The sequence below is a fragment of the Acomys minous genome (genome assembly GCF_964271855.1).
Source record: "Acomys minous genome assembly, chromosome: 6".
In the NCBI taxonomy this organism is placed as follows: Eukaryota; Metazoa; Chordata; class Mammalia; order Rodentia; family Muridae; genus Acomys; species Acomys minous.
In genome coordinates this window covers 53,742,507-53,814,187 of record NC_140487.1, presented here as the reverse complement: position 1 = coordinate 53,814,187, position 71,681 = coordinate 53,742,507, and the positions used below count along the sequence as shown (strand labels likewise).

Here is a 71,681-nt window from a genome sequence, read left to right as displayed (position 1 = left end):
CTTTGTCTAGCCACCTGGATACATTGTGCTCAGAACAAAATTGACTCCTTTTGTGTTTAGCTAATCAAAATGATGCAATGGGCCTATCCCCCAGCCAACCCCCAAGGTGCTAAGGTTCATGAAGGTACCGCCCCAGAGACTCCAAAATGCCATTCAAGGAAGAGAGGGAGGAAAATGCTACTGTATAACTCAGCATAGACCTACAGGCTTAGGGCAGGGCTTACACAGACCCTAGATTGCTAAGTGTTGTAGCTTCATTACTCAGGACAGCCCAAAGTGAAATCTAGGAAGCTGTGAGAGTGTGAAGTCCTGAATGAACGTGTGTTGTCGACATGGGCAGGACCCTATAGCCTGAGGCCCAAGGGGAAATGGTAAAGCCTTGGGGATGAGGCTTAGAGGGATGGGGAAGTGTTTTTTGGGGGCCCAAGTCCAAATATTGATAGTGTAGGCTTTCTCACCTCTCCCAGTATTTACCACTCAAAGACTGCTCCCCTACAGAGACAGCTCCTACTGAGATTAGGTAAACCTGTCTCCTTGATCCAGCTGTACACCACAAACCCTGGCTCATTCTTCAGCTGTATGCAATAGCCCTGCCTCCCTGTTTGACTATATATAACAAGCACACTGAGATTTTGGGGTGCTGTGGCTTCTCATCTGAGAGCTCAGTCTACCCAACCCCAACCTTTTTTTTTTTTAAGGATTTTAAAAATTATTATAATTTATTCACATTACCTCTTGATTGGTTGTAAATCCCTCGCTATTATCTTCCTGTTCCCACCCTCCCTCCTTTTCCCTCCCTAGGCCTGTAACAGGGGTAAGGGGGTCCTCCTCCCCCACTGTCTGACCACAGCTTGTCAGGTCTCATCTGGATAGCCTGCATCCCCTTCCTCTGTGTTCCCACAGGGCCTCTCTGCTAAGAGGCAGTGATTCAATCACAGGCACCAGAGTTCATGTCAGAGGCAGTCTCCTGCCCTCCCCCTCTCCATCTCCATGTGGAGAATCAGCTGTCCCTCAGCGACATCTGAGCAGGGGGTCTAAGTCCTCTGCTTGCAATGTCCTTGGTGGGTGTATCAGTTTGTTTAGGCCCCGCTGTGTCCAGCTCCACCAGCCTTGATAGTCTCCTGTGGAGCTCCTGTCAACACCCCCCCCCAACACACACATGTCCTTCCATCCCCCATCTCTTCCATATAACTCACATCTCTTAACCAAGAGTCTGGCTTTGAGTCTCAATATCTGTCCCCATCCCCCACTGAGTGGAGTCTCTCAGAGGACATCTATGTTGGGCTACTATCCACTTATAAGAGAGTATATACCACGCATGTCTTTCTGAGTCTGGGTTACTTCACTCAGGATAATTGTTTCTAGTTCCATCAATTTGCCTGCAAAGTTCAAGATTTCCTTGTTTTTGATAGCTGAATAATAGTCCATCGTGCAAATGCACCATGGTTTCTTTCTCCATTCTTTGATTGGGGGACATCTAGGTTGTTTTCAGATTCTGGCTACTACAAATAAGGCTGCTATGAACATAGTTGAGCAAATGTCCTTGTTGTATGGTGGAGCATCTTTTGGGTATATGCTCAGGAGTGGTATGACTGGGTCTTGAGGTAGCACTATTTCCAATTGTCTAAGAAAGAGCCAGATTGACTTCCAAAGTGGTTGTACAAGTTTGCGCTCCCACTAGCAACAGAGGAATGTTCCCCTTTCTCCACATCCTAAAGATCAATTCTCAATTTCATATGGAAAAACAAAAAAGACAGAATAGCTAAAACAATCCTGTACAATAAAAGATCTTCTGGAGGAATCTCCACCTGGATCTCAAGCTGCACTTTAGAGCAATAATAATAAAAACAGCATGATACCGGCATAGAAATAGGCTGCTTGATCAATGAAATAACACTGAAGACCCAGAAATAAACCCACACATCTATGGACCGTTGATTTTTAACAAAGAAACAAAATCCAAAAAGTGGAAAAAAGATAGCATCTTCAACAAATGGTGCTGGTCTAACTGGATGTCTACATGTAGAAAAATCCAAATAGATCCATATTTATTGCATTGCAGAAAACTAAAGTCCAAGTGGATTAAAGACCTCAACATAAAACCTGACACACTAAAACTGTTAGAAGAAAAAGTGGGGAAGAGCCTCGAACTCACTGGGACAGGAGACAACTTCCTGAACTAGAACACCAACAACTCAGGCTCTAAGGTCAACAATTAATAAATGAGATCTCATGAAACTGAAAAGCTTCTATAAGGCAAAGGACACTGTCAATGGAACAAAACAAGAGCCCACAGACTGAGAAAAGATCTTCACCAACCCTCCTTCTGACAACGGGCTAATATCCAAAATATATAAAGCACACAAGAAAATAAACACCACCAATCCAAATATCACAATTAAAAATGGGGTGCAGAGCTAAATAGAGAATTCTCAGCAGAGAAATATCAAATGGCTGAGAAAGACTTAAAGAAATGTTCAATGTCTTTAGTCATCAGGGAAATGCAAATCAAAACAACTGAGATTCCAGCTTACAACTATCAGAATGGCTAAGTTCAAAAACTCAAGTGACAGTACATGCTGGCGGGGATGCAATCCCAGCTTTTTTGTGCGTCTGTTGTGTTCATCTTTCCTTCGTTGCCCATCTCCAGTCAGACCTGCCCCTGGAGCCATGTTAGGCGAGTCAGTGGGAATGTCTCAAGTGTCTGTCAACAGATAAGGACATAAACAAGATATGGTTTAAACGTGAAATATTACTTCCTTACAAACGGAATAATGTTGTGTCACATACAGTAATGTGAATGAGCCTTGAAAACATTTCCAATGCCAAGGACATTTATATGAAATGAGTCAACTTACACAAAACTTCTGAAGTAGACAAGTTCAAAAGGGACAGAAAGTAAGCTGCAGTTTCACAGGGCCTGGAGGGAGAAGGAACAGGGAGCTATTGTGTAATGTTACAGAGCTTCTGTTGGGAGTGTCAAAAATGTTCTAGAATGTTCCTGTGACATTATCAATGTGCTCAATTTCCCTGAGCTGTTTGCCTAGCATGGCCAACGTGCCAATGTATGCATGCTTTATAAAGTTGCTAATGTAATACAGTAGTTATAGACTGTATTATAAATATATTTATAATATATTCCCCATATAATATGTTATAAATATATATTATATATGTTCTAATGCAGATCCAAGCTGGAGATATTACCAAATCCTCTACATAAACATTTTTCTCATTTATACAAACATGCCTGTTAAAGATTATTTAGAAATTAGCCAGAGAAAGGCATTAGCACAGCTTAAAATAGCTCCGTGAGTGCAAGCCCGCTGTAGTTCTCACATGTAGGCCCGGGTCCCTTTGCTTCTCTCTGCATTGGAGGACCTCAGACCACATACGTGGCTCCCTGTGCTGATCCTTGGGATTGTGGATTTTCTCCAGTACAGCCAGCTCCTTATTTCAACCTATGAAGCTCTGAAAATCATCCTGAGCCAAGGACCTGGCCTGTGATAAGAAGGAAGGAAAGACTCCTACGCAGCCTTGGTACAGAGCTGCCCTTAGTTTGCTGTTCCCTGTGACTCCACTACTTTGCACTTTACCTCTGTCACATCTAATTGTCTGGTCACTCTCTTGAGAAAGTGCACCAAAAATAGATAGGTATTGTTCACTTTTAGGTCAGAGCAGTTTCAGATTTATAAAAAGAGTTAGAAAGGGGGTGCAGAATCCATGTGTAACCTGCACCTTGCTGCCCTAATCCCACGTTTAAAAAGTTCTGTGCTGTAAATGGGCTCATTTAAAATGTGTGACTAGGTGGTTTTTATCACATCACAAGGCCATGCGGTCCTCGATGTTCTGTAACTGCTGACTGTCCTCTTTAACCCTGAGGGACTTCCCACATCATTGTGGCCAGTGTGGCATGTCTCTGCCAGCGCAAGCATTTTAGCTCTTGCTCTCCAGCTGTGCTCATCAAATGCCTTCCTCATCCTGACAACCGTATCCCTTTAAACTGGGGAGCAAACGAAACCCCTGCTAAGTTGCTTCTTGTCAGAGGTTTTGTCCGACAAAAGCAAGAAGTTACTGATACACAGTTCTTACTCATTTTTCCCTTGCTAGCCACAGACACTTGTTGATCTGTTTTCTACCACTGTAGTGTTAGCTCTCTGAGGCCTTTTATACAAATACAGATGTGCGATGTGTGGTGTTTTATGACCAACTCTTTTCAGTTAGCAAGTTTCTGAGGTTCATTCATACTGTAATTTATACCTGCTTTATTCCTTTTTATTGTTGGGCATTAATTCCATTGTATGGATACCACTTTTGTTTATCCATTCCCAGTTAATGAGTTTTTGGACTGTTTCCAATTTTTTGTTACTAAGAGTACCGCTGTGGTTATTTGTGTGCCGGTTTTGTGCACATGTGTGTTTTTATTTCTGTTGTGCATACTAAGCACAGAATCTCTTGGTCATATATGGCAAGTTCATATTGAACATGGGCCAGCTGCTGATGTTGTTGCAGCACTTAACAGTCCATTGGCAATGAATAAGGGCTTTGGTTTCCCCCATGCCCTTATCAACACTTGTTATTATAGCTTTACTTTGTTTCTAATTAAGCCACTCCAGTGGGTATGGAGTGGCATCCCATTGTCATTTCTCTTGTGACTAATGCTGTTGAATATCTTTTTCTCCTTGTTAGCTCTTTGTACATCTTCCTTAGACAAAGTTCTATTCAAATCTTTGGCCCAACTTCTGAGTTGTTTTCTTGTTTTTGAGTTGCAAGAATTCATAAATACATTTTGGATGTGAGTCCCCTTTCAGATCCATGATTTTCGAGCATATTCTCAGTCCATAGTTTATCTTTTTGGGTTTTTTAATGGTATTATTTTTAAAGCACATTTTAATTTGATGACATTCCTGTGTGCTTTTCTTGTGTTTAAAAGAAGTCATTGTCTTATCCAAGCTAATATCCTGTTAGATGGCGTATATTTAAAGGACAGACTTTTGGGAGTTTTTGGTTTTCAAGACAGGGTTTCTTCATGTGGCCCTACCTATCCTGGAAGTTGCTCTGTATATCAGGTGGCTTTGAACTCATAGAGCTACACTTGTCTCGAGTGCTGGGATTAAAGGGGTGAACCACCACCACCCAGCTAAAGGATATAATTTAAAGACTATTATTTCTATTTTCTAATGTGCTAAAAAACATCTTCTAAACTTAGATATTCCCCCATTTCATCTTTCTTGGTGAAGACTGCTCAGCAAGGCTGGGATGGCAGAAGTGGGCTTACAGCTAGCTGCATTACATGCTAGGAGAGAACAGAGTGTATAAACAAGTTCCCCAATAGATCAAAAGACAAAGATGACCTGAAGCTCAGGAGCAAGCAACAAGCATGTTAGATGGGATGGCACTCCTTGTCCCTCATTCTAGAAGCAGCCTGGCCTCAAGAGAATGGCAACCATGTTTCAGTTGCTCTTGTAGATGCCAGTCTAGCACTGGCTTGGCCTTTCGCCTCCTCCAGGTCACAAAACAACTGAAGAATGCAGAGTCGAATTCAGGAGATGATCCTGCAATCACGGCGAATGGTCTGTTTGCAAAATGGAAAGCATTCTTGGAAGGCAGGTTCTCAGATCCCAGCAACCAAGAAATCAACTCAAACTCATGCAGTTTCATGGATGGTGTTTCTGTACATCCTCGAAGTCACCTGATGGTGCTCCTCAGCTGCCAGCACACTGAGACAGTACAGCCAGATACTTGAACTCTGAGTCTGGGTTCTTGATGAAGAAAAAGGAAGAGGAGGAGGAGGAGGAGGAGGAGGAAGAGGAGGAGGAAGAGCAGCAGCAGCAGCAGCAACTTGGGGTCCCGGCATTCAAGCTTACTTCCAAATGAGAATCTTTATTATCATCGTCGTCGTCGTCGTCGTCGTCGTCGTCGTCGTCATCGTCATCATCATCATTATCGTCACTGACGGATTCTCCTTCTCAAGGCTGGGCTTGAGCCTATGATGAGGATGGTCTTAAACGCCAGATGGTCCTGTGTCCACATCTCAAATTCTGGGATTATAGGTTTTCAACACCTTAGCCCACATAAGAGCCTTAATATTTACTCTATAACAATAGGATTATCTTGGACTAAATGTCTCCCATTCTGGTACATGGGAAGCCCTGTAGTGACATTCTGTGGAGAAGGTCACCTCTGAGAATATCCTGACTTAGACTTGTCAGCCTAAAATGTCTGAGAAGCTGGAGGAGCCTGGGCTTAATCGGAGCTGATGTGGTGACTTTTCTGCCGTCGGGTACAAGGAGGGCTCAAATGGGTCATTCAGACTCCACTGCTTGCCTGGTTGAGTGTGTGGCCTATGAAAAATCTTGCCCACAAAATTCAGAGACGTGCCCCGAAGACCTTCAGGGATGGCTTGCCAGGCTGGTTTACTGTTGTGGATCACAGACATCACAGCTGTGGTGCCTCAAGATGAAAGAGAACAGCTGGACTACCTCAGGGAGAGCCAGCCCCAGAAACAGGCAGGGTGTTGGGGGCTTTCCTCAGCTCCTCTGGATGCTCCCTGCTGCTTGTCTGCTTCCCTCGGCTCTTTCTGAGAGTGCACTTTCCACTTGTCCCCACCATAGGCGGCAATTGTGAGTCACATGCCATAATAGCCACATATAGTTTGAACCATCTGTCTTATACCCTCATTCCCAAAGCCTCAACAGGAATAGGACTGGCCATGTTCAATCAAAAGCAGCCTGAGGGCACAGACGTGATGGCTGTGTGGCCGTCACTTTGGGTCAGCACATAGTTATCATGAACTGAAAAAGGTTGTGAGCTAGGAAGACACCTTCCCCACCCCCACCCCCACCCCGGCCCTGAAATCATGACTTCTATGGGACTGGTGCCTTACACAAAGAAAAAAATATCTGCCAATCCCTAGTTTGAGGGAAAACAAAGGTAACAGATATGGGTCATCTTTTGTCCATGCACCAGGCACTATAGGGCATTAAATGAGTTATCGGTGCACAGCCTGAACACAACCCTAAGCAGTGGGCACTTTAATTTCCATATTTATAGACAGAGACATTGGTGCTCAGGGTAGGAGAGATGGCTCATCATTTAAGAGCACTGTCTGGTCTTCCGGAGTACCCAGGGTTCAATTCCTAGCACCCACATGGCAGCTCACAACTGTCTGTAACTCATAGAGACTAACCAGGAAGTGGTAGAGCTCGGGCCTGAACCTAGACAGAGCCAGCTTGCTGCTGAGCAAAGAGGTGTTATCAAGATGATATAGTGTCTACGAACTGTGCATTCTCAGCTACTAATGACATGCTCGGGGTAGGATCTCACACAGTAAATGCTCAGCCTGGAAGACTTATTAATAAGACCATCTCACCCTTCCATTACAGCAGCGGTCTTATCATCACAGAGTGTTTCGCTCACATCAATACAACAACAACAACAAAAAATTCTCAAAAAGTGGGTACCCATCTTCCTTGAGAGGTTTTTGCCATGACACATTTTATTAAAAGTGAAAATGGAGATGAAAACAGTAGCTGTTTTTGTGATAACTGACCTTCAGCTGCCACTTGGTATAATAGATTAGGGAGCCTTGTGTTGAACTGTAAATTTGCTAGCTTGCCAGCATATTATCTTGGCCTTTAGGATGTGTTCATATACACTGACATCCCAAGCCAAATGCAACAGGTTTGAGTACTCAGCTGATGTACAGAGCTCACGCTATCTTTGTAGAAAAACCATCAGTGGGTAATGATCAATCATCTGCTGCAGTGATTCTCAATCTGTGGGTCACAACTCTTGGGAGGTGGAATGTCCCTTACACAGAGATTCCTTAAGACCATTGGAAAACACAGATATTTACATTACAAACCATAACGGTAGCAAACTTACAGATAGGAAATAGCAAGGGAAATAATTTCATGGTTGGGGGTTGCCACAACATGAGGAGCTGTGTTAAAGGGTCGCAGCGTTAGGAAGGCTGAGAACCATGGCTCTACTATATTTTCAGCCCAGAGAGTATTAAATTCCTAAAATAAAGTCCAGGTTATGAGTCTAGTTTCCTATGACCTCAAAAAGCCAAGAACTTAGTCATTAGGGAAATGTGAGTTCAAACCACAATAAGATACCTCTTCATATTCACTTTGATGCCTATAATTAGAGGGGGAAGGCCAGATAATAACAAGTGGAGGCAAAGATATGGAGAAACTGGAGCCTTTGCATGTGGTTAGTAAGCGTGGAAATGGCATGGCTGTTAGAGCAAAGCAGCTGGGCAACTCCTCAGGGTATTAAACACAGAATTACTATACAGCCCAGGAATTCCATACCTGGCCATAGAGCCCCCAGGAGCTAAAATCTGATGCTCACAGAAAAGCTCACACACAAATTTGCAATTGCCAAAGATCGAAATATCTCAGGTTCCGATCAAGTGACAGTGACAGATAGACAAACAAAATGTGGTATATCTGAGCAAGAAAGTATCATTCCACCATCAGAAGCATTGGCATCCTGATGCAACTGATATACGCTACAGCATGGAAGCTTAAGACATTGTAAGTGGAGGAAACCAGGTGTAAGAGGCCACATAGTACATGATTCCACAGACACTGAAAGCCAGACACTGAGAGCAGATTAGGAGTTGAAAGAGAGGAGGCTATGACTAATGAAATGGATTCATTTGAGGTAATTTAAATGTTGTAGAAGAGAGTGATAATTGTCACACAACATTCGGCAAACTATGCTACATGTGTTTCACCATAATTACTAAGAAATACCTAAAGACATCTTTTTTTAAAAAAAAGATTTATTTATTTATTTATTTATTAGGTATACCACTGTATTCATCGACATGTGTGCCTGCACACTGGAAGAGGGCACCAGATCTCAGTATAGACGGTTGTGAGCCACCTTGTGGTTGCTAGGAATTGAACTCAGGACCTTTGGAAGAGCAGTCAGTGCTCTTAACCTCTGAGCCATCTCTCCAGCCCCCCCACCCCACCCCCCAGCCAAAGGACCTCTTTACAGAAGATTGCCAACAGCATTCTTTCTCTAGTTTAGGAGTGAATGAATGAGATTAAAAAGTCCTACCCATGGGCTGGAGAGATGGCTCAACGGTTAAGAGCACTGACTGCTCTTCCAGAGGACCAGGAGTTCAATTCCCAGCACCCACATAGTAGTTCACAACTATCTGTAACTCCAAGATCTGACATCCTCACTCAGACATACATGCAGGCAAAACACCAATGCACATAAAATAAAAATAAATAAATATATATATATTTTTAAAAAGGTCCTACTGAACTATGATGCCAGGGGACCACAATAGCCAACATAGCAAGATATCCCTAAGGGTGCAGTAGTGGCACTCCTTGACAGTTACCAACAGCTATCTACTTGGACTTAGGGCCTGCTCAGTACCAGAGAATTCATGCCTGCTACTGGAAATCTAGCCAACTACTGGAGGCTAAGCGGAGTCATGGACTTCAGAGGAGAATATTCTACTGCTACTTTACGAAGCCAGCATAACTCCTAACTGCGTTCTAAACACTCATCCTCACACACGCAGATATTGCTGGCTCTCATCTCTCACCAAAGAAGCTTCTCTTTGCAGTGGATAGAAGCCACTACAGGAAAACACAACTGTCAAAATGCAGAGAACAACTGCCCCTTGGGCTACCCAGCCCCAGCTGGTAAGTCTACAACAGAACTCCTGTGCCGAGGGCACCTAGGGCTCAGGGATCTTGGAAAAAGAAGAGTAGACATTGGATTGTAGGAACCCAAAGGACCAGAGCATCTTCTGTGAGACTGTGTCTCCTAGAAACACTAGGGAAGCTTCACCCATGCTACCTCAGTGGTGTGGCTGCCTAACCAGGCCTGACCAATGACATCACCCATGGACATGCTAATGCAGAAGGGGTACCACTTGCTCCCCGGGGCTCCGCTTCTGATTACTAAGGACTGCTGGGAGAGGGAGAGTTAGTCTTCCCAGGGATAAGCCCTTTCATTGGTTATCCAGTACTAAGGTCAGCTCTGAAACCATACACATGCAAGCAACAATAAACAGACCTAGCAGGTTGCATTTATATATTAATGTATGTATCATACAACTAATAATATGTAATATAATATACATATACATACATATGTGTGGATATATGCACATATATACATATATGTATACACAAACACACACACACACACGTAACTGAAGAAAAGAGACTATAACCAGGAATTGGAGAGGGAGTCTGTGGGAGGAATTGGAAGGAGAAAAGGGGAAGGGGTAAGAGATATGCATCTACTTTAATTTTCAAAAATATTTTTAAAAAATTAAAGTATCTTTTAAGGTTTTACTGAACTAGTGAAAATTCTTAGAATAAACTTTTATGCCAGGATTTCTACCCCTGACCATCTTCACCTTCTCACTCTTGGAAATGTACCTCTAAGATTTTTTTTTCACTCAATTTAAACCCCTTGAGTATATGATTTTGGCTCATTCTTTACCAATGCCAATCTTGGCGTGTGTGTGCACATGCATGTTGTGTGTGTGTGTGTGTGTGTGTGTGTGTGTGTGTGTGTATGAGAGAGAGAGAGAGAGAGAGAGAGAGAGAGAGAGAGAGAGAGAGAGAGAGAGAGAGAGAGAGGTGTCTTTTACCCATGAGAAAAGGACCCAGGAGCAGAGCCAAGGTTACACATTATGATTAAACTCAGAAACTTTGGGCAGCTAGGTTGCCCAGGAAAACAAGTAAGTCCTCACCCCCTGCCCCACCCCGACTCCACCTCCACCCTATCCCCTGCCCATCAACCTACATCTCCATGGATGAGGATATGTTTCCACTTCCTTTCCAGGAAAAGTGGCCGCAAAGTGGTCACTCACAGTGGAAGTCAGGAAGACAGTAGTCAGAAACAGACTCAAGAGGGATCTGCACACCAACAGGAGGAGGAGTCTATGGTTTATCTTTGCTCCTTGCCTGGACAATGGATTGGCTGTGTTCATTTGTGGCTTAATCTTTGCTGCTCTGTTCAGAGGCACATCTCAGGGAGGATGCTGTTTCAAATCAATAAAGAAGCAATGTCAATGACCCACAAACCAGCTGACTGCTGCTTTCAGAAGAAGTGCTGGCCTCGTCAGTCTGGGTCTACACTGCAAGGAATGGTGCTCGGACTAGACCTGTTTTAAGCCATTTAGAATTCCTTCCATCTGCTAGCTAAGGCAGTCACTATGAACTTTGGAGAATGGTAGAGCCACATGGGCCTTAGGAGAAAGCAATACGTCTAGCTTGCTCTCTGTACATGCAGATGGGCCCCAGCTTAGATGCTTTGTCCTCAGGAAGGCGGGTAAGCAGCATGCATTCATGATTCCCAAGCTAGTGAGAGGTGGAACAATCTTCCCAGTCAGCCCTGTTCTCCTGAAAGAAACCCACTGAAGCCCAGGAGCTGTGTGGCTAATGCAGCACATTAGTGCATCAGATTAGTGCGTCAGATGTATCTTTGAGTTACATAGTCTCGATTTATGACAATCCCCTGGGAGGCAACTCAGTCAAAAACACAAGATGGTCAGGGTGAATCTCCCGATTTTGCCAGTGACCTTCCTTCTAATAGGCAAGATCACAGCTGCAGGAACTGGTCCATCTGGGTATTTCTAAGTGACTTTGGGAAAGAAATGCCATCATAGCTATATACGGATCTCTCAGTGTCCTCATTGCCAAGTATACACTGATCGTGCAAAACCCTAAAACATTGTGTGTGTCACACTTTGGGCTGTATCCCCCACTGTGTCACTTCCCCACTTTATTCCTTTAAAAGGCTTACTATGACTCATGCCCCGCTTTCTATATCCTCTGAATACATGCTCTTCCAAGAGTCTTTTGTTGCTGTTTAAAAATCCTGAGTCTAGCCGGGTGGTGGTGGTGCATGCCTTTAATCCCAGTACTTAGAGGGGCAGCAGAGGCAGGTGAATCTTTTTGAGTTTGAGGTCAGCCTGGTCTACAGAGTAAATTCCAGGACATCCAGGGCTAAGCAGAGAAACCTGTATTGACAAACAAAAACAAAAGCATCAAAAATCCTGAGTCTCACGTTTTAAAACTCTTCTTTCATAGGCAGACGTGGTGGTGCACATCTTTAATCCCAGCACTTGGAAGGCAGAGGCAGGTGGATTGCTGTGAGTTTAAGGCCAGCCTGGTCTACAAAACAAGTCCAGGACAGCCAAGGCTAACACAGAGAGACCCTGTCTTGAAAAACCAAAAAAAAAAAAAAAAAAAAAAACCAAACCAAACCAAACCAAACCAAAAAACAAAACAAAACAAAACAAAAAACAAACAAACAAACAAACAAACAAAACAACAACAACAAAACCCACCCCCCCCAAAAGAACTCATGTGTAATTTTTTAAAGATTTCTTTTTATTTATCTGTGTGTCTGGGGATGTATGTGCCATATACATGAGCCTGCAGAGGGCAGAAGATGGTGCCAGGTCCACTGGACTAGAGTTATGAGGTGGTGAACTGTCTGATATGGATGCTGGGAATCAAACCCAAGTCCTCTGGAAGAGTTGTAGGTGCTCTTCACTGCTGACCCACATCCCCACCTCCTGTGTACGTCTCCTGAGCTGTTGGACTATGTGCTACATAGAATGTGTGGCCAGCTTACTCCCTTCACTACCAATGCCCCATCTTCATACGGCAGCCATGTTTGTGATAATGGCAATAGCCTCTTAGCTGTAAATGGATTCCTGGTCCCAGAGAGCCAATCACATTGATGTTGGGATTCAGACATGTGATTCAGGCCTGTGAACTGGGTAAACGTCATGGACATTGGTGAGTGGAAATTTAGATCTGGAATCCTATACTCCGTTTGTTTTACTTTTGAAGTGGTGGTGTCCAAGGAAGCCGTGGCTTACCCAAGGTCATTGTTAGGCAATAGCAAAGCTAAAATAAAATCACAAGGCTTCCAAATGCTGGTTAGATGCCATCCTGAGTAACAAGACCATCTCTAAAGAAGCAGACAGGGTCGTCCTTGATGCCTAACTTTTTATTCAGGTCTAGTAGTGTGTTAGATCCAGGGCCACCAGATCAAATATGGGGTGGCAACAGATGCAGGTTGAGCACTCAGAGTACTGCCACCACCTGGGCTATACCCCAGAAATGAGATGTAACTCAATAAGAACTGTGCAAGGCTTTGCAGGAGAATGATCAGAAACTTGGAGAGAAAGAAGAAGGGAGTATGAATCTCTCACTTCTGAGAGCCAAAATACGTAAGCAGATAGTTGCTTCGGTCTGTGTTACAGAATATGATGAGAGGTTGCTCAATAGCAGGCCAGCACAGAGGAAAAAAACAGGAAGATAGAGGGAAACAGGTACCCAAGAACTTCAATTAGGCACCTAGATTCAGGGTGTTGTTTAACTCCTGAGTTCTAAGCCACCATATTTAATATTCTATTCATCATCATCATCATCATCATCATCATCATCATCATTTTATTGGTGTGCGTGTGTGTGTGTGGTGGGAGGTAGTCATGCCACAGGAAGCATGTGGAAGTCAGAGGATTAGGTTCTCTTCTTCCACCACGTGTTTCGTGAAGACTGAACTCAGGTCCTCAGCCTTAGTATCAGCTACCTTTACCCACTAAGCCATCTTGGTGGCTCAATCCTTTGCTAAAGCTACTTTGAATTGCCTTTCTAATGTCATCACCACCGCTGTCTGTGAGAATTGCTTTTGGATGTCTCTGTCAATACAAACATCTATGGTTGCTCACGTCCTGTAAATAGAATGGCATAGTGTTTGTGTTTGATTTATGTCCAGTCTCCTGTACACTTTAAATTGCTTCTAGGCTACTTACAATACTGAATGTCGTGTGTCTTAGTTAGGGTTTCCATTGCTGCGATAAAATGTCATGACCAGAGCCTGGCGTGGTGGCGCATGCCTGTAATCCCAGCACCCGGGAGGCAGAGGCAGGTGGATCGGTGTGAGTTCAAGGCCAGCCTGGTCTACAAAATGAGTCCAGGACAGCCAAGGCTAACATAGAGAGACCTTGTCTCAAAAAAACTAACTAACTAACTAAATAAATAATAAAATAAAATAAAAAATAAAAAATGTCATGACCAAAGGCAACTTAGGGAGGAAAGTGTTTATTTCATCTCACAACTCTCAAAGCCATCCAGCCAGGAACTCAAGGTTAGGAACCTGGAGGCAGAGGCCATGCAGGAATCAGTCAGGCAGGCACGGTGCTGGAGCAGTTGCTGCAGGCTTACATCTGATGTACAAGCAGGATGCAGAAGTGGGCAGGGGTGGGGTGGGTGGCACTAACTGGGAATGGTGTGGGGTTTTGAAGCCTCAAAACCTTCCCCCAGTGACTCCAATAAGGCTATACCCCCTAATCCTTCCCAAACAATTCCACCAGCTGGGGAACCAAGCACACAAATGTATGAGCCTATGAGGTCATTCTAATTCAAACATCTACATTCTACTACATGGTCCCCATAGCCTTATAGCCATATCAAAATTCAGAATGCATTTAGTCTAACTTCAAGGGTTCCCCATAGTCTTTCACAGTCCCAACACTGTTCCCAAGTCTAAAGTCTCTTCTTCTAAGGCTCAAGGCAATTTCTCCCCCCACCCCCTCTCGTAATCTCTTAATAGTAACCTCCTTGTAAAAGTGAAAGTCACACTGCATACTTTTAACATACAATAGCACAGAACACACATTACCATTCCCAAAGGGAAGAAGAGGGAATACTGAGGACAATACTGGACCAAAGCAAGACAAACACGCAGCAGGGCAAACTCCAAATCCTGAAGCTCCATGTCTGATGTAGCTCTAAGTCAGATGTCAAGGGCTTAGATGGCCCTTCTCTTCCAGCTTTGCTGACCGACAACACATGGCTTTCTTTTGTGCTGATTCCATTTCCTGGGTGCAGCTCTCCTTGGCAGGTATCCCACAGCTCGGGCACCTCTAACATCTCCAACTCAGGCCAGCTTTTACTTTTACAGCTTCATGAAATGGCCTCTTCAGGACTCCTTGGAGGGACTCCCCTGCTACATGGATGGCCTCGGTGGTTTTTGTTAACCTCACTCAAGCCCTTTTACTCCTGTATCCCTCAGGGCTCTAAAGCCAGGACCATGTAGCCAATGCTGCCAAGTGAGGCTGCGCATTGAATTACATTTGCATAAGCTTTGCTTTCTTACATAAGCTTTCCTTTTCAGAAGTTGGAAGTTTAGCTGGACAAGGCACCCCCTGAAGGGTACCACTCCCTTTTCTTCCATTCCACATCAGGCCTTTCTTTAAACTTCTCCTCTCTTTGAGCACAAGACAGCCTGCTTTCTTGTACTACCCAGGACCCCTTGCCCAGGGTTAGCACCACCAATGGTGGACTGAGTCCTGCCAAATTAATTATTAATCAATAAAATGCCCCCACAGACTTGCCCACAGACCAAGCTGATGGAGGCAGTTTATCAATGACAGTTCAGTCTTCCCAGATATGTCTACATTTGTGACAACTTGACAAAAACCAACCAGCACACAGTGTAAATGTTCCGTGAATACTTATTGTTCAGGAAACAATGACAAGGAAAATTTACAAGCTCAGTAGGCTGCAGTGAAACATAGTTTCCAATACTTTTGAATCAAAGCTGTTTAAATACCTTGATGTAGAACCTACAAATGTAGGGAGTAAGTAAATATACAATCAACTAGGCTAGAATACCAGAACATCACTTTTACTAACCATACTTTGATTTTGTATGCTTCTGCTTCTTGTTTGTTGGTTTGGTTTGTGGGTTTGTTGTTGTTGTTGTTATTGTTGTTGTTTTTGTTTTGTTTGAGATAGAGTTTCTTTAGGTAGCCTTGGCTGTCCTGGACTCACTTTGTAGACCAGGCTGACCTCACAGAGATCCACCTGCCTCTGCTGGGAATACAGCCATGTGCCACTGTGCTCAGCTGATGAGGAAGATTTTAAAAAATAGGATTAAAGAGTAGTCCAGGCAGTGTTTTTATACGTAAGAGAGAGGTTATATCTCTGAGTCATTACAAATGGATGTTAATAATTGGTTAAAGATCTACATAACAGGAGTTGTTAAAGCTAACTGCATTAGTTACTTTTGTTTCCATGAGAAAATATCTTGACCAAAAGCAACTTAAGGAAGGAAGGGTTTACTTTTGATCATGTCCAAGAGATTGGAATCCATAATGAAGGGCAACCCATGATGCACAGCAGAAGGAACAGGAAGCTGGCTGTCATATTTTCATCCACACACAAGAAGCAGAGGAAGTGACAGGAAGTGACTGATGTACTTCCTCCAGCAGGGCTATTACTTCCCTAGCTTCCTTAGCTTCCCCAAATTGATGCTGTCGACTGGGACCAAATGTTCAAACATATGAGCTGACATTCTCATTCAAACCAGCTGACCTAGGACAGTAACAAAGACTTGAACTCTATGGGCACTTTTATTTTCTCAAGAGAATATAACTGTCTGGTCCCCTGTTCTGCCCAGATCGCTAGATCTCCAAAGACCACCATGAGTCCGAAGCCATATGCAAAAGCAAAGGGTCTTTATTTAAACTCTTGACCCCGAGGGCTCTCAAACCTCCCCAAAGCAGTAGATCAGTAGGAGAGCCCCAACCACTGTTAGACAGGGTTTTTTAAATTGTGGTTACAGCAAAGAACAAGAGTTTCTGGTTTGGCAGTTACAGGATTGGTTGACATTTAGCAAGATTGGGTTGGCGCTAGGGGATTGGTCAAGCCTGACCTCAAAATACTTAACATCTGGGGATGTTAAGTACTTTCCTGCCGTCCCCTGATTGGTTCAGGCCTAGGGTGGATTTTTTTCCTGTAACAGTTTGTGATTTTTACAGTAACTGTGGTGACCTTGAGGACAGGCCTAAGATGAAGTCTAACAACAAAATGGAGTCACAATGGCTGGGGTTCCACACCCCCAAGAAAATCCTTTCCCCAAGATGGGGAATTTAGACAAAAGTCACCATTCCCTCAGGGGCTTGATAAAAGTTCTTGCTTGCTAAAATAAAAATGGAGCCATTCTCTTTGTGTCCAGCAAGAGGAACATGTGGCTCTTCCATTAACTTACGACTGTGGTGCCTGTTAACTTGTGAAGGCCAATCCTAGCCTCTAGGCTCCCTCAGTCCTTGCTCACAAGCCCCACCCTAGCTCACAAGGCCCCCTTTCTCCCACTCACATTGGACCCAGGAATTCTTTGCCCTGTCACTTCTCCTTGCTCTGCAATTTGGAATAAACTTTTCCCTTTTCACCCATGGAGTGAGTGGCCCTTTTGGTTTCTTTACTGTGCCTATTTTCATTCAATGACTATGTACTGAAGCAGGAGTTATTTATTTTATTTTATTTAGCTCTCCTAGACCTTTTTAATGATTCCAAAGAGTGTATTTATTGTATTAAAGTAGGATTTAAAAAATTTTCTTTTAAATTTAGAAGTTGCTATTTTATGTGCCTGGGTCATTTTTTGCCCACATGTATTATCTGCATACCACGTGCATGCCAGCTGCCTCAGAAGCAGAACCCATGGCACTGGAGTGGGTGAGCCACCGTGTGGTGCTGAGAATTGAAGCTGCATTCCCTGGAAGAGCAGCCACTGAGCCACCTCGCTGGCTTTTAAAAGAAAACCTTGCTTAGTAAGAGCAGTGGGCTGGGCAGCATCAAGAACGCTTCCTTACACTACTCTTCAATCCTATTTTTAAAAATCTTCCTCGTTATAGTAAAATACATGCCTCCCAATGCCTGTTATGTTATTCATTGAAGTGTTAAGAAAGTCACAGTGACTGTTCTAATGAGCACCTTTGTGTGCCCCCCCCCACTCCCCCAGTCATGAAAAGGTGCTGGGTCTCTTTGATGCTAGTGGAAGAATCACCACATCCAAAGGGATACTTGACCTCCCGCAGGCTAACGTGGATAAAGTATTGTGGTAAGCTTCAGAAGGAAGCCCTAGAGACTCGTCAGTGCCTGGCTGCCCATAGTTTGTTCTAATACTCTAGGAAAATGCTGGTCAAGACTCTTTTAACATGGCTTTTCTTTTTTCTTCTCTTCTTTCTTATTTTTGGGGGAGGAGGGTTCTTTGAGACAGAGTTTCACTGTGTAGCCCTGGCTGTCCTGGAACTTGCTCTGTAGACCAGCCTGGCCTGTCTACCTCTGATGATTGTGGAACCCTGCTTTTTAAGGTTGAAGTCTGTTGTTTCCAAATAGCCACCTGAGCTCAGTCTATTACAACGGACTCTCTTTCTCATCAGTGTTCTCTCTTCGCCTGATCTGAGAACCCAAGATCCTCTAAGGATCATCACATAGCCCTCAGGGAAGATTACAGGCCCTACCCTTTCCTGATAAGAAACTTGTTCAACAAGCACCTGAGGATTCCTACACTAAGAAGATCTTAGCTTTCAGCAAATGACCTTTAACCTTACCTGGAAATTCTCCCCCCACCCCTCACCATAGGATAATTAAGTACTGTGTTCTCCTTCTTGGGATAGGACTCCATGCTACTGGATGTACTTGGTGTATTGTACCATTGCATGTAAATCAAGTATCCTTAGTACCCTAGCCCCATTGATTCAAACACATTCACCCTCAAAACCCCTCCCACTGCCAAGGTTTATCAATGTCTCTGATTCAGGAAATAAACTCTCTTGTGCTCATGCCATTCCTCCACCATGACCATCTGAGACTCCCTTTATTCTGGGGAAGGGAGGGCTCCCCTCTTCTCAGGAGAATCACCACTGGATGCTGAGCTTGGCTGCGAACCAGGCAGCCACCCAACAGGCCACCAGGACCATCCAAAACTTGACTCCTGGTCAGGCAGTTATGGCTTGGGACCTCCATACGAAGCTCACTCCATCGAGGCAAGCTCAGCGCTGACTGCTGGTGAAGCACAGCCAGGCCTGTGTCTCTACCTTCCAGCCAGTTTCAGCTGTTCACTGGCATCCTCTGCCATAATTAGCATGGAAGCTTAATGAAGGGCTGTAACACTTTTGGTATCATCTCAGGATTGTGGAAATCCAGAGTTTCCATAGCCCTTTGATACCATTAATGCCATTCTAGAAGAGCTAAACTGTAATGCTCTATGGAAAGCTCATTTGCACTAACGCGGTAAGAGTAGCAGCCTTGCCTAGTGCACGGGCCTCTTCGTGAGTGGTCTAAACTGCTCCTGAGAGAGAAACCAGACCTTTTATCTTTGGGTCCGTCTGTTCTCCTCCGGAAACAAGCAGTGCCTGGATGGGCTTGCCAGATTCAGATGGAGTTTACCAGACCATGGGGTGGAGCAGTGAGGGAGGCGTGATCCAGAGGCTCAGACCTAACATTCCGACCTCTTTGGATGTATGGGCACCTGTTCATGTCTGGCTACTTTCGTGGGGTGGGAGAGTCAGGAGTCAATAGATCCATGCTCAGCAGGAGGCTTGGGTGAAGAAGTGTCTGATTGACTTTAGTGGGAAACCTCCCAGGAAACCTGGCCAATCTGTTCCTGGAGGATGCGGAAGGAAAAATAGGCAGATGAGACTGAGGGGTCCTATTATCAGAGCGAGCCATTGCAAAAGGGGAGAGTGGTGACACCAATGGAAGTGGGGGTTGGGGGCGGGAGGCACCCTGGTTTGGCCAGCCTGGCCCCACATTGGGGCTTTCTGGAGAACTAGAGAGTGAAAGGTCCCATTTGTTTGTATATAATACTCACCTTGGGTAGGTGCCCTCTTGAGCCTGGAGAGGTGGTACAGCACTGATGTCTTAGGAGCGTGGCAGCTGAAGGGGTGGTGAAGATCACAGTGTAGGGTGCTCACCGAGGCTCTAGAGACTTGGGAGATAACTGCTTGAGGAGTGCCCTGTCCTCTGGGCAGAGTGAGGTAGGCTTGGGAGTAGTTGGGCCGGCTAGCACGGGGTAGGTGGGAGGGGGAGGGGTGGTTGGGAGGGTAGGTAGCTTCCTTCATCATGTGAAGCAGGGACCATTGGAGAGAGATAGGTAAGGTACCCAGCCAGCAGAGGGGTCTGGGCGGAGAGGTGGTGAGTGAGGAGGAACAGCCTTCCATATAGAAGTTTGAAAAGACTTAGGCCTGTAGGAGAGCATGGGGTGGCTCGGAGATGGGCGAGGGCAACACGGAGAGGAGGAGGCCAAGATAAATTGAGCTTGAAATAGAGCTTGGTGCATTGCCGTGTGATGAGTCCTTTACCTCTTTCAACCTTCCCCCAGAAGACTGTGGGTGCTAAGGGATGTGCAGTTTCCAGGATATGTGGAGAGCTTCAGACACAACTCTGACCACCTTGTAGGTGAGAGCCAGGCCATTGTCAGTCTAGATGGTCTGTGGGTGGTAGCCCGAACCTCACAGTTATATTATGATCACAAAAGGAAAAGGGCCATGTATTGGTTTGCTTTATATTGCTGTGATTAAAAGACAAAAACAAACCAGACACAAAACAACTTGGGTGGCGGTGAGAGTTTATTTGGGTCACATATCCTGATGATCCTGGTCACAGTTCATCAGAGAGGGGAGCCAGGAGGCAGGGACTGAAGCTCAAAGCTTGGCTCATGGGATCAAGGTCAGCTCTCCTTCCAGGACCATTTGCCCAGGAGTCACACCTCCTCATAGTGAATGGGTCTTCCTACATCAGTCAACAATCAAGAAAATGTCTCACAGACATGCCTACAGGCCAATCTGATGGAGGCTCTAGAGACCTGGGAGATAACTGCTTGAGGAGTGCCCTGTCCTCTGGGTAGAGTGAGGTGGGCTTGGGAGTAGTTGGGCGGGCTAGCACGGAGTGTGGGGGGGAAGGAGGGGAGGGGGGATGGTTGCTTTGGGGGGGTTAGGTAGCTGTCAGGATGTGAAGAAGGGACCCTAGGAGGGAGAAATAGGTAAGGTACGCAGCCAGAGAGGTGGACTCTAGTTATGTGTCAAGTTGACAAAACCAAACAGCACCAGACACGAGGAAAAGTTGTTAGAGGAAAAAACAAAACAAAACAAAAAACCTGAAATAAACGCACATGTTTCTTGAGAGTGGCTGTGGAAAGCCCCTCATGCCCTCACAGCCTACTGTTCTACTTCAAGTCTGTCTTTGAGCTGCTTTCCAGCAAACCAATTTTAATACCAGTTTAAACACAGCATCCACCTAAGCGTCTTTCCTCTCTGCCGGTGGCCATTTGCCCTGTTTGCATTTCCCTTCAGTCTTCTCCACTCAGGCAGAAATGTGCTGGTCTCTCTGAGGACCTAAGTACAATTCTGGTGCTGCATTTTGCATTTGTGCAAGTACCATGGTTTTGCCTTTGAGAGACACTAGCCTTGGGCTGGGCCTGCAGCACAGCAGGACAGTGCTTGCCCCCCCCCCACACACACACACATGAGAGGACTTGGGCTCTTTCATCCCCAACACCAAAAAAAGACAAAAGCTTTACCAGCGATTTGTGCCATCGAGTTTCTTAGTCCTTGCCTACACTTCCTCCATTCTAAAGTATGTCACTTAGAGGAATATCAACAATAACAACAACAAAAAAAACCTAACAATGACATTCTGAACAAGCTTTCCTGGCCAGATGATAGGGTTGTTGACAGAATTAAATCCCTTGAGCTTTGTAGACACTTATAGGAAACTTCAAATGATTCTTTATGTAAATTTTAATTTTTGTTCATCTCTCAATTTCACTTGTCTTCAGACTTTATTTTCAAGGAGACATAAACTTTGCCGTAATCCTCACTCTGTCTCCCTATTACCATGTGCACCCTCTGGACCGTGTTTCATGGGTGCCCTCTCATCCCAGGGTTCCTCTCTTGTAAGTCGCTGCTCCTCAGATACTGAGTCACTGTAACAAACCACAAATGCCTCTTCCAAGTGCCTGGACAGTGGGTCCTGACAGGATGCTGCCGCCTTGGCTCAGACCAAGGGTGAACATGGAGCCAGTGCTCTCCCCCTCCTAACTCCTCCTGCTGTGGACTCAGGAGACTGTGTGGGTGAAGGAGAATTTTCCAGAGAGTAGACCAAATAAATGAGCTTGGCATGTGGGAGTGAACTGCAGGTCCAACTGAGTGTTAAAGTCAGCCTTACTCAAAGCAGATTTAAAACTCAGAGGACTGAAGAGCCAGGTGGGTGAAGAGCTGGCTTTAGCCGGACTGTAGGGTGGGTCCTGCTGCTCCAAACTGAGCTGCCAAGATGGCCCAGCCAGAGGGCTTCTGCTTTTCCTTTTTGCCCAGTGCACAGCTCCCCAAAGCCAAGTGGTAATTTTGTTTTGTTGTGTGGTGTGTGTGTGTTGTTGTTGTTTTTTGTTTTGTTTTGTTTTGGGTTTTTGTGGTTTTTGTTTTTGTTTTCTTTTGAGTCAGGGTTTCTGTGCATAGCCCTGACTGTCCTGGGGACTCACTCTGTAGACCAGGCTGACCTTGAACTCACAGAAATCTGCCTGCCTCGGCCTCCGGAGTGCTGGAGGAGTGTCCCACTACCACCTGGCCCAAGTGGTAAAATTTAAAGACAGCCAGGCATCTGAGGAGAAATATTTTTCTAAGTACAACAAAGACTACTCAACTCTCTGCTCACTGGTGGTGCTAACCGTCCATTTCCTTCTACTTCCAGACCATTTTCACAGGTTCATGGGAGCACAGGGAAAGGGGCTGTGTCGGACCTCGTGTCCATGTCCCTTCACCTACTGGCAGAAGCTCTGAAGTGGACGCCATCCTGCCTTCAAATTCATAGGCTGCCCCTTAGGCTCAGCCTAAGCAGGTAGAGGCTTGGTGAAGATTGATGACTTTTACCTAAGCAGAGGCCACCTTTCCAGGCATCTGGGGAAACTGAGGTTCAGGGGAAAGGCTTTCTAGAACAGATTTGGACTGAGATATGTGGACAGGCCTGTTTGCCACACAGTAGGTGCCCAAAGTAGAACTTCCTCCCAGAGGCTCTCCTTTCTCCATCTGTGCCCCTCCAGGAAGGACAATTTCCCCTCCAGGAGATACTTGACGATGTTCAAAGACAGTTTTGATTGTCACATGGACAGAAAGGAGGGGAGACAAAAGTGGTGCTGGCATGTAGCGAGCGGGGTAGGAACAATGGCACTGCTAACTACCTTACAGTGCCCATGACAAGACCCACAGCCAAATCAGCCTTCCTTAAATACCACTGGTGCTGGGATAAGATAGGATGTCACTTCCTCTGTGACTAGCACCCACCGTAATGTTACCCTGGTGTCACTCCTCAGCTTGAGTTTTAAAAGAATCAGCTGATGTCTTGGTTACTTTTTCTGTTGCTGTGATAAAATATCCTGATGAAAGCAACTTTAAGGAGATAGGGCTTATTGAGCTCACAGTTCAGGGTACAGCCCATCACATCCAGGAAGTTAAGGCAGCAGGACCGTGAAGCAGCTGGTTGCATTTCGAAGGAGAGAAGCAGCGGGGCTTAGTGGCGCATGCCTTTAATCCCAGCATACTTGGGAAGCAGAGGTAGGCAAATCACTGTGAGTTCAAAGCCAGCCTGGTCTACAAAGGGAGTCTAAGACAGCCAAGGCTACACAGAGAAACCCTGTCTTGAAAAACCAAAACCAAACCAAAACAAAAAACCCAACACCCCCCCAAAAAGAATCTGGTCTACAAAGTGAGTCTAGGACAGCCAATATAACACAGAGAAACCCTGTCTTGAAAAACTAAAAATAATAATAACAATTAAAAAAAAAAAGGAGAGAAGCTAGCACTCAGCTTGCTGGCTCCATCTGATACAAGCCATGATTCTGGGCTCAGAGAATGGCACCTCCCACAGTCAAGATAGGTCCTCTCACACCATCTAATGTAATCAAGATTCTCCCCGCCAGGTCACCCAGAGACCCATCTCCCAGGCCATTCTAGACTCTGTCAAGCTAACAATTAACACTAGCCATCATAACTGGTTTTCCTGTAAATCACCCAGAAGGAAGAGATTTTTTTTTTCCAGAGTAACAACAGCATTGACTGATGAGTAGATTAAGAACACTTTTTCTCATTACTGACCTTGCATTCCAAAAAAGAAAATCAAGGCTTGGGGCAATTAAGGAAGTTATGAATACACAGAAAACTTGAAAGCACAGAAGTAGGAGTCAACGCAGAGTCTCCTATCTAGCTGTCTCCCTGAAGAAACCAGCTGTCCAGTTCACCGAGCCAGTGCCTTGCGCCTAGGATTCTTGTTTCCCTCATAGGTATGTCTCAATCTTTCTGAAAAAGCACATTTTAAAACAAATAGAACTGTGTCATTACAGCCGCTCAGCATTCAGACTCAACTTGGTAGTGTATTTTAAAACATGGGGACTTAACTCTCTCCCTAAAAAGAAAAAACAAACAAAACAACAACAACAAAAAAAACCAACCAACAACACCCCAAAATATTCTTCATACATTTTCATGTCAAATGTAGAGAAATAGTCATTTTTGGAATTCCAAGATTAACACGTATTTAAGTGGCAGAACCACCTAAATCAGAAGGATGCTTGAGGTGTCTGGTGCTCCCACTTTGCAGCTTTCTTACAGTGTATTCACTAGAGCTTTATACTGACTTTTTGTAGTTGTTCTGACAGTCTCTCTCACTGTCCTCGGTATTTGTTTCTACTGCTATAGGAGAAATTTAAACAAATCCAGCAGCTTAAAACAACCAAGATTCTGGGCTCAGAGAATGTCCCCGCCCACAGTCCCCAGTTCCCGGAAGCAGAAAGTGCAGCTGGTCATGCAAAACAGGCTTCTTGGCTCAGGGCATCTCCGGACTGATTGGTGGCATTGCCGGGCACAATTCTTGTCTAGGAGCTTTGAGAGAGACTCTACTTAAGCTCATTCTTGAAGTCTGTTTCTTCATTGGCTAGGACTGTTCTTAACACCTGTTCCCAGCGGGGTGCCCCCTTCCCCAATCCCTGATGACAAGCCCATAGCACACTGGGTATTCTCCAGGAAGTACCCCGCACATTTTAAGAGCTCACTCCACCAAGCTCACAGAGGACCATTTCCCTATCTTGAGTGCCTTACGTGCATCTGCAGAATCTCACTGAACAACACCTACATTAGCATCTGACTGGTTAATTGGTAGGCACGTATGCACAACTAAGGGAACAGAAATCTTAGGGACCACTTAGCATTCTGTGTAGCATTGTACTTCCTGAGGACAAAGCTATGCCTTATGCATCTTTGGTATCCAACAAATAGGCCACAGATGGTCAGTGAACTACGTGGCTTAAAGGACGACGTGGTGAAATCAGGAACTGTTTTACAGGGTGATGTTCTAGCCAAGGACAGCTAAGGAAGGAGAAAAAAGGTGCGGAGGGATGTGTTTGTTGTCCAGGATGCCTTTGGGATCACTGTCCTGCGCTCTTCCTTCTTTCAGAGTCTGGGGGATACACTATAGAGATACAGCTTCAGTTGTCTAAAGGGAGCCAAAAGAAAGAAAATCCCTGCCCCAGAAATGATCAAAACAGACAGCTGTGGAATAACATCGCTTGCCTGGAAAAAGAGGTACGTTAGCTGAGTTCCCCTTGCCTCACTGAGGCAGACGCCTACCACGCATGCTTACACTCCAGCTAGCAAGGCTGCTGGTTCAGAAGGCACGCTTTAAAAAGAACCACACGCCAGGCAGTGATGCACACAGGAGACAGAGGCAGGTAGATCTCTGTGAGTTCAAGGCCAGACTAGTCTACATAGCAAGTTCCGGGACAGCCACGGCTGTTACACAGAGAAACCCTGTCTCTAAAAACAAAACAAAACCAAAAAACAACAACAACTAAAAAACCCACTGATGTATGTTTATAGAATGAACGCTGTTTAATGGGTCCCTTCCAGCACTCCCTGTGTCTGTTGGGCACGCAGCAGACGGAATAGTTAACAGGTGTAGTCAATGCACAGGCCCCCTGCTTCCCCCACTGAGGATGTGGCTTAGTGGTAGCATGCCTGGGTTCAATCTCCAGCAACTCAAAACACGAAACAAACCCCAGACCCAACAAAGAAAACAACAGTTGGCCATCTTACGTCATATAACATAAATTCAAGCCAAATCATAGTGAAGGTATTTGTAAAAGCACTGAGCGTGATGTGCGTGTTAGAGTACACTTCCTTCCAAAGCAGTCTAGAAAACACACTCAGGGTTCCTTGGAGGACCCAATTTTGGTTTGTGTCGAAAGCAAAGCAGCTTCCTCGGCCTATCGCAGCACCTCTAACCGAGAGTCCTGGCAAGGGCCAAGCAGTCTGTAGTTCTGGGCGAGCCCCTCGGATTTATAGTGGATTTTGGGGAAAGCTTTCCAAACTGGCTCCACGCCAGGGGTTGGAGGCAGCCCCGCCCCACACCACTGCCACCTGCCGGGATGGGCGCCCCGCCCATATCCTGACGTCACCGAGCTCGGAGGCCTCTCTGGGTCGGGCTCGGGGGATTGGCCAGTGATCGTGACGTCACGAACCGAGGCGGCCCCGGGCTGGCGGGGCCCTGAGTGCTTTGGTTCCATTCGAGGCGGGCGGTGGGGGTGGGGGCGGGGCGGAGGCGGAGCGGGCGGTGTAAACAGACCCGGGAGCCGCGAGCCCCGGAGGAGGCGCGGGCGGCGCCGCCATGGACTTCCAGCAGCTGGCAGATGTCGCGGAGAAGTGGTGCTCCAGCACGCCTTTCGAGCTCATCGCCGCCGAGGAGACCGAGCGCAGGATGGACTTCTACGCGGACCCGGGCGTCTCCTTCTACGTGCTGTGTCCGGACAACGGCAGCGGCGACAGTTTTGTGAGTACCTAGGGAGGGCGCGCTCCGCTTCCACCGAGCTCCTCTTGGGCGGTCGGGTGGGGCGGATGGCGGCGGCAGGGGACCGGGGGACCCGGGACTGGAGGTGAGGGGACCTCCCGGATCACCGCGTGCCAGGCGCGGCGGGCGCGTGGCTCAGAGCATCCCAGGGGAGTCCCTGTGTGGCACCCGCCAGGCGGGGTGTATAGCCCCTGAGGCAAGATCCAAGATCCGGTCCAGAGGAGGTGTCCCTCCCCATCGGGGTCTCAGAAACAACTCTGCAGCCGCCCCTTCTGGCCGGGCCCTCGCCCCAGCCTGAGAGTCCCTCGGAAGAACACAAAGCCTCCGTCCACACCCGCAATGCTAGATCTTTTTGGACCCTCTTTGCGGAATTACGCCCTGGAGCTTGAAAATGCACGCGCGTGCACGCGCGCGCTCTCGCGCTGGGGCACGCCTATCTCGAGCCCCCTGCTTCCCTAGCTCCTCAGTGAGCTGCCAGCAAGTGTGTGTAGCCAGTGCAGGTTCTGGCCTGCCATGAGGCTACTGTGACCCCACGGAGGCCTTTTGGCTTTTCCAGAGGAATAACCAATACACCCTGTCTCAGAGAGACCAGAACCAGAAACTATGGTGGCCAAACCTTGGCCTGCATCCCTCCCACTAGAGATTCTGGCGCCTACACTTTAGGAAAGGGATGCGGAGAGCACGAGGTTGTGATGGGAGGCGTGGAGGAAGGGCGGGGATGGCGCGCCATGGAGTGTTTGTAAGCACTATAAATAATAGTCCCCAAATGTAAGATGGAGGCAGCTGGGAATGAGGGTTATCGTGTGGTCGCTGGCCTGAGACTGGAGCAGGCGCTGCAGCAGCAAAAGAGATGGGTGATGCATCAATCTGCTTGGCTCAGCAGGTGGGATGACAAAGCTGGACATGGCCCTTCTCCCCCCTCTCCCCCGGGGTCGCCACACCCAACCCATGAGAAGTTCAGTCTAGAATCTGTGAGACCTGAACAGGACAGTATAGGCTAGTGCACATCTGGCCAATAAAGTATACTCCTGGCTTTCGGTGTGGATTAGATTTAGGTTCTATCTACTTGAGTTGCTTATCCACAAAATTAGTTTACTAATACCAGTTCTCTGGCAGACCTTGAGGTACACCTAGCGTTCAGATGCACAGCAAGTGTCCTGCAAATTTAAAGTTCAGATACCTGATGTTCCCCACTGTCTTTGTAAAATCCTTTCCCTGGATCTGAGTAAGGATGCAGCTCAATTGGTTGAGCGCTTGTATATCGTGTTTAAAATGTAGAATTGGATGCCGAACATTGCAGAAGTGGGGATGGGATGTGTGTGTTGGATGGTATAAGCCTGTAATCCCTACATTTAGAAGGAGGGTGCAAGCAGATGGATCAGAAATTCAAGGTCTTCCTGGGCTGTCGCCTAAGTTCAAAGTCAGCCTAGGATCCTGAGACCCTATTTAAAAAAATAATACCCCAGCATAGAACAGACTTCACAGTGGAGACAGGCCAGTTATTGAGTCATGTAAGCACAGATCAGCTCTTCTTAGTGTTGGCAGGCCACTACACGGAGGAGATAAGGAAAGCAGAAGATAATTCTTTGGACACACTAGAACGTTCTCAAAGTTTCTGGAGGCAAGTTGCCAGCCATAGGTGTTTTCTTAAGCAGACCGTCCTGTAAAATCAACTATGAACTAATGGTTCTATTACTCTTAATTAGTGTTGGCTACCAATACGGTAGCAGTTATTCCTTAACTCGCTATTATATAAATAAAAGACACAGAAACCGGTTAGTGCCTTAATGCACTGGAGGTGGGCAGATGTTAACCCTTTAAGATGTCTTGTCTGTTTCCCAGCCAAACCCCCACAAATGCTTGCACATGTTCCTTAGGGGTGCTTCTCTCCATCAGGTCAGTTCTTCATCACTACATCCTTTCTCTACCTCTGCTTCATCTTTTTCCTCACGGTCCTTCTGCCACCCCCAAGCCCAGGAACCTTGGCTCCGCCTACCGCTCTTCTGGCCAGTCCAGGCAGTAGGCAACTTCATTTAACCAATCAGGGATACTTTGGGAGGCAACTACAGAGTCATTTTGGATACATGAGAATTGGTAACAAGTAAGGCTCTTGGGGCAAGCAGTTAACATTTGTATACACAGTAGCTCCAGGTCAGCCCAACACTGTCTCTGGATTCTGTACCAGACCAGGCCAGAGTCTTGCCATTTTTCTAAGGGAATCTGTTAAGCATTTTGAAGAAATTTAAGTGGCATCTCTGCTATTTGAAGATTTTGTAACAGTAAGAATCTTATATAGCATCTCTCAGTGTACAAAGTTTAAGAGCACACTGATGAAGGCTTGGTCTTTCCTGGGTCAGAGCTATCCAACATACAAATGGCACTGTGCCTATAAGGACTGTTAGCTAGCTTCGAAGCAATGTGGCAGTGGTTAACCCCAATTCTTCTTAGACACCCAGGCTCCCACTTCTGTCTGTGTGCTTGGGGGCATCACTGAATCTCTCTCTGCCAGGCTTACACAACTGTGACCTGTTACCTGACTTCAGGTGGCTGCTTTGTCACTGAGTGCCTGGCAGGACTTCTGGGGAGCATGTCTAGCCTGTGCTCAGCACTCATACGTGGGAGCCTGTGTTACTGTAATCACTGGAAACGTGACTATTGCCATCCATATGATAGATTCCAGCTCCAGTTCCAAAACCGTAACTTCCACTCTTTCCCCACTCCCTGTGTCCAGATCATCTGCGTTCTGCCCACCCCGTGTAGGTGAAGCATATACTGTGCCCTCTTGTTTCCCTCCTTGCCTGTGAGGGCACTCAGGGGTGAGACCTCCCGTGTTTTGTCTCTTACTGCACCCAGCTGCCTCCACCAGCATCTTCTAGCTGGGCGTGGTTGTAACCCCCTCAGAAACAGGAGGATCTCAAGCCTCTACATGACCTGTCTTCTGCCACTTCCAAGTTCCTACGTCACAGGCACTGCCTGCTTCAGGGCCTTGGCGCTTGCTGTTCTCTGTCTAGAGCATCCTTGCTGGCCAGCAAGTGTCCAAGATCCTGTCTTCTACTGTGTCTTCTGCCAACAGCTGGGGTTACAACTTTTTACGTGGGTGCTAGGGATCTGAACCCAGACCCTCATGGTTGTACAGCAAACGTTTTAACCAGTGAGCCATCCACTCAGCTTTGAAAGATGACTTCTAATTCACAAACAGTCTATAAGGTAGATGTTGTACCCGTTTTAGAGGAAATCGAGGCTCAGTATGTAAGAGACTCTGTAAGCCCAGAGTCTCTGGCCTTCACTGAAAATTGCCTTGTGATAGTCCCAGAGGCTCAAGAACAAGAGTCCTTTTGATGGACGCTCCTCTGGCCAGCTCCTGGATCCCTTATTGTCTCCTCACTTCACAGGCCACCTGCCAACGTAGCCCCTTTCCAAAGTGCCCACCATGCTTGGGCTTGTGACAGAAGCCTGTGCCACCCAGGGAGTGGGAGCAGGAACTTGCAGTTCTCCTACCAACTCAGATGGTTTGGGGGCTATCAGGTCTGAGAAGGGGATTGTGGGTAGTCATTTAGGTATGGGGGAATAGAATCTTAATATTTCTCTCCCCTCCCCCCGAGTGTGTGTGTGTGTGCACATGCACGCATGCACATGTGCATGTTTGTACTTGTGTGCATGTGCACCTGTACACTCACAAATATGCAAGCTTGTGTCCAGTTGGAGCACTGGCTTTTTCCGCTGATTGAAGAGTGCCCTGCTTATCACGTAGAATAGGAATGATTGACTGCGAGGAGGTCCCTGTTTGTCTTACAGCGCCACCTTTTCGGACAACCCCTCGGAAACACGTTTGGCTCCACATTTTTGTGCAGTTTCATCCCCCTCAAGCCCAAACCACTACCAATAGTCATAAAGAAACCCAACGCATGGCGGGACTGTGCTCAGCTCTTAGATGAGTTGACGTAGTTCTCGTTGGTGAGCCTGCCTCTGCGTCGTATTTAAATGGAACTGCGGTATGGTTCTGTGATGGCGTGAAGGAGAGTAAGCCTCTCTTTGGCTGCCCCAATCACAAAATGGGATAAACACACCGTAACCCATGATTACTATGAGTGCTGTGTGAGGAGTCAGGCGCCCAGCGGCGCTGCCTTACTCCTGGAGGCTATTTTCAAGAAGAACAAAGCCACTTGTCTATTCAGCTAATCATGAAGAGGGGGAAAGTTGGGTTGGTACGAGTCCACATGGCTGGGAACAGGCAGCTCCCAACCCGCAGTCTGATAGGCAGCCTTCAGGCAGATGCCTGTGGCCTTCCGACCCCTTCTAACTTTTGTCTGTCACTTACACATGGCTGAGCCAAGGCTCCCCTTAAGCAGCTTGCACAGAGGCAGTCGAGGGCATGCATGCAGAATCTCTGTGGGGTGCTCTCTACCTCCTGCTCTCCTGTAGCCACCAGCCAGTCCTTTAACCTTTTGAGCCTCCGTTTTCCTCCCTGACCGAGTGCTCACCACAGAGAGTGGGCTGCCTCAGGTAAGGCTGACTGTGCTCTTCCCACTGGGTGTGCGAGTACATTGGGTGCCACAAGGTGACTCGTGGCTCCTGTGCTCTGTCTTCTCTGTGGACAGACATCAGTTTTAGATCGAGACACCAATTAAACACGGAGCAAGAGGAGACGATTTACTGGGTCCATGGGGTGGTTGGTTTCGGGACCTTCTTTCTTTAGATGCCAAAATCTGAGGCTATTCAGAGCTGTTAGATGAAATGACGTGTTTACACACACGTCCCTGTAAGCCTCAACTGGCTTAGACTACATAGGGTGTTTAGTACAGTGGGAATGTGAAGTGAGTAGAGCCTGTTCTAGACCATTCAGGGAATAACGTGTGCCCTGCACCCCTCTTGGTCTCACTGGCTCGTAGCAGCGAGTCTAGCAGGCGTGCCCCCAAAGACAGCAAGAGCTTAGTGGGAGTCTCATCTTAATGACCTAATGTCACGTTTTGATGGCCAGATCCTGTCATCTCTATATAGAAAGTGGAGCACGCTCTCTTCCTGCTGCAGGTGGACTGGCTGGTGTTGCTGTAGCTGGGTGAGCTCACGCCTGATGTAACAGAAAGAGCCACAGATGGCATATAATTGCACAGTGTTCATTCACATCGGGCGTTTGCTGTAGGAGAGGCGGGCCGGTTGGGGCGGGACCAGTGAAGGCCACATTACTGCAGCTGTGGTCAGTATTGCTTGAGTAATCTGTGAAGAAAAAAAAATTGAAACATAGCCCCCTTCGATCAAAAACTCTGGGAGGTGGGCCTGGAAATCTGCATTGAAACAAGCTCCTGGGTGAGTGACAAGGGCTAGGAACCCTGCTCTGCATCACTTCCGGGCCCCTTGGCACCTCTTGCCATCACTGGTGGCCTGTTGCTCACCCTGGCTCCAAGCACAGTCTGCACTCAGGGGCAGCTGCTATTCTTCAGTCTGACACTCCCAGCTAAGCTATTTCTGTGTCAGCAGCCTGTCGTCCCCCCCCCCGCCCCCGCTAACGTGGGTGTCTGGTTGTATGTAGTTTCTGGCTGCGGTCAGAGTGGCTGTCCCTTATGGCCCAGGGCTTTGAGGCTTTAGCTTACCCATTCGTCCTTCTATGAAATTAACTTCAGACCCTGACCGGAGGCTCTGCCCTCTCACCTGGCTGCTTGGTCTCTTCTCACCACTGCTTTTATGTTTCTTTCCTTTTTCCTTTTATTATCTTTCTTTTATCCACTCTCCCTCTCCCTGCCCACACACACATTGCAGGCTCACCTCTCAGGTCATCTCGTCTTGTATTGTAACACTGCTAGATAGAAGTAGTTTAAATAAAAGAAAATGCTTTCTTTATTTTTTCAAGACAGTAGATAGAAGATGGTTAGCAGTTGGTCAGTGGTGTGTCTTTTCGGTTGTCCTGTGTCCCTGGGTCTGTCTGACTCAAGACCGTGTCCCTTTTTGTTGTCTTGTAGACAATGATTCCAGTTACGGTTTATCATTTTCTCTACGATTGATTTATCATTTTATGTGTATGAGTCTTTCCCCTGCGTGCATGTATGTGTACTGCATGTGTGCCTAGTGTGCACAGAGGTGCTGGCTCCCCTAGGACTGGAGCTGGACAGTTGTGAGCTGTAGTGTGGCTGCCAGGGAATCACACCAGCTCCTATTCAAGAGCAGCAAGTGCTCTTAACCCTGAGACATCTTGGCAAAGCCCTCAATTCTATTTTTTGTTTTTTGTCTTTTGAGGCAGGGACTCTCTGTGTAGCCTGTCCTGTCCTGGACTTGCTTTGTAGACCAGGCTGGCCTCGAACTCACAGCGATCTGTCTGCCTCTGCCTCCCAAGTGCTGGGATTAAAGGTGTGTGCCACCACGCCTGGCTTCGATTCTATTTTCTTTTTTTTTTAAATTTTAATTTTTAAAAATATTTATTTATTAATTTATTATGTATAGAATGTTCTGCCTGCATGTACACCTGCAGGCCAGAAGAGGGCATCAGATCACATTATAGATGGTTGTGAACCATCATGTGGTTGCTGGGAATTGAACTCAGGACCTTTTAAAGAGCAGGCAGCACTCTTAACCACTGAGCCATCTCTCCAGGCCCCACAATTCTATTTTCCTAAGCCCATAAAACCAATGAGACTGTGACTCCTGGTACAGGTACACCAGTAGATGAAGGCTATTTAGGCAGGAGGCTCCTTCATGGGGCTCAAGTCTTCCTTCTCCAACATATAGCAATAAATAGTTTCAGAAGTGGAGTCGGGAGATGGTGGGTGAAGAGTGTCTTCCCAAGACTAAAGAAACCTAGAAATACTTAACTGACCGCACTCCAGTACCAGAAGTTGGGCGTACTGCCATTCTGCTATTGCCTAAATGGTACACTTCCGTTTACTTTGTAATTTAAAGTCCAAGTGCACTTTAAACCAAGAAGTCTGTGTGGACTTTTTATGTATTTATTAAGATCTGCTTGCTTATGAATTGACTTCAACCCAAGTGGTCTAGGAGGGCCATCACAGCAAAGTCACACTGGGTGTCTGATTTACTCATCCTGTGACTCCTCTGTGGCAGGTGGAAAGCCCACTCTCGTCCTGCAGATGCAGAAGGGGAGCAAAGGTACCCTGTGCCCACTGCTCACAGACGAGGCATCGGCTGCCAGCCGGCACTGCCCACACGCTGATAAAGCCTTTCGCTTTTCACTCTACATTCACACTGTGCCCGGGGAAGGCAGACAGAAAGCTAAGTGGCACTAGGGGCTAACCCCACTTCTACCATGGATTCGAACTTAAAACAATCTGGAGCTTTACAAACTTTGCAGGAGGAAGCAAAGGCCATGCGAAGCTCATTAGGCAAGTATCTTGAAGCTCTTGCTGCGCCTCTATTGGCTGAGAGTAAGCGAGACAGTGGCCTGGGGAGTGCTCTGTATTGTTGGCCTTCTGTACTGAGTGAGGAGTGATTATCTATCTCAGCGTCTCCAGGGCGTTAGGGTTTGTGGTAGGGAAGGGGCTGAGGAGCTCTCCAGTGGCTTGATGAGGTAGGCATCAGAGAAACCAGCTGGAGGAGCCTGCTGGTGTTAGAGGAGCTGAGTGGGTCGGAAAGCCACCATTCCGTCTGTGACACAGACAACTGGAGTGTGAGATGACACATCAGCACCTACTTGCCCTCACTTAGACCCCAGCTGGGTCGGAAGTCTGCACAGCTCTTCTTAGACACCCTGCAGTGAGAAGGAAGGCCAGGGGATGTCCTCGGTACATGGCAAACTGAACTTTCTTTGGTGATACCCTGCTCTTGTCCGTGAATAGAGGCAGGCGGAGGTACCATATGGATCTCTTGGGCACCTTGGATCCCTCTCTTAACTAGGTTGTATCTCCTGCTGCCTAGACTCTGTGTCATCCCATCCATTAGACACTTTCCCTCTTCCCAGGCCTCAGCATATGCCATTAGTTGAAACCCTCGAGGCAGGACCCTTGATACCCATGGGATATACCCCATGTTCCTGGCTGGTTGATTCTGCAGATCGAGGGTTTCTTCCTCCAGGCCTCACCAGTCTGTTACTCTAGTTTATTTTTTATCTCTGACCATTATGGGGAAAACCTTGCTTTAATTATAAAGAAGTGATAACATGGGGTTCCTCACATAATAAATCTTCCCCAGCCTCAGGAACAACAGCAACTCTGGACCACATGTGCCGGGTTGACCAGTGGATGCTTGGCTAGGATGCCCACCTTGTTCCTTAGGGAACGAGGACCCAGGAGGGAAGAGCAGGCTTCCGAAGGGACTCAGTGCCGACCTTGTACATTCTCCTAAGTCTGTTTCATCTTGAAGAAGTCTGCCATCAGCCCCCATTCAAGGGCCGATCTGCTGAGGGAACATCTTGTTCCAAGGTCAGGATTACAAACTAGTTAATTCATTCTTCAGCTGTAGCTGGAAGCAAAGTTATGCACTCTGATGGCCAAGGCTCTGCTTTCTCCTCCCTCCTCTTTTAAAATCACTCCTGTGCAGCTGCCGGGGAATGCGGGGTGGGGTGGTACCTGTCGGCGGCCTCACACGTGAAACTGGGAGCACAGAGGAGCCTGGGGGAAGTTCCGCGGACTTGACGTTTTCTGATCGAAGAGCGAGTGGATGGCTTTCAGTCTGTGAGAGAGGCTGACTTTGAATGCGGGAGTCTTTAAAACTCGGGGTAATGACTTCTGTTCTCTGTTTCTCCTTGCCCTCGTGGGCCGCAGCACGTGTGGAGCGAGAGCGAGGACTGCCTGCCCTTCTTGCAGCTAGCACAGGACTACATCTCTTCCTGCGGCAAGAAGACGCTTCATGAAGTCTTGGAAAAAGTCTTCAAGTCCTTCAGACCTGTAGGTTACTGCACGGCTTCTGAAGCCACCGTGTCCCTGCCCCTCTGTAACTGCACCATGATAGTAAGGATGGTCTGGAAAGTGGGCCGACCCAGGGTTATTCTCCTGTCTGCTTGCCCGCCCTGTAATATAGAGACAGCTGCCAGTGTGGGGATGCCAAAGGCGGAATGCAGTGTGCTGTCTGGTGAAGATGGCTGTTCCTGGTATTAGTTGAGCTGAGAAGTACTGACAGGGAAGAAACAAACAGAACCTTTATGAGGCAATGGCATAGTCTAGTTCTCACCCAGTAGACTCCCAGTATACCCGGATTTGGTTTCGTTTTGTTTTATCATGCTGGTGTTTGCCTCAGGGTCATGGACATCTGGATAAAGATAGTCCACGTTTGTGCCTCTGAGGAAGGGCGGCATTGGATGCCCATTTCTCTTCTTGTCTCAGTTCTCAAAACCACTTGCATAAAGCTTGCCCTCTGCCCCGCCCCCCTCCGGATTCCAGACAGTGTATTTCCGGAGTAAGCTGACAGTTTGCTTTCATGCCAGCTGAGGAACAAGTGAATGCTCGCTCCTAGTTTGATGACTCCTTGCTTCTCTCTCTCTCTCTCTCTCTCTCTCTCTCTCTCTCTCTCTCTCTCTCTCTCCCTCCCTCCCAAAGTCATCCCAGGCATCATCGATGGCCCTGCCCTAGTTTGCTTCCCTGCCCACTGCGATTATCTTCCATGCATTCAGTGGTGTGCTGTGGCATTTCTGTCTATTTCTGAATCCTCTTCAGTGTCCTCTACTTCTCTACTAAAGATTTCAAGCTTGCATTGTAGTCGTCTGCACACAGGGAGGTTGGTTGCATAACAGCTGGTCTGACATTCTAACATTTCAAGGTTAGCAAATTGTGTTTGGCATCTTTAGTGTCTCCTGGCTCGCACTTCTGGTATCCTGCATTTGCGTGTGGCATTGTCTAAGTTCAGGCGAGTGTGTTTGTGCGTTCATGGACAGAAATAACTGGAGGCCCAAGATGACAGTACCTTCCAGAGAGGACTTTGTTGGCCCTGTCAGAACTTGAGAGCCCTGTCAGCCCAAGATGACCTTTAATGCTTACTTGATTTGCAGTTCCCAGGCACTTTATGTGATGATAAGACAGGCTTCAGAGCTTGTCTCCTTTTCTCTTCATCTTTTTTACCTTATCTTTGTTCCAGGAACATGGGCCTTTGGAGGGCTCCTGGTTAAAGTGGAGACCCCGCTGTAGTCTGTTCGCTTAGCGGACCCTGGGCTTTGACCTCGTTCTTAGAACAGTCAGAAAGGACAATATACTTTCTCGCTTTCCCAGCCAGGTTAGGCCGACCTCTCTGGCTTCCAAGTCGTTGCATACTCAAGAGGCTATTCCTGTGTCAAATGCTTGAAAATATCTTAGCTGTTCTCAGTGGAAGGCTTGGTCCTAATCCTTCAGTCTTCCCTTAGGAGAAATGAAACTTCAGTGGCTTTTGTCTGGGAGTTTTCAGCAGGAAGGATATTTTGGAGTCAGCCATGACTGTGAGGAAAGCCAGGGTGAGGTGTGTCAGACCCAAAGGCTAGCAGGTCTGAAAGCCTAGGGGCAGGAGATTGCCTGTGTTTCCTGGTAGGGGAGGTGTCCACGGAGCTACCGGGTTTGGAGTTGGGCATCTAAGCACAGTGAAAGAGGAATCCAGGAGGACATAGGACCTCATAGCTGTGGGGGGCCTTGGCTTCGCCAGCCGTGGAGAGCCTGAATAGAACAGGAGGGCCATGATGCCCTGTTTTGAGTGGTTCCCTCATGCTAACTAAAGTGCTCAGGTTGGCTGTCAGCAGGATGAGGAGGACCAGAACCGAAACCAGTGTCATCTCTGCAGGCAGGTGCGAGGCCAGCTCAAAAATAGCGAGCGTGGCATGAGAGACTTGACTGCTGAGAAACCTGGAAAGTAGACCCAGCTGGCCTTGCTGTTGGCTCGGAGTGTAAGAAACTGAGAAGGAGCCGGAACCTGAGTTTCCTGGCAGCGCGGTGAAGGAACTTCACGGCGGTAGACTGAAAGCTGGGAGGCCTTGCAGGGGTAAAAGCTTGGGCCTGGTACTATTAGAACCCAAGTTGGGGGGACTAAGAACTCAGTGGGGAAACTTGTGCCCTCATCTCACCTGCCCCTTTCACCTCTCTGTGGAGCTTTGGGCTTTAGAAAGGAGACACGGGCAGGATTTGGATGCTGCTGTCCTAGGTGAGGGTGCCTGTCGGAGAAGACTTTACAGAGTCAGGGAGATCACGATGCAGGAAACCAGCGGTGCATTCCCCTGCATGCCAGCAGCTGCACTGTGACATCTCCAACAAGAATGCGTTCACCTGTGCCTTAAGATAGCTGCATGCTGGGTGGGTGTGCAGAGGTTGAGCTTTAAAATGCCAGTGTGCCCCCTTCCAATCACGGTTGTTTTCACAAAGCCCCCAGTGGTCACCTGACGCTGCCCTGTGCCTATGGACTTATCTCTGTAGCCTTCCGGTGCTTCCGGTGGGGGAGGGGATGGGGCTCAGTCAACCCTGGTTGCTTGACTTCGCTAAAGCTGGGCACATGGCACTGACACCCTGAAGAGTGGTGTCACCTCAGTGCCCTGCAACCTGGAGCTGTCTGAGGCCTGTGTGCCCTTCCTCTTGCCTGCACTTCCTACATCAATACCACAAAGCTTCATTCCACACACACTGAAATCTGACTGGATCTTTTGTGTTTGTTTTGTTTTGTTTTTCAGGATAGGGTTTCTCTGTGTAGCCTTGGCTGTCCTGGATGGGCTTTGTAGACCAGGCTGGCCTCGAACTCACAGAGCTCCTCCACCTGCCTCTGCCTTCCGACTGCTGAGATTAAAGCGTGTGCCACCACCTCGCTCTAATTGGATCTTTGAAGAAAAAGTTACTTTTTTTTCTTTCATCCATCATATTCCTTTAGTTTTTCTGCCACTTCATCACATTTCCCACAAGATGTTTTAATCAGCTGTCACCAGAGCCCTATTCCGGAGGATAAAGAACGGCATAGCACACTTGGCTTTTGCCATCTGGGAGCTAGTTAAGAGCGATGGCCACAGAACAGGATGAGGCCAGGGTAATGGCAGAGCCTGTATCCTGCAGGATGCTATGCAGAAAGAGCGGAGGTGCCACCCCTTGGCCAGGGCATTACACTCTGGGTTCTTGGGGAAAATCTTTCTGAGAGGATGCTTGTGAGCCTGTACCACAAGCTGCTTGTGCAGGCCCCTGGAGTTCTGGCCTCAGTTCTGGCCCTTGCTGGCTGACTGCCTTAGAGGATTTAACCTCTCTGTTTCTCGGGTTCTCCGTTTATAGGTTGAGGAAACTGTTGAAGTGGTTGCTGCAGAGATTAAGCAGCACAGTTTGGCTGCGGGTGACCTTTGTGCACCAAACAGATGCTGCCCCCAGTGTGTACAGGATGGAGACAGCACACAGAACTCTGGCGTGAAGAGACTGTAGGGCCTAGTGAGGCAGTGTGTGGGGAATCTTGGGGTTTTGATAGTGAAAAAACATTTGCTGTGTGATTCCAACACATGTCTAACTGAAAGCGCTGGCTGGATAAGGGACCTTTCAAAGGTATTGGAGGGGTCAAGAAAAAGGTTATCAACGCTGGGTTTTGCAAAGTAATAAACTCACTGAGGATCAAATCCATATATATGGAAGATAAATGTCTACTCGGGGGCATGTACTGGAGAGCTTCCACATTGTGGGTGATTTCTGTTTTCTTCTTTTCCTATTCTCTACATTTTCTATCATAGTCACATAGTAGGAAAACACACTTAAAAAAAAGCTATATTGTTTTCCAGTGTCACATGTGCTAGAAGTTAGGGAGGATGTCACTGAGGTCAGAGTACCTGGCGCTGGCTTCCTGCAGAGATTCTGCCAACACACTGGGTAGGAGGAGAGTTGACCCAGGCAGAGCCCATCTTGGTTGCTTGGATTAGAGTCTTTAGAAATACTCGAGGTAGATAGACGACCTGTCTCTTGCTATGTGGCTTCTTGCTGTTTTAGTAGCCTCTGTGTTTCCATCTGTAAAATGGGACCAGCTCCTATTTCACTGTCCTGTGGATTCATGGAGAATGAGACTGAACACCCAGGACTGTCAAAATCCAGCTGCGCTGGTGTCAGGACATGGTCACTGCATGCAACTGTCTGTCTTTTCACCTGGAGTGACCCCCATTTATCTCCACTAGTGGAGCCTCCTGCCTCATGAAGGAGGATCTCAGAGAGGCTCCTCACTTCAAACATGCCATTGGCTCATGAATGCAGATGACATTGCCACTCATTGCTACCACCCAGTGCCCTGGTAATGACTTCAGAGACCACTGGTAAGTGGGCAGGAAAGACAGTCATTTTCCTCACTTAGGTTGACTCTCAGGTGACTCCCTGGCCATTGAAAGATCAACCTAGATAATAGACCAGTGATATCAGGTCCCATTAAGGGCAACCGTGCCACTCATTTTTTACTGATGATGAGTACCAGAGGTGGTTTCTGGGAAGCAAGCAGAGCAGGAGAGCAGAGGTGGTCTCCTAGTGCCTGATTCTCCCACAAGTTACCTGAGTGTGAGGACTTTCAGCTCTCTGAGAGAGGCGCCTCCCTCTCCTCCTCACTGAGATTGGCTCCTGTACCCGTGGTGGTATTGGATGCTGTTTTGACTCGTGTTACTGTGGTGGCCTAGCTCAGCATTAGTGCTGCTGGTCCCCCATCCCAACCCCTGTGGCTTCTGCCTCCGAGTGGCCCAATCTTATCTCTGAAGATACAGTCTATCACTGTTTCTTTTCTTTTCCTACCAGAAAAACACAGCCCCCGGTTCTGGACACTGGTGTGAGACTTTTAGGCATGGTGGTTTAGGTTGCGTCTGGTTGCTGGGGACGCAGGGAATATATCTTCATGGCCCAAAACAGTGAAATTGTAGATTCTGCTCCAACTGGCTGGTCAGAAACCTTGACGAAATGAAAGAATCCACTGGTGCCAAGCTGCCTAAGTGGGGCAGAAAACCAGGGGGGAGGGCGATAACATTTTTTCTTGCCCACGTGGACTTGCAGGAATGGCATTAAATGGTAGAAATTTAACTTTTCCTTATCTTCTGTTTTCTGCTCATGTTAGAAACAGTCAAGCCTTGTCATTTTGAGCCTGGTAGTCATGGTGACGCACACCTTTAAACCCAGCACTCAGCAGGCAGAAGCAGGCAGATCTCTTGAGTTTGAGGCCAGCTTGGTCTACAGAGCAAATTTCAGGACAGCCAGGGCTACACAGAGAAACCCTGCCTCAAAAACAAAAATAAAAACAAAACAAAGCAAAAAGAGAAAAAAGGTTATTTTTAGGAAGGCCGGTGCCACCCTACAACAGTGCATCTCTTGCCCACTCGAATCCCACCTCCATCTTGGCATCTACCTCTCTCTCCTAATATAGAGAAGACTGAAACTCATCTTGAGTTTTAGGACAGTTTCAAATCCTCCCAAATGCTGGAACTAGTCTTGCTGCCCAAAGTGGGGCTTCTGGGCCCCCCTCAGAGCAGGTTAGAAATGCAGAAACAGGTCCACTGAGCCAGGGCTGTACTTTAGGTGGTGTTCTCGGTGACTCAGAGACACAGCCAAGTGTGAGAAATGCTGCTTCTCCCAAGTGTGAAAAGTGTTCAGGGATGCCTAAAGCCACAAAGCCACACTGTATACACACCAAAGCTCTAGTGGATCCAGGATGCTTTAGACTCCAGAGGCCACACATGCCTCCACCCCCAGCATAAAGACACCAGCCTGAGGTGCCTGATGTGTGACCCTTCAGGGTGCCAAATGCCAGTCACAGCCTCAAGCAATTTGCATCTTTGCCCACAGGACCTGAACTCAGTCACACAGGTGACCAGGGCCCGGAGAACTTTAATTCTCAAGTGTTGGCAGCTCTTCCTTTCCAGTATTGGTCTGTGTAGCCTAGTGGACCTAGTCTACATGAATCTGACTGTTCCAAGGGAGCTTTGTCGTTGAGCAAGGCAAGGCCTGGGAATGCCAGTGAGTTCCTGTACACAAGGACACATGAGATTGGCATACCAGGGCTGGACAAGCTCAGACGTGCTCTCACTGCCCATCCCCTCACGTGAGGAGTACCTGTCTGAGACATTGGCTGCCATGAACTCCACAGAGACAGCAGCATGCGTGGACAGTCGGCTGTGGTCATCTTGGCTTGTGACCAGTAATGCCTTACAGATGGTTTTGCCCTGCATACATTCTTGGGTGTCTGAGCCTGAGAGTTCTAGAACCTGAGCATTCTGTAGACAGTGTGTTAGTTGGGACTTCCGACTTACTGTTCTTCCATTTGAGCCACAGGGAACGTGGAGGAAGGGTGGCGGGGCGATAGCGAGCAAATCTTAACACAGTTGAAGTTTACATTACTAGTGTCACTTAGTTAAATGGCCTGAAGGTGACAAGTCTGGGGGAATTGGTGTAAAAAAAAAATCTCCTGGTCACTCTTTGTTCCATCATCACATGCAGAAGCCCAGGAGCACTAAAGGCCGCGGCTTTCTGCCAGCACACAAGTTTTGGTTCATATGGATTATGAGTGATTAGTACTATTCAGTATCTGATGAAAGGCCAGTGTCATTGAAAACTGTTACCATGGGGCTAGAAGGATGGCTCAGCAGTTAAGAGTGCTTGTTCTTCTAGAGGACCTGAGTTTAGTTGCTAGCACCCAGCCAGCGGCTTACAGCTGCCTATAAGGCTGGCTCCATGGGATTCAACACCTCTAATTGCCGAGGGTACCAGTACCCACTTGCACATACCGAAAACATAGACATGCACACATGCATGCATATGGACATGCATAATTGAAAACTATTTATCTTGAATTTGCTCTAAGTTTTCTTGATCATAATCTTAGAACTTTGTGGGGCACAGCTGGAAAGAAATCTGGGGAGATGGTTTAGAGCACTTGTTGCTCCCTCAGGGGACCCAGGTTTGATCCCAAGAACTCTTCACGATGGCTCACAAACATCCCTAACTCCAACTTCATGGGTCCAATGCCCTATCGCGACCTGTATGGGCACTAAGCATGCATGTAGTGCACATATATACTGGCAAAGCATTCATTGTCCACAATCCCAGTCTTATAGAAATACTTTACAACACACACACACACACACACACACACACACACACACACACACACACACACCCACAGTTAAAAAGGGCCAGTGAGATGCCTCAATGAGTTACAGCACTTGCTGCCAACTCTTATGACCTGAATTCACTCTCTGACCTTCATATGATAAAAGGAGAGAACCAACTCCTGTACATTGTTGTCCTGTGTCCAGACACATGCTATGACATAGGTGCATACATGCATACATGCAAACACACAATATAAATAAGTGTAAAAAATTTAAGAGCCTCAATATTTGAATATATTTCATTGCTGTCTCTTTTTCTGTGCATCCATCCATATGGATTTTAAGAAAATCTGTATCATGATTAATATGTAATTTTATCATGTTTTTACATTTATGTTCATTTATATCATTAAATTACTTAAAACTTCAATTTTAAGATCCTTTTACTAACAGGCCATGCAATTTAACCCTTTGCTACTGCACATCCTGGTTGTCTTAGCATCTTTATCTGTGTGCTACTCTTAATAAATAACCACATATTTGGCTGAGGGAATAAAGCAGAGGGTTAGTTTTGGGGACCCCTTGAAGGGACATCAGCACTATTCGTGCTGTGTGTGATTCACCAAGACCCTGGGTGTGGCATAAGCATCTACCACCCGCTGGTTTGTGGGCTGTGCCTCTCCAGGGTACCAGGTGAAATCGTTGTCTTCTGTTAAATTTGTAGGTGCCGTGATGGGGGAGTTGAGTCCATGGATGCACTCGCTGTGCTGAGCCCCTCGAGGTGCAGATACATTTGGATGTGATGCTTTTGGTCTTCTGCCTGCAGTGCTTACGGCTGTTGCTTTTCTTGTCCAATTCCTTCCCTGTAGTTGCTGGGGCTTCCGGATGCTGATGATGACACATTTGAAGAATACAGTGCAGATGTGGAGGAGGAGGAGCCAGAGGCGGACCACCCCCAGATGGGGGTCAGTCAGCAGTAAACTCCTGGGTCACCTTCCAGAGGGGGGAGTAAGCCCTGTGCTACCCATGGGGCCCCCGCGCTCCTGTGGCAGCCTCCTGCATTCGCTCTTCGAAACAGGCCGGCCGGCTCCTGGCATCCAAATGAAAATGAAATGACCTCTTGAATGACCACACAATATCTGTGATGGCCTTCGCTCAGAAGTGACCAGAATCTGGGTTCCCACTTTGGCGGGGTCTCTATGAAGATGTCTTGGTAGCCACTTTGCCACTTTGAAGTTAGAGTCCGTGCTGTGGCTGCCTGTTCCCCCTTGAGTTTGTGTTGGAGAACTAACGTCTCTAGGTGGAGTGTGGAGAACTCTGAATGTAGTAAGGATGTGTTCTGAGTCCTCACATGGGACCTTGCTGAGGAAAAGCATGGCAGAGGAGAGATGCAGCCTGCACTTTTTTTTAATGTATCTTTTGAGTGTCCGTAAGTGAAAAAGGTTTTGCTTAGAAAGCATGAGTTTTAATAATCTAGTCGTGAACTGCCCAAGTGCAAATGCAGAGGGTGGGGGTGGCTGAGGCTCCTTGGAGAGTTTCACCATTGCAGAATTGGTTACCTGGGCATGTGGCAGCCAGCTGCTGGTTAGTGTAAATCTTCCTGTGGTTGTTCGATCGTTTTAATGCTGATTCCAAAGCCACTTTTCAATTCTAATAGCCGAAACTATAGATGGGGCGAAAGATATAAATTATTGATTTCTTTAAGCTGGTTATAAACCTACATATGAAATGAAGCCTTTACCTTTCCCTCTTTACGATGAGATGGCAACTTATTAAATCATGAAAGCAAACAGAATCCGAGCAAGTGCCCCTCAAGCTTTGAAGCCATAGATAAACCTAGCAGGAAAATAAACTAGGATTTAAAAAAAATTAATATAATGAAATCTTTTACTTTTCTAATCTTTTATTCTGTAAAATGTCAAGAAAGGTTCCGAGTGAGTTGGTTTATTTAAAATTATAATTACATACTCCAGGGAACCTACTTGCAGTGAAATTTAAAGTGATATGAAAGTAGGAATCTTAATTATGGGATTACTTGGTTACAAGAGGATGTTTTTAATGATCAGGACACACAGACAACTCTCAGAGGTAATTGCCATTGTCATTTAGCCAATAAACACTTACCAGGAAGGACATCCTCTGACACCATAGTGACACCCTTCCATGTCTCAGGTTCTCAAAACTTAGGATGCAAGTGTCCCCTTTACAGCACTTAATCCCTCCGCGCATCCAGTTTGAGAATGTTACACACACACACACACACACACACACACACACACACACACACACACGCACACATATACCCACACACACAGGTTACACTACCAGTATTTTAAGTTAAGAAGAGGAAGAAGAGGAAGAAATCTGCAGTGGCAGAAGCGTGTGCATATGGCAGGCATGTCGGGTTGTTTTCTGTGTAACCCAGTGTAGTGTGGAGAGTCTCGCTGCTCTGCGCTGCACTGTTCGGTTGCTGGGTGATGTCACATACTGGCCTTCGTCTGTGCTTCTGTACCTATGTGGTTTATTTTCTGGGGGAAACTTATTAATGGTGATGTTCAAGCCAAGTGACGCCCCTTGAAGTGGCCCTTCAGCAAAGTCAGACTGAGTGTTCCTTCCAGGGTGTGAGGTCCAGCCTTCGCAGGCCTGCCCAGGGTCCCACCATGTCGGCTCACAGCAGGGAGACAGAGCTCTCTGCCGCGTAGACATATGTTCCGGGGGGTAGGTAACTTCCTTTTAAATATGGTAGGCCACACAAATGACTTCGTGGGTAAAATGAAGTCGCCTGAGCAGTTTGCTCCATTCTGAGGTAACCTGAAATTTTATACCCAGAGGCTTCACCTGTAAATTTACATGTGTTTGAATATTAATATAAGATGAATTTTTTTAAAAATCAAAAACGCATTTAAAACTTTGACCAAATATACTTGGTGTTACCATATTAATGTTCTCTGTTTGTACAAGTTGAGCTGAGACCCCTAGCGGCACAGTGGGCTGCTTTCTTCTACCCGGGGGTCAGGAGGAGGGACATCCCTGGCTGTGGCTGATTTCCACGGCAAACCCCAGAGGCATCAGCAGATCCACTGTCCTTGCAAACCTGCTGTTGTGTGTGTCCCTTCCAGGGTGCGCGTGTGTGCACAAGCGTGCACACACTCAAGCCCTACCCATTCTACGGATTCTCTTGTCCCAGCTAGGGCTGAGGTCGAACAGGTCCACGGCGAGATGAGTGTGACCCCTCCCCCAGGCCCACAGATGCAGCCATCGTGTGGACGAAGGGTCTTTGGGAGTTGGGAGAGACGCTTGCTTTTAGTGTTGCCTCAGCCCTTGACTGCAGGACACTGACACGTCATGTGACGTCTATGAAACTAGGGGACTTGCTCTTTGAGCTTTAAACACTGGCCCACTGTGGCTGCCGTAGGGAGTCTGTGTGCAGAAGAGCGACAGCCGAGGACACCGAGGGGCACGGGGAGGAAATAAATTTGGAATTTTGCCAAAGATGGTGTCCTTAAGACGCTGGCCATGCGGCCACCTTAGAATATAATGACCAGCAAGGTGTCCCGACTCCAGGGGCCTGAGGTGGGCTTGACCCCTGGCAACTGATGAAATTCTGTTGCTTTGAGGCCCCAGAAGATGGTTTGTCTCTGCTGAACCTGCTCTGCCAGAGGCAGGCAGAGCTACTGTTTGAGGCGTCGGATGTGGTGGCCAGGTAACCCGAGGCGGGAGATTGGCAGGGAGACTAGCTGGAGGATGGACGTGAGCACTGTGTTTGTCCCCGTCACTCAGGAAAGAGAAAGCGAGAGTGACAAACTTGGTAGGTAGTACACACACAGAGTGTGTTTGTGTGTGTGTGTGTGTGTGTGTGTGTGTGTTTGTGTGTACACATGTAATCGAGGACTGGTTGTTTACTGGTGGGCGTGACCAGCTATGAAATCTGAATTACGCCGATGACAAGATTACAAAGCCTGAGCCTAGATTGAGTGACCCCGTGGGGACATTTTCCTCATGTCCACGATCAAAGGGCAGAGCAGGGAGGGTAGTGAGGCCCCATGCAGTGCAAGGGCCCGGAAACACTGGCGGGGGGGGGGGCCCACTTGTGACTCCTAGGCCCACTGCAGCACGTGACCAGAGCACAAAGCGTCTGCTGCGTGAGGAGACTGTCCACCTTGCACGCTGGCGCCAGAACTAGGCTTGCAGTTTACTTAAGTAAAACTGTCTCTGGGCGTGACGCCATTGCTCAGTACAGACAGAAACTGTTCTCCAGCACAATGCATGTCTCTGAATATTGTTTCAGTGTCTCAGAGCACAAAGAGTGTGTCCCGGGTGTTGTGATCCCCCGAGTGGGATTGTTAGTTAGTGCATGTTAAGACTCATCAGGTAGGAAAGAGTTTAGTCAGAGCTGGCTTTCTACAGTGAGAAGAACAAAGGAGTGGACAAGGCGGAAGTCGACAGGGACAGTGAGAGAGTTAGGTCTCGGTCCATCTGAGCTGTAAACAAAGCACATTGTCCACACTCCTAGGGTACAGGACAACATGTGTTCTTGGCTGTCTATAGAACTGGGTGCTTAGTGGGTAGTGGTAATGGTTTTGTGGCGTTCACAGTGCCCCCTGCCAAGCCAAAGGCACAGCAGGTGTGTCGTACCCTCCTCACTCCCCGAATATACCTGGTGGAATTCCTTCTGTTAAAAATAAAACCAGCTGCTAGCCAGGGGAGCATGCCTTCAAGAGTGCTGACCCAAGGGGCACTGCAGTGACAGCTGGCAGCACATGGACCATACCCGCCCTCTCCTCCACTGGCGCGTCAGGTGTCCGTGAAACTCAGGCGGGGGGTCGGGGTGGGGCTCTTGTCCCTAGAACAAACCTGGAGGGAGATGCTAGTTGTGGCTTGCTGCCTCGTCTCCAGATCCACAAAACGGTTTTTACATTAAACACATTCCTCTTTGATACAAACTCAGTGAGTCACCCTGGATTAGTGGTAACTGGTATGCCTTGAGAAGCCGAGGTCTTTTAGGTTTCATACAAGAGTAGGTGTAAAAGTTGCCGGGACACTATGGAGATGACCTTGAGCATTTCACATTAGAAGTCCCATTTGCCACACTGCAAGGCTGAATAGTTCCCAGGCATCTTGATGTGGGTACGACGCTACGTAGGAATTAACATTCAGTTTGCCTAGGACAATGTTCGTGGTTGTTCCAAACGGGGAGAAAGCTGGAGGTGTGCACTTCATGAACTGCCTTGTCCTGGACTTGCCTTTTGGTTTTGTTTCTCGAGATTCTGTTTTAGCAGGAGCCCTCTGAACTGGCATAGGCCAGTGCTCTATACAAATGCCAGCTTTATCACAGGCACTAAAATAAAAATTCAGTGCCGGGCAAGTCTGAACCCAGCTATAATTCTGTGCTCATTTGTGTACCCAGCAAGATTTCAGCCGTCTCCAGAGAAGCAAACCAGAAGAAACAAAAGCAAGGCACTTTGTTGTTGGTTTCCGGGTTTTGAGGCCGAGAGAGTTTTTCCTGTGCTATGTGTGTCTTTTCTTTTGAGTTTGTGTTTCCTCTCAGAGAGCTCTCTTGTAAACGACGGACTCTGAAATGGGTTGCAGAAAGCTTGTCCTTTGATAGATGCTCGAGACAGAACTGTGTAAATTCTCTCTACCCGCTGTCCCATCTGCTTCCCCCTCCCTTCCGTGAGAGCAAGGACCACATCCAAGGATGTAATTACCATACGCTTGCTAATAAAGAGCCTTTCAGCCCTGGTGGTATTTGCCTTTTTTTTTTTTTTAACTCTTTCCACAGGTTTTGGTGACAGAGCACACACTGTGTGTGCAAGGACCGTGGGCACGGGGATCGGGAGGGGTGGGTTGGAGGGTCGGAGGGTGGGAGGGAGTAGTTGCATCCAAGGTGCCTTTATTTGGGAGCGTGCATTTAACAGATGCTCTGGCTAGTGTTTAGTAATGTGTCATCTCCCTTTAAACCAGTACTAGTATAGTATGTGAGAACTCTTCCTCTTTGTGGCACAGTCAGAAATCTTCATCCTGTGACAGGCCAATAACGACTTGATGACATATCCCCAACACCTTGCTTGAAGTTGCTACTACTCAGCAGACAGAGGCATTTATTTATTTCAATGGGATCTCTGACAGCGGCAAGTTTCATTCTTTTGGTTAAAGATCAAGTTTCTCCCTCTGAATGGCAGGTCCCTAAACTTGATAATGGCTTAGCAGGCCCAGCTGGAGGCTGTGTGTGTTTCTGTAATGTCAAAGGAAAGCTGTGTGTGAACATTTTAAACCCCTCTGGTCAAAGACTGGCTCCAGAAAGGGCCATGGAGACAGATTTTTATCATGGGAAAATTCCCGTTTCCATGACTTGATCACACAGGCTGGGGGTGGGGGGGCTGACATGCAGGGACAGATATTAGCATTACTCACATCTCCTCTCGCTGTAGTTAATCTCTGAAATCATTTGGCAGGAGAAAGGAAGGTTCTGGTCTAGACAGGTCCCTGACAGCCTGTGTGGCTCTACCCTCCCACCCCACCCCCATCATTTTATTTTTCTCATGGGTAGGAGTAACCACGGTGACCTCATTTCTGATTTCCCTTGGGGGAGGAGCATCAGTAGAACACCTGGCCTTGCTCTAGAGGAGGGTGTGCCACAAGGTCCCAGAAAGCCACGATGGTGCCCTGCACGGTCAGGATCCCTTTTCCAAGTGAAGCTCCACAGCTGGGTATTAGCCCAAATGCCACTGCTCCGAGGTTTCTCCCTGCCTTGCCACACATCCTTTCTCTTTACCATAGGCCATAGGATTCAAACATACAACGAAGAGGCAAGGGCAGGGTGCCTTGCTTAGGGATGTAATAAATAGTCCTGTTTCCATGGTGACGTCAGGCAGGTAGGATGGGGACTACAATATCCCCAGGGCTTCCTGAGCACACATGTGTTGGGTGCACAACACAGGAAAAGAAACAACCCCCACCCCCACCCCAGTATCTGGAGGCACCAGGGTTGGGTGCCTCCCCCCCCCTGGCCCCCCCCCCCCCCGTGTCCTGCTGAATTAGGTGACTAAAATATTCCTCCATTTGTCAGGTGTAGCCAGCTAGTAGTTTGGAGGCAAGGTTAAAATGCCTCGGGAGTCAGCTGACATTTTCTTTCTATATGATAACAGACACCAATCCTCTTTGAATCTGACCCATCTCCCCCTCCACCTTTTCTTTTTGCGGTGGGGGGGGGCGTTAGTAGAAAACAATGATGCTTTTAAAAACCTATGCAAACTATAATTAGGCAGTCATGGAACAAGTGTGGAAAGAATGCTCGCGTTTTGTTTTCTAGGGAGACAGCCCCCAAAGTGGATGCCAATGCCAGCTCAAAGTGAAGTGATCCCTCTGGGATGCATTTTAATTGGACGCCTCTAGAGGTCAGCACCGCATAAACAAAGGGCTTCCTGCTGCTGAGGCCCCCACACCCTCTTACCAGTGCAGACACAGGGAGCAACCAGCCAGGGTGGGGCAGGAAGGCAGTTGGCACCCAGGGCCCAAGAGGGGAAAACATGATTCTTCAGAGCAGCCTGCTAATCTTTGAAAAAAAATCCAGTTATTTTCTGCCCTGTGGTTCTTCTGGTCTTTTGCCACTCCCATACCTATGTATCCAACTGTCTGCTGATTGACAGATGCACAGCTCAAACAATGGCTCAGCTACATCTTGTACTGAGCAGACTCAGCTCAGGGCCCTTCTGCTGCTAGTTGGTACGCAGGATTTGCTAACGTCTCTAAACTGCCGCTGTCAGTCGGGCTTGGGGGAGAACCCAAGGTGGGTCCTATAGAGCCTGGGGGTGTCCCAGTTGGGGCAGGATCAGACTGGAACGGGGATGACCACAAACTGCCAGACAGCAGGACTCCAAGCACAAGGTGCAGAGCTCCTGGCAGGGGTGCCCCAGGTTTCACAGGACACTTCTCCAGTCCCACAGGGGCTGGGTGGGGGTGGGGGGTGGGGGGAGATCTGGAGATCTCCAGAAGCTTCCACAGGAAAGGGGGAATGCTAAAAAGGGGGTTTCCCTTTTTCTGTTGCCTGTTGTGTTCAGGGCCTTTCTTGCTCCTGCCTTCCAAGGAAGCTTAGTCCACACCACAGGCCAATGTAATTGAACATGGCCCCTTTGGCAGGGACAGGACTGCACACAGGACATAAACACGGAGAAAGGATGTTAATGGAAACGTCAAAATATCACCCAGGTTTGCACCCCTCCCCCCCCAAAGAAACAAACAAAAAACATTTTAACACTTTGTAACTTTAGCAGTTTGACTTGCACCAGTAAGTTTCACAATGTTGGCTGGTTTTGATCCCATTGAGTGTAGACTCAGCGTTATTTATAGTACCAGAACAGCCTGGTGACTTTCCAGTCCTTTTTCTCATGAATTAAACAGTGCTGAGTGAGTAGGCTCAAGCTGTGTGTGCCTATTACATACTCAACCTGTTTTCTTTTTGTTTTTTTAAACAGAGTCGCACGTAGCCCAGCCTGGCCTTCAGCTAGCCTTGTAGCCAAGGACCTTGACCTCCTGATTCTGTCAGTTTGCCAGTTACTGGGATTTTTTTTTTACACCCTAACTAACTTCCTTTTAGCTTTTTTCATTTTCTCACTACTTCTATAAGCTAGGTAGGAGTGTGCGTGCGTGCGTGCGTGCGTGCGTGCGTGCGTGCGTGCGTGCGTGCGTGCGTGTACTGTCCTTTTCAAGATGAGGAAACTGAAGCAGGGAACAATAAGTAGTTTCCACAAGATCACACAGTGCGGGGACTGACATTCAGATCCAGGTAACCTGGCCTCAGAGCTCTGTTCACTGCCCTGCTCCACCCAGCATGGTGGGGCCTGCCTTGATTCTACCCCTCCCCCTCTGGCAGCTCCAAGAAGCTCCTTGGCTCGCTCTTGCCTTTTTGAAGCACTGGACTCTGCAGTCCTGTGCACAGAATGGAATGTTGACAGTGTTTCAACCCTTTGCCCCCGCCCTTGACCAAATTAACCTGCTGCTAGACACCATGAAAATGAATACGGTTTCCAATATTGAGGCCCTGACACAGATAAGTGGCTGGAAAAAAGAAACATCTTTACAGAGGATGTGTAGACCTGGTTAAGGCTGAGGTAACATCCTTCATGCCTTCCTCTCTGTCCTCTGTATTGTCTTTCATTGGACATCCCAGGTTCTCATATGTGTCTTTCCTCTGATGAAGGGCCCTTTACCCCTGAAAATCTGAGCAACAGAAATCCAACTCCTGGTCAAATTACAAGCTGGGCGTGGTGGCGCATGCCTTTAATCCTAGCACTCAGGAGGCAGAGTTCAAGACCAGCCTGCTCTACAGATCGACTTCAGGACAGCAGAGGTTACAAAGAGAAACCCTGTCCTGAAAAACAAACAGAACAAACAAACAAACAAAAAAAACCCCAATAACAGAAGCAGGAAGAAAACTCCTCTGGCCTCTGGCCTTGTGGAGGTTAGCACACAGCAGACTGACCTCGCGTTGCGCCCAGCCTCACCCAGCTGGGCCAGCATGCCTTCTAGCCCCCTGCGTCCCCATCCATGCTGCAACAGGAGCACACGCTTTGTTACTCTGAGCCCAGTGCAGAGGCACAAGGTAGGAAGGACACCGTGTCAAGCCACGCTCTTCTCGTCTTTGAGCTAGCAATGGAAGAGGTTCATTGCTACCAGTGCTGCCTCCATTAACAAGAAAAAGCCCAGAGACTGTTGGGGCTAAGATGCTAAGATCTGCTTTTTTAAAAAAAATTATTAATTTATTCATATTACATCTCAGTTGTTAGCCCATCCCTTATATCCTCCCATTCCTCCCGCCCTTCTGCTTCCCCCCTACTCCCCTCCCCTATGTCTGTGACTGAGGGGGACCTCCACCGCCTATATATGCTTGTAGGGTATCGAGTCTCTTCTTGGGAACTTCCTATCCTTCCTCTGAGTGCCACCATGCCTCCCCATCCAGGGGCCGAGGTCAGAGATGGGGCACCAGAGTTTAAGATCTGCTTTTATTGCTTCTGGGATCTCTAGTGACAGGGCCTTGGGCTTCCTTCCCAGTGAGTGGCTGTGGAGAATGTGCTAAGCCGCCAGCAGTGTTTCTCTGGCTTCTGCAATGATGCACAGAGAGCGGAATTGGGAAGGTGTGCCTAATGAGGGAGCCGTGGGGACAGGGATATTCTAAGTACCACAAGGAGGCCCAGATTTGAGAGGGGACAGTATCACAGTGACAAAGAAAGCTTTCTTCTCTGGGTCTGCCTCTTAAATCCCCACAGAAATTTGGTTTTAGGTTTTCGGTCTCTTCTGCTCATAAAGGTTAAGGAGGGACACTTGAATGGGACTATAACAGACCCTAAAAACAGACATGTGTACTAAGCATGGTGGACATGCATATAAAGCTTGGCTACTTAGACTGTAGCAGGAGGAGCTTGGACAAGTTCAAGGCCACACTGGTTTCCATATGAATTCACAACCAACTTGGACAACTTAGTGAAACTCTAACTCAAATATATATATATTTGGCCTGTGTGTATGTAGCTCAGTGGTAGAACAGTTGCCTAGCACACAGGAGGCCATAAGTTCGGTACCTAGTACTGAATAGTTTTTTAAAAAGAAAAAAAATAATCAAGAATCAGCTTTAGCATTTTAAAATGGGTGAACTGAGTGCTTGCTGGGATCAGCAGTGGAAATGACCTGTCACTCAATGCGACCTTCAAGTCTGACTCTGCAGCAACACACGGACAGTGATAACCTGATCTGGTACATCCCTCGGAACGTTAGCCTTGGGTCTAGCTTTCACACCAGAATCACCTTCCCTCCATTCCCTTCTCACCACCTTGCCAGACAGAGACTTCAGACAGCGGGCCCCATGCCTGTGGGTTCTACAGCTGTCTTACCAACCAAATAGTCAGGGAGAAATACCCTGGCATCTAAGTTGAATATAAGACGAGACTGTTTCTTGTCATGATTCCCTAATGGGTACCCTACGTCAAATATATTATAATATTTGCTTTGTAGAAGGCCTTATAGGTAGAGGTGTCTTAAGATGAACGGGAGCAAGCTCACAGATTATATGCAAATAGACATCTGGAGATTTGTTCTTTGCCAGGGATTCTGAACGACATACCCTAAGTCCCAAGGGACAGCTATAATTCAAAGTCCATTGTTTTAAACAATGCTTACCAAAACACGCCTTTCTTATCTCTAAGTGCCCTTAGTTATTACATTGTACTTGGACCAAAAAAAAAAATCCCTATATGTAAAACCCTTTGTTTTGTTTTGTTTGAGACAGGGTTTCCGTAGCACTCTTTTTAAAACTCTACTTTATTTGAGGTGCTTAGGCCTCAACCTCCCTTCCAGCTTCCCAACCCTATGTAGGAGAAAGGTTAGTGGGGAGAGGGGACCCCTTTACTTCTCCCAGCTGCTTTGAGTCATTTGGGTTCTTTGGGGGCTCTACCCCGTCTCTGTCAACAGCAGGTGCAGCCAGCAGTCTCCTCTAATCTGCTGCTCCTCGGAGTGTTTCTCTCTGTCTCTCTGTAACACCATCTGTCTCTGGTCTCATCAAACTGCTACATGCCACAGGCCAGCACCGCACACCACCCACCCACGCTCACTGTGTCTTATAGCCTCAGAGCCCTAGACCACGCCCCTCTCTGTGCAGTACCAGGCAGGCAGTTGACAGCTGCCAAAACCGCGCCCTGAACAAGATAACTAATAGGTGTGGACAAGCTAAAGCTCAAAGTAAAATCCCACACTTGGGATTAGAACAAAAACATATTTACATAACACAATTGAGTTTGTGAAGAAACCAAAACTTCCATTACAGGTTTCTTTGTGTACCCCTGGCTGTCTTGGAACTCGCTCTGTAGACCAGGCTGGCCTTGGACTTAGAGATCCGCCTGTCTCTGCCTCCTGAGTGCTGGGATTAAAGGTGTTTGCCACCAGGTCTCGTGAAAATTACTCTTTCACTGGGAGAAAAGACAGTGGACATGGTGCCAAACAGAACACAGCTCCAGCCACACTGCTCCCTGGCACACAGGATGAGGCAGGTGACAGCTGCGCGATCAGAAGGTAACCCAAGCAGTTTCATCCTCAGGACAAATCCAAATCCGCACCCTCGACGTCTCAAATCCAGTTGCAGGTGTAAGTGAGACTGACTCCTCCACAGCCAGCCAGCAGCGGGGAGGAATCCAGATCTGTCCCACCATATGAAGTGGAGGACGGTGCCAGGGTACCAACTTGAGAGGGCACCCATTGTTCAAAGCTGAGCATGAACACAGGGGAATAGCCCCAAAGCAGCATGCTTGCATTTATCCTGCCTCAGCCCCAGAGTAAGACAGCTCTGGCAACAGTCTGGAGAAGGGCAGGAAGCTAAAATGTGCAGGCAGCAGGAGGCTTGCCTTGGAGAGTCATGTGTGTAGCCCTGGTTCCATTGGCGGCCTTGGAATCTGAGAGCACTGAGCTTCAGTCAGGAGGTGATTACTGGCTGAGCCTGTCTGCCTTTCACAGCTCTAGAGACAGGAATTAACCCCCCAGCAGCATGACTATTTTTATTTAAGAGATCAGGAAATCGTGACGACATGTCCTCTGCCTGTACTGATAGATCTCAGTGTTGTGGTTGCTTACCGCACTCAGAGTGAGAAAAAAAAAAATGTGCCCAGTCCACAGACTGCAAAGCTGAGTGTAGCTGGCAGTGGGAATGCAAAGAAGGAAAAGCTATTCAAGTAACGATGGCTCCAGTGGACATCAGGCACCTGTCCAGGCCTGTCTGAACACCAGCACAAGCCACAAGTTCACACCCCACATGCACATCACTGACCCTCTCCTAGTTCTGAGGATGCAGAGAGAAGCTGCTTGTAGGACTTCCGCCTCCTCCCACTGTTCCTTGTAGACAACCCAACCCCTGCCCGTAGCCTTCCTCCTTGTCCCTTAACTTCCCCTTTTTCTTCTAACTATGTGTCTAGCAGTATTTTTACTTAATATTTTAAAAGATTTTTATGTTTCCCCCTTTCATACCTGATCTAATTTTTAGTTCGGCTTTATTTACAATTAACAGCGTTGGTGGGTGCAGGTCCCTATGTGTGGAGACCAGAGGACCACTGTCAGGAGTTGTCTTTCCACCTTGCTAAGACTAGCTGCCCCCAAGCTTCTAGGTGATTCTCTTGCGTCTTAGTTAGGGTTTCTGTTGCTGTGAAGAGACACCATGGCCAAGGAAACTATTCACAAGGAAAACATTTACTTGGGGCTGGCTTACAGTTGAGAGGTTTAGTCCACTATCTTTATGGTGGGAAGCATAGCAGTGTGCAAATGGACATGGTGCTGGAGAGGGAGCTGAGGGTCCTACACCTCGACCCGCAGGCAGCAGGAAGTGGCAGAGAGCCTCTGAGCCTGGGATTGAGTTTCTGAGACCTCAAAGTCCACCTCCTCATGATGTACTTCCTCCAAAAAGGCCATACCTTCTTATTGTGCCACTCCGTATGGATCTATAGAGGCCATATTTATTGAAACCACTAGATGCTATCTCCATCACCATATCTATGTAGGAGTTCTGAGATTACAAATGCAAGCACTGCACACAGGTTTCTGTGGGGTTTGTGATCCTACACAGGTCATCAGGCATGCTCAGAAAGCATTTTTTTTTTACCAGCTGAGCCACCTCACTGCAAGCATATTTCTTCATGGAAGCATGATTTCTTTTCTCTGAGTGGCACTGGGAATTGAGTCCTCAAGAGCAGCCTTTTCAGTAAAAATTCCGCAAATAAAACTGGAAGATTATCCACTCTAATAGATACACAATACAGGAATACAAGAAACTTAAAAAGCAAGGTACCACAGCTGTCTAAATGTCTTCACTATGAATTTCATTTACCATACAGAGATGGTAAAATGGAAGGTGATGATTTTGAAAGTTTACTAGAGAAAAAGACCAATGGCTCCATGGAGATTGCACACAAGCAAATGAAATCCAGGACACAAAGAGGACAGGCAACAAAATGAAGGAAAATGTCAACCAAATAAATGAGAAACCAGTAAAATGGATGAAAAAGCAACACAAAAGAAAACCTGAGCAAGGAAACAGATTTCAAAACAGAACAAATACAAATATTGGAAATAAGAAATTCAACCCATTGCCGGGCATGGTGGCACATGCCTCTAATCCCAGCACTTGGGAGGCAGAGGCAGGCGGATCCTGTGAGTTCAAGACCAGTCTGGTCTACAGAGCGAGTCCAGGACAGCAAAGGCTACACAGAGGGGCAAAGGGGGACAGAGGGGCAAAGGGGGGGGGGTGGAAAGAAAGAAAGAAATTCAACCCAAATAAAAAACATAGCGGAGAGCTTCAACAATAGACTCAACAAAGCCGAAAAAGGGGAGTGGGGTCAGGGAGGATACCAAGGATGATGGGCACAGTCAGTGAAACACTACTCTCAAGCATCAATACAGTAAAACTGGCAAGCATGACCACAAGAGTTCCAAGAACTCTAGAACACAACCTAAAAACCTACAGAATGGAAGAAAGGGCTAAGATTAAAAATTATAGATGTCCATGAAAGGAAATAACAGAAAAATCTCCCACGTATAGGAAAAGAAATGGACATCAAAGACAGAAGAGGCGTTCATAGTTCCAATTAGACATGATGAGAGCAGAACCTCTCGACACATTATTGTCAGGATATACAAAATTGTAAAGCAAAGAAACACTATTAAAGGATAAAAGAGAAGTGCTAACATGCCTACCAAGGACAGGACAGGAGAGCAAGGTCTATTTCAAAGCATGAAAAGTAACACTCAACCAAGACTTATTATCTAACAAAGTTATCTTTTAAACTTGATGAAGACATAAGGACATTTGAAGACAAGTACACACTAAGGTAGTTCATGACCACTAACCCAGTAATGCAGATGATACTTAAATAAATACTACAACACATAGAAAAAGAGGAAAATGAGTATCAGCCATGAAACTGCAGGACGGAAAATGAACAAAGCTGCGACAGAAGTGTGCTGGATATTATTTATCAACCTGACACAAGCTAAACTCATCTGAGAGGAGGGAACCTCAATTAAGAAAACGTCTCCTTAAGATCAGGTTGTAGACAAGCCTGTATGGCATTTTCTTAATTAGTGATTGATTGGAGAAGACAGTCCATTGTGGGTGGTGCCATCCCTGGGCTTGTTGGGTCCTGGGTTCTATAAGAAAGCACGCTGAGCAAGCCATGAGGAGTAAGCCTGTAAGCATAATTCCTTCATGGCTTCTGTGTCAGTTCCTGCCCTCACTACTTTCAATAATTAATTGTTACACGGAACTATGAGTGAAATAAACCTTTCCCTCTCTGAGCTGCATTTATCATGGTTTTTTTCATCACAGTGATAGTAAGCCTAACTAGGACAGGAAGAAACCAGAAAATCTCTGTTACTAGGGAAGAAAGAAGTTAATAAACAACGATCCAATCAACTAGAAAAACAAGATGGTAAGAATTAGTAAATGTCTGTCAATAATAGTCTTGGCTGTAAATTGCCAAAACTCACTACTGAGAAGCACAGAATGGCTGACTTGGTTAAAACCTAGATTTAACTGTGTTGTTGCCAAGAAACACATCTCACTGGCAAAGATGCCCACAAAGTATGGCAGTCTAGCAAGAAAATGGAAGTTGAAACAAACTATAGTACCTATTCTCATATCTTAAAGTTTTGACTTCAAATAAAAATTATTCAGAAGAGACAAAGAAAGGCACTACATATTTTTACAGGTAAAAATTGTAAATGTATACACACTGAATGTTGGAGCTGTCAATTTTACAAAACAAACACTAACAGGCAAAGGGGTTAGATAGCTTCTGGTATAATAATAACTTCCATACCTATCCTTATCTTTAGATATGTCAGATAAACTGGAAACCACCTCAGAGTTAGTCTAAATCATAGATCAAATGCATTGAACAGATATCAAGTATTCCATTTGACTGGTACAGAATACACAGTCTTCTCTGTGAGGGTGCCACATCAATAAATAGACTTAAGGACATAGTCACATTATCAACGCAATACATGCATAAAAGGCCCTTGACAAAGTTGAGCATAATCATGATCAGGAGCTAAGATTACAGGGGAGGGATCTTAATAAAAGCTCTCTGACAAACCTTTAGCTGACATTATCCCAAATGGGAAAAGCTAGGAAGATTTCCTCTAAAGTAGACAAGCGCACCACTCTCAGTGCTCATATTCAATGTGTTTCCCAAAGCCTTAACTACAGCGAGAAGACCAGAGGAAGAAATAAAAGGGATACAAACAGGAAAGTGAAAAACCAGTGCATCTCCACATGCAGATGACACGAGCCTATACTTACGAAGACTCACCAGAAAACTCTTATACTGAACACACACTTTGGAGAGAGTAACTCAAAGCTCAAACAACATACAAAAGCCAGCGGTAGGACAGAAAAATGGCTCCATGGGTTAAAATTTTGGCCACTAAGCCTGACAACCTATGTTCAACCCATGGGACCCATATGATGAAAGGAGAGAGACAATTCTTATTAATGGTCTCATGACCTCCACACATTCTGTGTTATGCACATTTATGCACACATGAATAAATAAACAAACAAATAAATAGATGATGATGTAGTTTTAAGTACCCTTCCAATATACCAATAATGAAAGCAAGTAATCAGAGTTGGGGAAATCTCATTCACAGTGGCTTAGAGATAAAATACCTGGGAATAAGTCTAACTAACTGACAACGATACAAGACCTTTACAATGAAAACTTTAAGACACTGAAGAAATAACTGAAGATCCTAGATGATGTAAAGATCTTTCATACACTTGGATTGGTGGGATTACTGTAAAAATGATTATATTACTAAAAGAAATCTACATTTTAACACAACGCCCATCAAAACTCCAGACGCATTCTTCACAAAAGTAAAAAACGCAATCCATATTAGTATGATAGCACAAAGACCCCAAATAGCTGAAACAGTCCTAAGCAGAAGAAGCACTGCTGAAAACAGGCAATGCTTGATGCCAAACTATACTACAGAACAGAAGTAGCATGCCTGGTAAAGACAAGTATATAGAACAAAATGGAGGAGCCAGACATTAACCACAGTGCTGAGAATAGATCTAAACTTGCCACAAGCCCACAGACTGGTGGGCAGAATAGGTGACTCAGAAATAAATCACAATACATCCGATAAATCAAACACCTAATGTTCTATCAAGATGTCCCAAGCACACACTGGAGGAAGGGCAGCCTCTTCCACATTGTGCTGGGCAGACAGCAAGAAGAATGAAACTGAATGCCTAGCTCACATCCAGCACAAGGTTGGCTCAGGGTGACCCCAGACATTAGTGTAAGACTTGAAATGTCTGAAACTGGGAGGAGAAAACATTTCGAGGTATAGGCTCAGGCAAGGGTTTTCTGAAAGGGACTCAAATAACACGGGAAATAATCCCCTCAAATTGACAAATAGTGCTCATGAAGTTAAAAAGTTCTTGTATAGTAAACTCTCAAGAAATAATAAGAAAAATGAAGAGACAGAAAATGATACATCAGACACAGGAGTCACAGTTACAATATAAAGACCTATAAAAAAGTTCAGTATCCCTCAACTCTACGCAAAGAGCTACAAGCAGCTAAGGAATGCTGGGAGGAGGAGAAGCAGCCCTCACCAGGGAAGAGCGCAGTAACTGGTTATCCAATATCAAATGGTCAGCCCTGAAGAATGCATGCAAGTAACATTAATACAGACGGAGCACAGTGTGTTCATGTATATTAAGAAAATGTATATGTAGATGTGTACAGGCATATGCATGTACCAAGAAACACATATACATATATGTGTATACATATACATAAATATGTACATGTATGTAACAGCAATTAGTGAAAAGAAAAAAACAAGACGTGTGGTGACACATGCCTTTAATCCCAGCACTCAGGAGGCAGAGGCAGGCAGATCTCTGTGAGTTCAAGGCCACCCTGATTTACAAAGAGAGCTCCAGGACAGCCAAGGGTACACAGTGAAACCTTGTCTAGAAAAAAAAAAAAAGCCATGAATTTGAAAGAGAGAAAAGAGGGTGTGTAGAGGGTTTGGATGGAGAAAAAGGAAGGAAATTATATAATTATATTATAATAATCTCCCAAAATTACAATAAATAATTTTAAAAAATTAAATGCCAAAATCTAAATAAGACAGTTCTCAAAAGGAGAAACCCTAGTGACTAATAAATAAATGAAGAAAGTGTTCACCATCTTCAGCAAGTAGGGAAATGCAAATCTTACCCCAGTCACAGTGACTGTTACTAAAACCAAGGTGGAAGGTGCAAATGTATTCACTGATGGTAGGAATACAAAGCAATGCTGTCACTGTGGAAGTCAGTGTGGAGGCTCCTAAAGTACGAGAAGATAGAAGGTCACATATATGCTCCAGCTATATTGTTCTTGGGACTCTAAGTCAACAGCCCGCAAAGGTACTTGCACATCCATATTTATTGCTGCAGTATTGACAGTAGCTAAGAAATGAGCCAGCCTAGATATCTATCAACAGATAGATGGGTAAGGCAGGTGGAGATTATTAAACAGAATAAGCCAGACTCAAAACAAAACCATGTTTCCTTTTATATGCAGGATCTAGGAGTGTGTGTGTGTGAGGGGGGGAGGAGGGAGGGAGGGAGAGAGACAGAGACAGACAGACAGACACAGACACAGACACAGAGAGAAGTAGGGGAGAGCAGGAGAGGGAGAGAAAGGTAAACAGGGAACTTATGGAAAAGAAGACATCTTAAGGGGAGGAAGATGTGCAAGAGGGAAAACTATTTGGAGGGAGAAAGAGGATCAACAATAAGAGGCAGAGTACAAATAAGAGCAAAGTATGGTAGCATCTAATTATGAGATGCTAAAATGAACCTGTTGTTTGATGCTAGCTTTAAAAAAAAAAAAAGAATGTGAAACCAACCTGGACTGTATAGTGAGAGGGAGGAAGGGAAAAGAGGAGGAGGAGGAGGAAGAGGAGGAGGAGGAGAAAGAGGGAAAAAGAGGAAGATTCCTCACCCATGCTACCTGTCAGCTGGCTTGCACATGACACCCAGGGCACATATATTATCAGCCTTTTCCTGTACTCCACAATGGGAATGTGTAAGAGGGGAAAAAAATTAATGAAGTCCTATCAACTACATTGTGTCTTTGTTGATGTGTGGACTTTTAGCACCAGAATAGTGTGCCAAGCAATCTGGGGGTGGGGGTGGGATGTCATGGAGCTTCTGGGACCAGGTATTCGAGGTGGGGACAGTGGAAGGCTCCTGCTGTCCTTTCCAGCTCTGACTTCTGGGCGTTTGTAAACAGAGTTCACCATAGTCCTCCTGACAGCTGCAATCAGATTTGCTTTCTTTCCTCTACACGGGGACCTCTTTCCAACTACCCCTACCTCGACTCCCAGCTATCCTTCATCCCCAGTTTAAAACTGTTGTGTGCGGAGGGATGGGTCTCTCGGTGGCAGAGCTGATTTCTTAACCCCCTCTTCTTCAAAGATGCTATTGCTGACCTCTTAAATAGTTCCTGCAATTGATTATAAGGACAAAAAGAGAAAATAAGTGATTCAATTCTGGAAACCAAACTAGTGCCCTTTTCTCTAGTAGGTAGGGAGGTCTGTCTGTCTCCTTTTACCCCAGAGACTTTTTTAAAAAATCTGTTGTCTAGAAGCAAGCCAAAACACCACCTCACTAGCTGCCAAAGAATCCATCTAAGCCAACTATCTGCAGAGTTGGAGTCTTCAGAACTTTGGCAACCCTTTGCTTAGCACAGGAAAGAATATTCCTCAGGGTGCGTTTGAAATCTTGCCCTAACTCTATGAGCTGAAACTCGGGAAGAGCAAAACAAAGTGGTCACGTGCTCTTAAGAGCCCCATCTAGAAGCTGGTGTTGGCAACTGCACATGAAATTTTGACAGAAGCAGCTGGAGATGCTCAGAGAATCAAGGCAATTGCTCTCAGGCCCGAGGAATACTTACACACACACACACACACACATACACACACACTCTCTCTCTCTCTCTCTCTCTCTCTCTCTCTCTCTCTCTCTCTCTAATAAAAAAAATTTAATTAGAAAAAAAAAAAGAATTTGGGGCCTGGTGATGGCTCGGTGGTTTAGAGCATTTGCTGTTCTCGCAGAAGACCCAGGTTCAGTTCCCGGCATCAGCTTGCTGGCTCACAACCACCCATAACTCCAAATCCTAGGGATTCAACTTCCTCTTCTGGCCTCTGTAGGCACCGTGCATGCATGGGGGTGCACAGGCACTCAGGAGGGCAAAGCATTCAGACATATAAAACAAAGAAATATTGAAAGGATTTTTCTTTCTGAGACAGAGTCTCTCTGTGTAGCCCTAGCTGCCCTGGAACTAGCTCTGTGGCCAGGCTGGCCTTGAACTCAGAGATCCACCTGACTCTGCTTCCCGAGTGCTGTGATTAAAGGCATGCACCACCATTGCCTGGCTAAGGAGGAATTTTTGACCAAAGCAATGCAGCATGACTTCCCGACATCGCTGGGGAAGACTGCGGTTAATGTGTTGGACAGACAGACTGTGGCCCTGCTCTAGGATCTGTTGTCATAGTAACAGCATTCCTGTGATTGAGTTTCTTACCGGGCATCATAATTTAGAGCAGTGACATCAGAAGGAGCTAGGATCTAGGAAATCGTTCTCTGAGGCCAATGGCTCATTCTGTCTTCCAATATCTGTCCAATGACGGATGCCACCCCTTCCAAACCCAATCCTAGGCCCTACCTGGTAGGGAGAGTGAACCAGAGCCAGGCACAAGATCACATCTCTCTGACTCTTGGCTTGGAGATTCCTTGTTCAAATGCTTCCCAAATATTCCGGGAGGTGGTGCCCAGGCACCAATTTGTATGTTTCACAGGCTCTTATTTTGGGGCACCTACCCCTTACATCTCTACATCTGGGGTCACTAGTGTCCACAGAAGAGCACAGTGTCCTTTCCTGAGGCAGGCAGTGTGAGGCAGTGAACCTTGACATATGGTCCAGGATGCTCTTGGCAGTGACCGGAGTGTCAATATCAGGGAATGTGACATCCCAGTGACAGCTCTTTCAGTTAATCTCTCTTTTAGCCTCTCAGAAAGGGACATGAGTTAGCCAGGCATTGCTACGTGATATACAGACTCACCTCCTTATCCAGCCATGCCACTGGGGCCATGAACACAGTGTGTAAGCCCAGTGTGCCTGCTCAGCCCCTTCTGTGAACAAGCCCCTGGCCAGTCTACCCTCCTGTCCCACCTTCCTGGAATGCACAAAGGCCATAGGTTTAAATCCAAGCACTACAAAAAAAAAATGCCTCACACTCTATTCCCGGAAATGGGATACATGGAGGCTGCAGTCTGCCTGACACGTGGATGGCTATGCGTTTGGACCCTGGTTTAGTTAGTGTTTCTATTGCTGGTATAAAACACCGTGGCCAAACGCGACTCAGGGGGGAAAGAGTTAATTTTATCTTATAGCTTATAGTTCATCATCCAAGGAAGCTGAGGCAGGATCCTAGACACAGAAGATGAGGCAGAGTTCAAGGAGTGCTGCTTAGCAGCTTGCTTACCTTGCTTGTTTGCTTGCTTCTCCACCTCCCCATCCTCCAGCACCACATTTCTCTCTCTCTCTCTCTCTCTCTCTCTCTCTCTCTCTCTCTCTCTCTCTCTCTCTCTCTCTCTCCTCTTCTCCTCTCTTCTCTTCTCTTCTCTTCTCTCTTTCTCTCCTTTCTTCTCTCTCCCCTCCCCCCTCTCTCCTCTCTCTCTTCTCTCTCTCCCTCCCTCCCATCTCTCTGTTTCTCAAGACAATGTTTTTCTGTGTAGCCTTGGCTGTCCTAGATTCACTTTGTAGACCTGGCAGGCCTCGAACTCACAGTGATCTGCCTGCCTCTGCCTCCCGAGTGCTGGGATCAGAGGCGTGCGCCACTGTGCCCGGCATCAACCTGATTTCTTATAGCATGTAGGACCACCTGTGCAGGGGTGGCAACATCCACAGTGAGCTAGCCCCTCCTACATCTCTCATTAATCAAAGCAATACCCCATAGACTTGCCTACAGGCCAATCTTATTAAAGCATTTTCTCAATTAAGATTCCCTCTACCCATATATGTCTAAATTTGTGTCAAGTTGAGAAAAATCAACTAGCCCAGACCTCAAAGTTCTGAGTGTATGGCGCCTGCGCCACAATGGTACCAAGTCGAGGGCGAGGGACTGTGGATTTAACTCACGCACACACACACTCACACACACACACACACAATAACACAGTGGGTCCTTCGTGCTAAGAGAGCAGCAGCTGCAGCAGCAGCCACAGCAGCGGTTTCTTCTTCTTCTCCCAGAATTCCAAAGAGCCTTCTTATAGGCAGCCAAACAGGAATCCTCCTCCCAGGTGAAATCCCTCAAGAGGTGATCACACACAGGAGGAAAAGTCTCAAGGAAGGGAGAGGCGCGTTCTCAGAGCAGTAAACACGACTAGCTAACCAAGATAAACACAGACGTGGAAGCTGCTAGAAACAGGACATGAAACAGCAAGACAGGCAGACAGCCCAGTCGGGCCTGGTTCCTACATGAATGGAAGCCTTAGCTGGGACAGAGGCAGGCTAGGGTCCCAGGTGACACAGTGTAGTCCTCCATACAGGAAAAATTTCAGGGCAGATGGTGAGGATCAGTGACTCTTCCAACAGACTTGGACATTACAAGATGATTTAACTCTAAGAAAAGCTCGGGCCACTAATTAGTATTATGGACCACAAGCAAGTCACAAGCACTAAGGGTCTCACCCACTTGGAAAATATTGAAGTCATTTAGGTTTTGGGAAATCAGTCACTCAGGACCCTGCACATTTCCACATACCCTAAGTGACCACCATGCTTATGGTCTATAGACAACACTTCAAGAAACCAGGCCCATCTCCAGATTCCCAATGCTACTCATTACTTCAGCAGGGAGCCAAGTTCAACAAGAGGTTACTAGGTGCAGGGCTGGGCAAAATGGCCTCTTGACTCTAACATTTCTTATTCCACAAAGTGAAAATCTTTATAAAGATACCCCAGTTGTCTTCACTGACACCACCATGCCCACCTCTCTAAGCTCATCCACTACATATTTTATGTAGAAGTGAGGGAAGCCAGGTCAGCCTCACTCCAAAGCCTGGCTCTGGGCACAGGATGCTGCTTTTGTGAGATACGGGGAATGATAAGACCATATTTGTTTGGCAACGGGAAGCAAAAGTATCACAAGGGACCAAGAACCTGTGATTCGATCAGAGGACTCCCTCAGCTTCACACACTGTCAGTGGGATGACTTTACAACCAACTTAAAGAGCATCCAAAAGCAGATGACATCATCCAGGTGAGTCATGAGACAACCAGCATTTCACCTGTGTATTGTATATCTGCCCCGATGGAGCATGCACTGTGTGAAGCAAATATTCTATCCTATTCTGTTATCACCAGGGCTTAGCATTGTGCTGGCATTTTAAAAAACCTTTGTGAAGGATATCTTGAAAATTGAAGGCAAATGTACGGAACTAGAAAAGATCACCCTTAGTGAGGTAACCCAGACCCATGGTATATACTCACTTACAAATGAATATTAGCCCAATATAAATGCCCTTTGAGAGACTCCACCCAGTGTGGGATTGGGACAGATGCTGGGACTCTCAGCAGGACTCTGGGAGGAACACTGAGAGTTGTAACGGAAGAATCATGGGATGGAAGGATTTCGGAGAGTTCAGGAGCCCCACAGGGAGACCATCAAGGCTGGCAGATCTGGACCCAGTGGGGCTTGCACAAACTGATGCACCAACCAAGGACAATGTATGCAGCGAACATAGACGCTCTTTTCAGATATAGCCAATGGACAGCTCATTCTTCCAGGTTGGGTTGGGGAGAACAGATTGCCTCTGACATGAACTCTGGTGCCCACCGAGTTGATCACTTCCCCTTGGCGAGGAGGCCCTGTGTGCACACAAAGGAAGAGGATGTAGGCTACCCTGAGACAGGATAAGCCTTAGTCAAGACTGTGGGGGAGGAGGGTCCCTTTGTCAGAGGTCTAGGGGAGGGGAATAGGGTGGAGGAAGGGAGGGAGGGTGGGAGTGGGAAGATATGATTGAGGGGACAACAATAGGGATGTAATGTGAATAAATTATAATAAAAATCACATATATATATATATATATATATATATATATATATATGCCAAATTGCCAAAAGTAATCTACAGATTCAGTGCAATTCCCATCAAAATATCAACAGAATTCTTTAGACCTTGGAAAAACAATTCTTAACCTCATATCGAAAAACAAAAACCCAGGAAAGTTAAAAGTCATATACAACAAAAGAACATCTGAAGGTATAACCATTCCTGTTCTCAAACTGTATTACAGAGCAATAGTAATAAAAAAATACATAGTATTGGCATAAAAGGAGACAGGTTGATCAATGGAATAGAACTGAAGAAACAGAAGTAAATCCACACAACTATGGACACTTGACTTTTGGCAAAGAAGCCAAAGCTATACAATGGAACAAAGAAAACATCTTCACCAAATGGTGCTGGTTAGAAGAATCTATATCTGTCATCCTACACATAACTCAAGTCCAAGTGGGTCAAAACCAGATACACTAAAGAGAATAGAAGAAAAAGTGGAGAATAGCCTTGGCTCGGGGACTAAAAGCAACAATAGAAGATGTGCCCAGCTCTACTACAACTTGATATGCCAAGGCACGTTGATACCCAGGGGAGGTCTCCCCTTCTCTGAGGAGACAGGGAAGGGAGTGTAGAGGAAGAAATCAAAGACAGCTCAATCAAATGAAGCCCTAGGCAGCATGGTCGACTGCTCACAGAATCAGGCATCTAGGCAGGCCTGGGCAACTCCTGCCTCAGCAGTCTTTACTGCTTATTAACTTTGAGGAGGTAGGGGGCAAATGAATTGGATAGGTTTTAGGGACTTCCTGAGACTTATGAGTTATTTATTCCCTGAATCTTAATGATTCTTTCTTAGTACTTTCTGAGTCATACAGAGTTTTGTTCCTGAAGTAATATTTTAATATAATTGCTATGCCACAGTAGCATTGTGTAGCAAAGCTCCTTTAATCAGCATCCCCAAGAGCATTCACTTGCTGTGAAGTTTTGTGCCAATGATAGAAAAAATCTTAAGAAATCCTATGTGCATTTTTCCTAAACAGTATTTTTTTTTAAAAAAATAAGTATGACAATATGAAGCCAAAAGAAAAAGAAAGAAAGAAACCTTTGTGGAATGAATGAATGAATGAATGAATGAATGAATGAATGAATGAATTTATTTTGATGCTTTCTCTCTCCCTGGGGATATGTGGAACCTGCCCTATTCATATTCATTCATAAGAAGCAAGTGTTAGAAGTCCAGTCACACCAGCCACCAACTCCCCACGCCTCTGCCGGCCACTCCATGTCTTCAGGAGTAGATCAGCTTCGCAGATTCTCAAGAACATCAGGGACCAGGAGTCAGTAGTACAGACTGGAGTGCTCCACCTCACGCCCCCCCCCCCATCCTGTGCGATCATCCAGGACAGGACATCAGCAGACAGGAGCGTCCAGAAGCTGAGTAGCCTTCCGCTCATCCTGTCTGGCCAGCAAGAGCACCTGCTGAGGGGCTCCTTCTGCTTTCCCCCTTTAGAGGAGAAGCCAAGCGGGAACCAAAGCACCTGCTGGCTGGAGCTGTTGGCAACAGCTGCCAGGCTGCCAACTCACACATACTCAGAGAAGGCTCAGGTGCGTCCACTGTGGCCGGGGTTCTGGGAAATGCTTCTTGAGCCTTCCAGGCAGCAGTAAAGGGCAGAGGGGTGCTTCCGCTTAAATGAAGTTGCTTGTTTCTGTGGTCATATCCAGCCTCGCAGTCACCTGCCCGCAGTTTCACAGGAACCATGTGAGACCCCCAGGCCTCTTTCTAAAGGCTCCTTCTTCCCCAGAGTCCTCCAGGGAGAGAGCGTCACCACCAGCCATCAGGCCCCACAATTTCATGATTGTCGAGGGGTGTTCTGGATTCCTCAAGAGCTCACAGGGCTCTCTTTCCAACGTCTGGTTTCCTCTGACCCTTTGCAGCACCGTCCAGACATGTCTCCCCTTGCTAACTAACAGGCCTGCTCTTTCCTGGTGATTGGCTGCTCAGCAGGCCTTGCTGCTTCCCATGCGCGGCCACCTCCAGCCTTACATTTGACCACTCAGACCCCACCGAGGAGGGGATGGCCTTTTCAAGCTATTTTCAAAAAAAGAATGGAATTTGGATTTGAGAAGACTGGCACAGAACATGGAACACCTTCCCTATTGGGTGCAGGAGCGGGTTCTAACCAGAACCTAGTTCTGTTCCTAGACATCATGGTGCCTTCAGGAGCCTTGATTTAGTGCCGTGTACACACCTGGAACTAGTGTCCAAGAGGAGTCTTTTTTATTATTTATTTATTTATTTATTTATTTATTTATTTATTTATTGGTTTTTCAAGACAGGGTTTCTCTGTGTAGTCTTGGCTGTCCTGGACTCGCTTTGTAGACCAGGCTGGCCTCGAACTCACAGCGATCCGCCTGCCTCTGCCTCTGCCTCTGCTGGGACTAAAGGCGTGCGCCACCACACCAGGCCCAAGATAAGTCTTGAGCCCAGAGTGATAAAGAGAATCAAATTTTTCTTGTCAGTCAACAAAATCTCCGACCTGTCAGTAAGTGCAGCCGTGGGTACTGGTCTGTGATGGCTACATGCCCCTAGACTTAAAACAGTTACCTTGCAGCAGTACAGCCCCCTCCCCCTCCCGGGACTGTCTTACCTTCAACTGAAAGCTAGTCTTACGCAGACTGTATAGCTAGGTGATGGGCTTTTCGGAGGGTGAACCTGCCAGCAAAGCCTATTTACGGGGGAAGGCATCCTCAGGCACGTACAGCTCTCCCTTGAGAAATCACTCAGCTGAGTTCCTAGCAGATGCCAATGGGTAGCTGTCTCTGGCAAAGAAGGGCACTGTCTGTCACAAACAACGGAGGTGGCTTTGGCATAGCGTCAAATGAGTTGAGATCAGCAGATGCCTGTATGTCCCGTCTCCTTTTTGGGTGCTGCCAAATCCAGGGAGCAGTCTGGTGTTTTGCATTTGAGTTAGGGAAAGAGAAGAGCAATAGGCGGTGGTTGTCTCTATGGGAAATGGTCACAGCTAGGCTGGTATATTTTGGGCCAGTGTAATTGCTAAAGGTGGTAGAATGGGGGTTGGGGAGGGCAGCGCATGGCTCCAATTATGGCCAGATTGATTGGTCATGTGACCTAATGGGCTGGCCCTTCTTACCCACACATCTAGCCAACCCTAGACTGCTAGGCTCTGGCCAGGTGCACCTGAATTATTCCAGGGAGCTACGTCACACAGCTGGGTGGTTCAGATAAAACAATAAGAGGGCAGAACCTGTGGGTATACACTGTGAAGAAGCACAGAGCAAAGCATTCGCCTCTGCTCAGTCCTACAACAGTTGTGGGGTACCAAGCCAGTCAATATCCCCAGGCTGCAGATTTTTCACTAGCCATTTGCTATAACTAATTGTTATGTGACAAAACTTTTCCTGGAGAGATGCAAATACATCTATTCACCACAGATAGGAAACCCACAACAGACCAAAGTACCGTTCCCACCAAAGTCCAACTTGATGAGCCAATGGGTTTTATTGGGGTTTCTTTCAGGATTATGGTGAGGGGTTACTTACAAGAGCAGAAATGACTCCAAGACAGCGCCATCACCATGGTCCACCCCAGCACAGGTAACATCTCACAGAGCGGGGAACTTGGAGCACAGCCTGCAGGCAGCTCAACAGGTTGGAGAGTGTCCTTGCTGGTGTCTGCCTCAGTTGATCTAAACCTCTCCTAGGCAGCGCAGCTAGTTTCTGCTGCTTCCCAGCAGCTGCTCTCTAGTCTTCTTTGCAGCTCCGTTTGTCTGAGAATCTTCTTCACAGCTCGGCTTCCTTCCACCTGAGGCGGACTCTGAGCTTTTACTGTCTGCTCTGGCAGGAAGGGTGGCAGTGAATCTGGTCAGCTTCAGGAACTTCTTTTGAGTTGTTTACCTTCCTGTTTAAGGAGCTTCTCTGAAGGATGGCTGGAATGTTTCAATCTAAGAGAAAACTGTTACACAGCAATAACCCAATAGAAAACAGAGCAAAAGGTTCCAGGGAGGCAATCATCGAACAGAACATATAATAAACGGCAAAAGGAAAAGAAGTAAGAAAAGCAGTATGCTGGAGCAACTCTCTTCTGAGTTCTGTGGCGTTGGAGCCTGCCAGGTAGAAGGTCTGATCAGTTGAAGTTGGGATGGAGTGGGACTTCTGTTTGCTATGTTCAAACTAGGGCTGGGCTCTGAGTGGTCAGTAGCTAGCTGCCCAACACTGGTGCGATCACTTTAGGGACTTGTGTTCTTTCTGTACCAGAAGCTACTCTGACAGCTTGATCTTAGTCTAAAGGCTGAACACATTCTCCCTCCCTCCCCAGCTTGTACAGCACCGCCGGTCGGCTAAAGTCCAGACTACAGGGTGTCACCCGACTGTGTTGGGCGTGGGGAGGCGGAGCACTGGGATGTGTTACAGGAGGCTTTGCCTCAGTGCTTTCTGATCCTACTGGGTTGTAAATGCCTTGAGGGAGGGGAGAGACTGCAGGGAGTTGACCTGGTAGACTTGTCTGTTCTCCAAGTGGAAAGGGGCAGAGCAGAGAAAGGTGTGGAGTTTGAGCTGCCTGTCGCCCTCTGGGTTAGAGCTTTCATGTTCCACCGTTGTCTCACTCCTTGCCAAAGTGTGCAGGGGACCAGCGGCCACGCCCAGCTCAAGCCTCCTCCGACCTGACTTTCATGATGTGTCCCTGCCAAGCCCATCACCCGTTTATGACTCCCACCTTTCATTCCAAGACTGTGGAAGGCAGCTGACCTGTGAGTGCTTGTCATCAGGGCCCCAGAGTAGCTCAGTCTTGAATAATGGTGGCCCTAAGACGTAGTGGATCTGGCCCTGGATCTCTTTTCCAGGGCTAACCCGTGCAGGATGAGTCCCTGTCTCACCACAGCAATACA

General features: G+C 46.9%; 1 protein-coding gene and 1 long non-coding RNA gene across 2 annotated transcripts in view; both read left to right on the top strand.

Moving 5' to 3' along the window:
- LOC311600752 overlaps nucleotides 1–11,808 on the top strand; it is a 13,232-nt gene extending 1,424 nt beyond the window's left edge. The window contains exon 3 of the long non-coding RNA XR_014780352.1: nucleotides 10,840–11,808. This is a non-coding gene — a long non-coding RNA (uncharacterized lncRNA). The remainder of the gene's footprint in view (nucleotides 1–10,839) is intronic.
- A 14,623-nt stretch (nucleotides 11,809–26,431) lies between these two features.
- Nucleotides 26,432–48,354, top strand: MTURN (maturin, neural progenitor differentiation regulator homolog). The gene is made up of 3 exons (XM_084787590.1): nucleotides 26,432–26,672; nucleotides 35,396–35,518; nucleotides 43,482–48,354. Exons 1-3 carry the CDS (start codon nucleotides 26,511–26,513, stop codon nucleotides 43,590–43,592), a joined length of 396 nt encoding a protein of 131 aa, XP_084643716.1. The 5' UTR covers nucleotides 26,432–26,510; the 3' UTR covers nucleotides 43,593–48,354.
- The last annotated feature ends 23,327 nt before the right edge of the window (nucleotides 48,355–71,681 follow it).

Excerpts from the sequence above, each read along its gene's own strand:
- MTURN (XM_084787590.1), top strand. The coding sequence starts at position 26,511 with ATGGACTTCCAGCAGCTGGCAGATGTCGCGGAGAAGTGGTGCTCCAGC. Across the intron at positions 26,673-35,395 it reads ACGGCAGCGGCGACAGTTTT|CACGTGTGGAGCGAGAGCGA; the intron begins GTGAGTACCTAG and ends CGTGGGCCGCAG. Across the intron at positions 35,519-43,481 it reads TCTTCAAGTCCTTCAGACCT|TTGCTGGGGCTTCCGGATGC; the intron begins GTAGGTTACTGC and ends CCTTCCCTGTAG.